Source organism: Dama dama, chromosome 6, assembly GCF_033118175.1.
Source record: "Dama dama isolate Ldn47 chromosome 6, ASM3311817v1, whole genome shotgun sequence".
NCBI lineage: Eukaryota > Metazoa > Chordata > Mammalia > Artiodactyla > Cervidae > Dama > Dama dama.
In genome coordinates, this window is record NC_083686.1 from 35,494,415 (window position 1) to 35,566,503 (window position 72,089).

The window sequence follows — 72,089 nt, forward strand, 5'->3', positions numbered from 1 at the left end:
CATAAGATGTTATGTTTAGCCAACCCAATATATTTTAAATAATTAAATTAAAATAGCAGGTTCACTCTTACAGGAAGTGAAAATTATGACGGAGGAGAAAAAAAGAGTACAAAAACATTTCACTATCAAAATTGCAAGAAGCTGATAAACTGAATGGAAGTGATATATTTAAAAGTCATGGGAAATATTTTGACAGAGTTCTTCTTTTAATGTACATTTAAAGCTGATAAATAAAATATACAGATATAATGCACAGTCACATTCTTGAGTTTTTTTACGTATTTACCTGTATCTTTTAGGTCAAGAATGATTTCTGAGTTAATGTATAGCTGCATTTTTCTTCACTATTAGCCAAATGAGAAAAAAAAAATCCATGGAGTTCTTTGTAGGATGGTAGCCAGAAAACTTGTTGTATTGAATGGAGAAGGGAAAGGAATTGTTTAGGGTGAACCAAGGGTGTATAAGTAGGAGTAATGGCATGAAATGAAGTAAAAAAGAAAAGCTAGGCTGATCTTCAGATCGATGTCCTAAGTTTATTAGGCTATAGACTCTCTCTCCCAAGGGAAATGGTGAAAGCCCCATTATTTCAGACTCTTAAAATTAACCAAGCAGAATACTCCAAGACATAAAGTAAAAAATAATCCTGTATTGTCAGAATCAGATGGAAGAGATGATCTAACAGGCCTTTTCCATCATTAATTTCCATGGTCATGACCTAGAGATTGTGGCTGCAATTAGCAATGTTTAAAGGAAAGTGCAATTTCAATACCACAACTAGCTTCCCTGTAGCTAAAAAGCCTGGACTTAATTCAAAGTAAAAACAAGGGAAGAAGAACTGGGGCCAAACCAAACTACAATAAATATACTTAGAAGTGACAAAAGAAGGAAATTCTTATGTTGTCAGTGCTACTACACATGGCTATTTAGTTTTTTTCTTTCTATAATAAAGGAAACGGTGGTGGCAGTCCCAGTATTATTCTTTTTCATTCATGCATCACCTTGATCTGTTGATTCATTTTCAAGTTCAGGGGTAATGAGTGTTTGGAGAATATAAGGCTTGACTCTCTAGTTAGCCACTTGAAATTTGTCCAGATCTTCATTCTCTCCATTTGTATGTTATTTTATCAAGCAGTTTCTAAAAGATTCAAAATGCACAAATGAATTCTTAGTGATGTCTGTAAAATTAAACTGCACAGCAATGGGATCCATGATTTCTAACACGCCTGACAACCCTATTCACTATCCATGTGATAATTTTTCTAAGTATTTTTTTTTTCAGTTATTTGTGAATTAATTTTATTCTCTTTTTTATCCTGCCAAAATATGGGAGAAATGAAAAGACAAAGCTCCATATTATTGACTCTAATTCTTAAAGATAATTTTTAAAAGAAGAATAATATTTGAGTATCATACTTTCTAAAAGTAAATATTTCAGAAAGGCAAAATGAACACTGAATTGCAAAGGAGTTTCCCAAGGAAAAGAGAACCATTTTCATATCAGTAACTATGATCACAGAAGTCCATCAAATGTTGTGGAAAGGCAGAAAAAGAACGTAGCTGATTGTACTTTTAGTAAAAAGGAAAAAACAGGCCACATTTCCCCCTACTTCTTCAAATAAAATGATTCTTATGCTTTTGAACTCCACAGTTATTACTAAGCCACGGTCTCTGCCCTCAAAAAGTACATAGTCTAATGGACAGGAGAGGATAAAAAATGTACTGAATACAGCACCAACTGTAATCAAATAGTTTAATAAATACAAATATGTGACAAGGATTAATTTGCCTGACTGGTTGAGGGACAGAACCAGTTTGCTAATCTGTAACTCTGCGCGCGCGTGTGTGTGTGTGTGTGTGTGTGTGTGTGTGTGTGTATTGTGAACATACCAAAAAAAAAAATTCCTGTAAGTTGGGGCAGAATGAACAATTACATGGAAAAAATGAAGTATATAATGTGTTCAGGGAATAACAATTGTATGCTGACAAAGAGAGGAATTTAGAAGTGAGTGGTAAGGAAAAAAAGTAGAAACAACAGAACATGGATTCTGAATACTATGGATTTCATTCATTGGCAATAGAGAACCATTAAAACATTTTGCTTGTTCATTTGTTTGTTTAGCTGGAGACTCCCAAGGTCATATACACATACTGCAAATATTACTTTGATGGACAAAATCGTTAAGAGGAGGTTGCTGGAATCATGGTGATCAGTTAAAAGGCTAATGGAGAAATGCAAACATGAGAGTGAGTCTTTTTCTTTTTCCAAAATTCTTTTGAATTGAATTTGGCCCCCACAGTCTTGCCAACAAAACTAAATATATTGCCAGACCTTAGATAACTATGAGTATTTCTGTTATAATTCAGAGGAGATCAAATCTAACTAAGCAGAAAGAAATTAAAAAAGTTTACCCGTGTCACTTATAGGAAGACCAATAGCACAATAATTTTGGCAGAATTACATATAACCACAGCAAATTAAATTATGAAGGGCTATCAAATGGAAGCAGAACTCACTCTGTAATCTAAAGTACTGAGTACAAAAATTGGCCCAAGGAATTTCAGCAGCCTTTGTGAACTTAACAGGACAAGAATGGGATTCAGTGCATTTGTTCAACTAGTATCAGCCTAGAAAACTGAGAGGCAAAGCTTGAAGACTGCAGGGGGTACTTTTACTGAAAGCAACATCATTCATTATCAAAAAGGAGCACCTCAAAAAATACTTCTGAAAGAAGAAAAATGTATTTTTCTATGTTCACTTTTAGATGCTTCTTTTTTCAGTCATATTTTCTCTGATGGCAGGAACATGAACTTAGCAACATGAACATTCCCCTCATAGAGATCATGTGGCTATGGGCACCTTTAACAGAACACTCTTTTAATCATTTTTGAAACCACCTCTATCATTGAGTACTACCTAGGTATGATTATTTTTTTCAGTTCTACACATGGATGATTTATTTTAAATGTTTCAGTTCACCTTTATCACAAACACTGGAACTTTCCCAAAGTCTATTACTACAGAGTCAGCCTTACTACAGGGAATGTTTAAACATCATGAATGATGGTATTTTCACCCATTAAATATTTCTACAATAATTTCTACTGTGATTACCATCAAGCTTAATGCTACAAATTATTTATGTAACCTCTCTCTGTGTATCTAAAAAAGAATGTACATATTTTTCAAAAGCTTTCTAGAATTTAGTGGCACCTCATTAACCACAGATGACTTTAAATCCCAAGGCATCAGAGAGCATTAAAGAGAATAAATACAAAAACCCCTACAAACTTCTCAATACCCACATATAAACTTCCCTTTACTTGAAGAAGAAAGTGAAAGTGTTAGTTACTCAGTCATGTCCCATTCTGACTCTTTGCAACCGCATTCATCTTCCTCTCCTTTGTTAGAAGAGACATTCTGTGTGCATATGGAAGGTGCTAAATTTTACAAGGTGCCCAGAGCTAAAAATAAGAAAGAAAGCCATCTTCAAGGACAAACACTTCCAAACATGGAATAAAACTGTCCTACTCTCTGTGTCTCAACTAATGATGCTCCCCAGTCATCTCTCCTGACTTGTAAATCTTCATGACATGAGAGACAACTGGATTTGGGACAAGATTATGAAATACTGCACTGGATAAATATATTTCTTTAACAATTATATATATACATATATCTAATGTTTCTATTTGAAATGGACTTGCTGAACTTGAAAAAGGTATTATGACTATTTTTGTCTTTTAATTCTAGCTCTTAGAGAGACATAAAATCTCCCAAGAGATGCAAGTCATAATTATCTCTGTTTTTATTAAGTTACATTCACATGTCTAGAGAACCTGATCATTAAAAGATTCTGCTGATGCCAGCATTAATTCGCAAACCAGGAATTGGTCTTTTGACAATTTTATGATGAGGAAAATGACCTCTGGTATTAAGTAACTATTCAAAAGAGGCAAACTTGTCTATCTGAATTCATGAAACTTTACAATAGACATTTTCAAAAACTATCTTTTATTTTGGACAAGTATTTTGTGTATTTGCTTTATGTTATGAGCTTTGCAAGTGTTTTCTTTACTTCTCCTATGAAGTGGGTATGCTTATTCTGTTTCTACAGATAAGAAAACTGGTTGATTCTGATTAGTCCTGGTAATGAAGAGTAAGTCCAAGAAAACCCTTAGTAGTTCGCCATGACTGGGTTTGTCAACATCACCATAAAGCAAAGCTGCTATGGTATAGCAGTGGGTCATAGATATCATCCAGGCATCCCAGATGACACAGTAGGTAAAGAATCTGTCTTCCAATGCAGGAGACTCAAAAGATGAGGTTCAATCCCTGGGTCAGGAAGATTCCCTGTAGTAGGAAATGACAACCTACGCTAGTATTCTTGCCCGGAAAATTACATGGACAGAGGAGCCTGGTGGAGCTACAGTCCAAGGGGTCCCAGAGAGTCAGATACAACTGAGCACTCACTGACTGGCTTAGACATCATCTTGGTGACTGAGCAGGAAGGGAGAGACCCAGCTGTCACTTCCACAGAGTGTTCCTCAATTCTGGAAAATCAGGCGTGGCACAAGAGGCAGAGGTGAAATGCAGGAGAAGCAGTAGTTCAGCAGCCTCAAATTCATGACATTTTCTAGTAGTATCTATTGTCAAAAAGTACTTAACATATAATCAAATAATGACACTGTGAGAGCTATTTTTATACAGAAGTCTTCCATAAAGAGGGTAATTCAGGAAGCAGCTTGGTGGTCTAGAAGGTGGAGAAATTAATTAGTTCGATATTATTGAAGAGAATTATGTACAACATCAACTAATACAGTGTTTCAATTCAAGGCATTAAATATATATGTAGCAGATCATAACCATCATAGGTGTTAACCATAGCAATTTAATAACACCACCACCCACATAGGGAGAATGGGAAAAAGGTGAACTCAAAGATTGGCCCTGGAAAGCAACCCAATAATGCCATCCTTGGGCTTCCCTGGTCTGCAATGCATGAGATGCAGATTCAATCCCTGGGTTGGGAAGATACCCCTGCAGAAGGTAATGGCAACCCATTCCAGTATTAATGCCTGGGAAAACCCATGGACAGAGGAGCCTGGAGAGCTGCAGTTCACGGGGTCACAAGAGTCAGACACAAATTAGTGCCTAAACAACACAACAACAATGTCATCCTTATTGCAAATAGAGGTGACTGTCAGGCTGCTAAATGAGAAGACACTGTAATGATCAATTATGAAATACTGCTGCTGCTGCTGCTGAGTCGCTTACAGTCGTGTCCGAATCTGTGCGACCCCATAGATGGCAGCCCACCAGGCTCCCACATCCCTGGGTTTCTCCAGGCAAGAACGCTGGAGTGGGTTGCCATTTCCTTTTCCAATGCATGAAAGTGAAAAGTGAAAGTGAAGTCACTCAGTTGTGTCCGACTCTTAGCTACCCCATGGATGGCCGCACACCAAGCTCCTCCATCCATGGGATTTTCCAGGCCAGAGTACTGGAGTGGGGTGCCATTGCCTTCTCCATGAAATACTAAGGCCTTACAAATAGCTGTGAAAAGAAGAAAAGCAAAAAGCAAAGGAGAAAAGGAAAGATATACCCATTTGAATGCAGAGTTCCAAAAAATAGCAAGGAGAAATAAGAAAGCCTTCCTCACCGATCAATGCAAAGAAATAGAGGAAGACAATAGAATGGGAAAGACTAGAGGTCTCTTCAAGAAAATTAGAGATACCAAGGGAACATTTCATGCAAAGATGGGCATAATAAAGAACAAAAATGGTATGGACCCAACAGAAGCAGAGGATATTAAGAAGAGGTGGCAAGAATACACAGAACAACTGTACAAGAAAGATCTTCACGACCCAGATAATCACAAGGGTGTGTTACCTAGAGCCAGACATTCTGGAATGCGAAGACAAGTGGCCTTTAGGAAGCATCACTATGAACAAAGCTAGTGGAGGTGATGGAATTCCAGTTGAGCTATTTCAAATCCTGATAGATGATGCTGTGAAGGTGCTGCACTCAATATGTCAACAATTTGGAAAACTCAGCAGTGGCCACAGGACTGGAAAATGTGTTTTCATTCCAGTCCCAAAGAAAGGCAATGCCAAAGAATGCTCAAACTACCACACAATTGCACTCATCTCACATGCTAGTAAAGTAATGCTCAAAATTCTCCAAGCCAGGCTTCAGTAATACATGAACTGTGAACTTCTGGATGTTCCAGCTCAGAGTTTCACATGATGTACTCTGCATATAATTTAAATAAGCAGGGTGGCAATATACAGCCTTGATGTACTCCTTTTCATATTTGGAAATGCTGGGCTGGAGGAAGCACAAGCTGGAATCAAGATTGCTTGGAGAAATATCAATAACCTCAGATATGCAGATTACACCATCCTTATGACAGAAACTGAAGAGAAACTAAAAAAGCCTCTTGATGAAAGTGAAAGAGGAGAGTGAAAAAGTTGGCTTAAAGCTCAACATTCAGAAAACTAAGATCATGGCAATCTGGTCCCATCACTTCATGGCACATAGATGGGGAAACAGTGGAAACAGTGTCAGAATTTATTTTTTTGGGCTCCAAAATCACTGCAGATGGTGATTGCGGCCATGAAATTAAAAGATGCTTATTCCTTGGAAGGAAAGTTATGAGCAACCTAGACAGCACATTCAAAAACAGAGGCATTGCTTTGTCAGCAAATGTCAAGGCTATGGTTTTTCCAGTGGTCGTGTATGGATGTGAGAGTTGGACTATAAAGAAAGCTGAGAGCAGAAGAATTGATGCTTTTGAACTGTCATGTTGGAGAAGACTTTTGAAAGTCCCTTGGACTGCAAGGAGATCCAACCAGTCCATATTAAAGGAGATCAGTCCTGGGTGTTCATTGGAAGAACCGATGTTGAAGCTGAATCTCCAATAATTTGGCCACCTGATATGAAGAACTGACTCATTGGAAAAGAGCCTGATGCTGGGTAAGATTGAGGGTGGGAGGAGAAGGGGATGACAGAGGATGAGATGGTTGGATGGCATCACTGACTCAATGGACATGAGTTTGGGTAAACTCAGGGAGTTGGTGATGGACAGGGAATGCTGGCGTGCTGCGTTTCACGGGGTTGCAAAGGGTTGGGCACGACTAAGCGACTGAACTGACTGAACCCTCCTTGGACAGTGATGGAGAGTGCTGAAAACCATGGTTAGGCATGGAGAGTAGACCAATTCAGCTCTAGGGCTGCAGATAACTACCCTTCAGAGGACCTAAGAGAATGAGTAAGATGGAGAAAGTGATATCTGGGAAAAAACAGCCTCACCTCAATTTTGGTACTGCTACATCTTCAGGTATCTGCTCAGACATCCAGAAAACTACAAGTTACAAATGACACAGAGAAGAAATGTAACACATTAATAATCTGAAAAAATTCTTAGCCCAGAAAACCCTAAACTTACCCCCAAAAACCTTAAACTCGCTACTCACTGTGACCGAGGAACAAGGACTGTCAATATCTCCTAGGAACTTGTTGGAGATGCAGAAGACTTAGACCCCACCTCAGACCTACTAAATCAGAATATAATTTTAACAGGATTCCTAGGTGAATATGTATACATGTCTGGCTTAAGAAGCACAACCTTATTTCACAAGAGGGCAAAATGTTACCATCAGATTCAACAGATGGGCAAAATATTTCTGCTCTGAGGCTGTGCATGGAATTAGGGATCAAATGCTGCCTTAGCAACTTTAACTTCATCCTGTTTTATCATTCAACTAGAAGCAACTGATGTAAAATTACAACAATAAGATTTGAACTAAAGGAGATGGAAAGAACTCAGATGTTAGAAAAACTTTTAGAAGTATAAATTTATAAAGGTTACAAGTTTTGAAACCTTTCTGTTGATACAGTCATCCTAAAATAAAAAGCAAAATAATGATAATATATGACAAAAATAAGAAAACTAATATCATTTGCCATCTAAAGATAAAAGTACATGTGAATGAGTAATCCTTTTGTTACTCTTGGGAACCAAATTTTCCATGTAGGAGACAAACTCTACAGATTTAAGATACTAAGCTAAAAGAAAAATAGAACCCCAAATCCCCATGAAACACTAAATTTGAATTTGAAATATTGCTTTGAACTCTTGGTGTATGTCTTTAAAATGCAATATTCTTTAGATATAACACCGAAATGTAATGTATGATTCTAATTTGGATCGTAGGCTGGAAAATAACTGTTATATAAGATTGCTAACTAGTTCAAATTAGAATAACTGCACTAGCAAAGGTCAAATATGGGGTATATTTTAAAGAATACTGTTTTATCATTATTATAAATGTGATATTTCTAGAATCATTATCTGTGATAACATTCATATTCCTAAAGACATATGGTGAGTCTAGAAAATGTACAAAATATTTTGCCATACATGAAAGTAAAGATGCTGTCAGAGATAACTGGACTTGCATCATAAGCTCCCTTGAAAAAGTTCTCACAGGCTAAAGGTGGAAAAATGTGAGTATTGACAAGAATAACCACTATAGGGTATTGAAACATAATATATCTAACTGAGTTTATTAAGATACATATATATTTAATTTCCATTCTTGCTTTTGGAGATATCTAGAATTAACTTGCTGTTTAAAAACCGGTGAATTAAAAAAAAAAAAAAAAACTGGTGAATTAAAGGATAGACAGACATTTATCTTGACAAAGATAACAGATAACCAACAAATTATTGAGCACATGTTTCTATGTAAATACTACAGCTAATAAAAATAAATCATAGAAAATTACCATTTTCAAACTCCTAATGAAATCCTGAATTTAGCAATGATAATCAATGGCCATGGGGATCATGAAAGCAAAGACAACTAGCTAATTTGTACCTACTGATGGAAATCACAATCCACCTATGACGTATTCTTGCCAAAAATATCTAACCTGAATTGGATTCCAGTTCCAAGAAAGAAAGAAAGGAAGCAGGGGTAGGGAAGGAGGGATGGTGGAAGGGGGGAAAATAAATAAAGCAAAAGAAGGAAGGAAAGAAAAAGAAAAGAAAAGGGAAGGAAAGCAAAAGAGAGAGAAAGGTAGGGATGGAGATGATGAACAAAAGAATGAAAATGAAAACTTTTTTTAAGTACTTGCTATGGGAAATCCCATGGATGGAGGAGCCTGGTAGGCTGCGGTCCATGGGTTCGCTAAGAGTCGGACACCACTGAGCAACTTCACTTTCACTTTTCACACTCACGCATTGGAGAAGGAAATGGCAACCCACTCCAGTGTTCTTGCCTGGAGAATCCCAGGGACGGGGAAGCCTGGTGGGCTGCCGTCTATGGGGTCGCCCATGCCGTCTATGGGGTCGCCCATGCCTGGTGGACATGACTGAAGTGACTTAGCAGCAGCATGGGCTCATAGATAACTAGAACTGCCTGCATTACCTACATAGCAAAAGTTTTATTACTATATTTACATAATAATATCCCTTTTGATAATATTTTTCTAATGTCTGCTTACCAGGTAGTGCTAGAGGTAAAGAACCCACCTGTCAATGCAGGACTCATAAGAGGTTCCATCCCTGGGTCTGGAGGATCCCCTGAAGTAAGAAATGGCACAGTACCTCCAGTATTATTGCCTGGAAAATTCCATGGGCAGAGGAGCCTGGAGGGCTACAGTCTATAAGGTTGCAAAAGAGTCGGACATGACTGAAACAACTTAGCACAATGTCTAGATTTTTAAGGCACCTTCAGATTTTCACGTATTCTCAAGTCAAGATGAACAAGCTGCAATTTTTGAAAACTTTATTTTATATTTGCAGTATAATTAAAAAAATATTTTCAGGTGTTAAACAGTAAGCACTTGTAAACAAAGGACTTAAATACCAACAATAGCAATAGCAACAACAAAATCAATACTGGGAATATAAGAAGATAATGTTTGAGAATTTAGTCATGGAACTGAAAGAGGAAACATGAGCTAGGCCTTCAGAAATAACAGATGTCATAAAGAAGTGATGAGGGAATTTTAGAATTAATCCTCAAAACAGATCAAGCTTGGATGTTCAATAGAGAAAAAATATAAACTATTTGATTGAAATTTTATAGAGAAATGTTTCAAATTTTAATTCCCTACTTTCATCAATTTTCACAAATGTAGCAAGTACCCAGTTTAAGAAACAGAAAATAAGCAGGACCCCAGAGGCCCTTTTCCTGGGACTGACAAAAGTTAAGAACCAAAAAGGAAAAGATGATGTTACCTTTTGCCCAGAAGAAAGAATAAAAAGTATAGAAGAGAGAAGAAAAGGAGAAGATAGAAGGAAGAGAAGCGGGGGTGGGTGGAAGAAAGAGCTGAGAGAAAACACCACCTTCCTATCCACCCTGAAAGTGAAATGAAAGCCGATCAGTCTTGTCCAACTCTTTGTGACCCCATGGACTATAGAGTCCATGGAATTCTCCAGGCCAGAATACTGGAGTGGGTAGCCATTCGGTTTTCCAGAGGATCTTCCCAACCCAGGGATTGAACCCAGGTTTCCAGCATTGCAGGCAGATTCTTAACCCGCTGAGCCACCAGGGAACCCACCCTGAGGTCTTGAAAAACTTCATTTCTCAGGGAGTGGAGGAGGATTTGCACTGGCTGTTTCCACCTCTGCCCAAGGTTCTCTGCAGATACAGTCCGAGCAGTGTCTGCGGCTGGAGGAACACAGAGCAGATCCGTTCAGACTTGCCTCGTGTCCCAGATGGAGCGGGAAAGGATGCCAGTGGATCCGAGGGCTAGAGGGCTACAGGGCTAGAACGGAACTGGAGCAAACATCAAGCACTAGTGCCTGGGGACAGCATCTCGAGTCTTACCACAACTGGGAGCTCTGGACACATATTCAACAGCTTCAAGAGCAGGAGGCCGAGGTGGACCGGTAGATGAAAGAGCAGCTGGGGTGCAACAGATTGGGTAAACAGGGCCTAGACGCAGGCATCAGGAAGCTGCCAGAGGACTGCCTGGCAGAAGTCTGTGAGACCATCAGTGTTTTATTTTTATTTTTTTTATCATCAGTGTTTTAAAAGGGAGGATCTCAGAGCTGCCGTGAAGTGTGATGAACCAGGACATACAGATGAAGCTCCTGGAGTCTGAGAAGTGGAAGCTGAAGGACCAGCTGGACTTGTAGCAAACATATATATATATATATATATATATATATATATATATATATATATAAACTGAAGTACTCAGTCATGTCTGACTCTTTGCAACCCCATGGACTGTAGCCTAAGAGACTCCTCTGTCCATGGGATTTCCCAGGCAAGAGTACTGGAGTGGGTTGCCATTTCCTTCTCCAGGGAATCTTCCCCACCCAGGGATCAAACCTGGGTCTCCCTCATTGCAGGTAGACGCTTTAAGGTCTGAGCCACCAGGGAAGCCCTATATATATGTATATGACAGTAAGCCATTCAGAAAATTTAGGAATTCCAGACCAGCCAAGACGTGAGGAAAGACCAGAAGCAGAGGATTAAGGATTTGGAGCAGAGGTTCCCGCAGGAGCAGGATGGAGCGATGATGAGGAACAGGAAGTGTGAGCCACACGGCTGCCTGAGATGTCGGGGAGCTGGATGAACCAAAGGAAGAGAAGCCTCCTTTCAAGAGATACGGGAGACCATCCAACAGCCTGCCCGCATGAGAACCGGAGGGGCTGCAGTGAAGGCTGGGACATCAGAAGATGCCGGGAAATCTGAGGAACCTGGAGCTAGAAGTCGAGGCCGCTGGCCAAGCTGCAAAGCTGGGCGAGACTGGACCAGACCCTGGACTTGAACATTAGGACCCAGGACGCAGTTCCACACTTCCACGTCTTTCGTGCTGCAGCAGAGAGAGCTCGCCCATGACAGGAACAGCTCCATCACCAGCAGCGCCCCAGGCTGGAGATGGTCAGGCAGCTGCTGGAAGTGGTGGAGAGAAAGAAGCAGGAGACCCAGGAGACGGGGCCCAGAGAACCGACCAGGTCCTGCGGCTGAAGAGGGTGAGGAAGACGAGGTCCAGGGAGGTGACTTGGAGAGCCAGAGAGCAGAGCAGGTGAGAAGCAGCATCCCGCGTTCTTGAGCCAGACTCTGGGCAGTCTCCCTCTGGGGTGCATTGCTGTTCCTCGGGTTCTCAGCCTTTACCTCTGAGCGGCTCCCTTCCACCTTCCTGCCTGCACTTGGACTGAAGCTTGCATGTAGAAGGGCTGTTGCCTGAAGCTGCTGAGGGAACAGCTCATTGCCAAGCCAGCCGCCATCGTGTGGATGTTTCGGAACATCAGAAGTATTAACACTTGCTGCGAGACAGTGGATACAGGTCTGTCTATTTTTGATGCTGTGACTTAAAATTAGGAACTTGGGAAATGAAGTTAATTGCCTTTCTTTCTCGACATTGTTAAGAGAATCACGGCTCTCAGTGGCTTAGAGCAGGAAGGTGAGCAGTGATGGGGGCAGGTGCCCAGGTTGAGACGGGCCTCTGCCTTAGCATTGGACGTGGCTTGGAGAGCCCCCTCTTCCTTCTTCAGGTCTTTGGAGTCACCCGTGCTTGCTGTGGGGGTGGGGTTAGGTGACTCACACAGCTCCCGATTTTCTTTGTCCCTCAGTTGCCCTTTAAGGTAGGTTTCTTCTCCTCCACCTGTTTAGAAGGCTCTCATACCCTTCCAGAACACACCACTGCAGGCTTTTCCTCCTCACCTGTCCTGTCACTTTCTTCTACCATAGGCGCAAGGTTTGGGCTTCAGGGTCCAGGCTGAGCTGTCCTAGGCTCATTCAAGCTATTTCTCCAGACTTGGTTGATTGTGCACCCCACTGTAAAAAATTTTGCAGTATGCCTGACAATATGTGTATATTCATTTTAAAAGCATATGTGAGACCCATGGTCCATAATGAAATATTAAATACATTTATTTTGAAAAATTTTTGCAAACAAAATTAAACAAATTGTTAAAATCAGTTTTCATTTTTTAAATTGAAGTATAATTGACATACAGCATTATATTAGGTTCAGCAGTAAATAAATATAATGATTCTTTATTTCTATTTTTTTTGAAATGATACCACATTTCAAGTCTAGTTAACATTAGTCACCACACATAGTTACAGTTATTATTATTTTTTTCTTGTGATGAGAACTTTTAAGATTTCTTCTCTTAGCAATTTTCCAATATACAATATAGTAGTATTAACTATAGTCCTCATGGTGTTCTTTACATTCCCAATGGCTTAGACATTTTGAAACTAGAAAGTCATCAATTAGAAACCTTCACCCATTATGCCTAGCCACCAGCCCCGAACCCCCTTGTCCCTGGCAACAAAGAGTCAGTTTTCCGTATCCATGACTTTGCTTTTTTTGATTGTTTTTTAGATTCCAGTTATGAGAGACTATACAGTATTTATCTTTGTATGACTTACTTCACTTGGCATAATGCCCTCGAGATCCATCCATGTTGTCACAAATGACAAGATTTTCTTCTTCTTTTCTTGCTGAATAATATTATGTATATGATATTTAATTTTACATATATATTATATATGTCACATATTCTTTATCCACAACATTGGTTGTTTCTATGTCTTGGCACTTGTAAGTAATGCTGCAGTGAACATGTGGCTGTATATATCTTGAGTTAGTATTTTTGTTTTCTTTGGATAAATACCCAGAAGTAGAATTGCTAGATCATATGGTAGTTCTGTTTTTAACTTTGAGGAACCTCCTTACTGTTTTCCATAGTGGTTGCATTTATTTACATTCCTACCAACAGTGTACAAAGGTTCCTCTTTTTTCACATCCTTGCCAAAATTCTTATGTATCTTTCTAATAAAAGCCATTCTGCAAAGCATGGGGTTAAATCTCATTGTGGTTTTGATTTGCATATACCTAATTAGTGATGCTGAACATCTTTTCATATATATGCTGGTCAACTGTGTGTCTTGTTTTAGAAAAATGTCTATTCAGAATCTCTTCCCATTGTTTAATCAGATTTATTTGTCTGTGTGTGTGTGTTTTGCCCTTGAGCTATGATGCATTCCTTATATTTTAGATTTTAGTCCCTTACAGATCTATGATTTGCAAATATTTCTTCCCATTCTGCAGGATGCCTTTTCATTTTGTTGATGGGCTTCTGTTTGTGCAGTATATTTTTAATTTGATATAGTCCCCCTTTTTTACTATTGCTTTTGATGTCAAATCCAAAGGGAAAAAAAAAATACATCCAAGTAAGTCAAGGAGCTTACTGCCACCTATGCTTTCTGTGAGGAGTTTTATAGTTGCAGGTCTTACATTCAACTTTTTAATCCATTTTGAGTTAATTCTTATGTGGGGTTAAAGACAGTGGTCCTGTTTCACTGTCATCTGTAAATAGTGACAGTTTCAATTCTTGCTTTCAAAATTTGTGTGCCTATTTTTCTTTTTCTTGTCTAATTGCTCTAGCTAGGACTCCCAATCCTGTTAATATGTTGGATAGAGTGATAAGAGTGACATCCTTGTCTTGTTCCTGATCTTGCAGGAAAAGCTTTCAGCTTTTCACCGTTGAGGATGACATTTGCAGTGGGCTTATCATATATAATATTACTGCTACTGCTAAGTCACTTCAGTCGTGTCCGACTCTGTGCAACCCCATCCCTGGGATTCTCCAGGCAAGAACACTGGAGTGGGTTGCCATTTCCTTCTCCAATGCATGAAAGTGAAAAGTGAAAGTGAAGTCGCTCAGTCATGTCTGACTCTTCGCGACCCCATGGACTGCAGCCTACCAGGCTCCTCCGTCCATGCGATTTTCCAGGCAAGAGTACTGGAGTGGGGTGCCATTGCCTTCTCTGAAACTTTATTATAGTACGGTACATTTCTTCTGTACCCATTGTGTTGTGAGTTTTTATCACAAATGGTTGTTGAATTTTGTCAAATACTTTTTCTGCATTTGAGATGATGATATTAATTTTCATTCTACATTTTTCTTAATGTAGCATATTGCATTGATCAGCTTGCAGATGTTGAATCATACTTGCATCCTTGGAATAAATTCCAGTTCATCACAATATATGATTCTTTTAACGCATTGTTGAATTCAGTTTGCTAATAATTTGCTGAGGATTTTTGTATTTATGTTTATCAGCAACGTTGGCCTCTAATTTTCTTGTGGGAACCTTGTCTAATTTTGTTATTAGGATAATACTGGCTTTATGAAATGAGTTTGGAAGTATTCTCTCCTATTCTAGTTGCTGGAAGAGTTTGAGAGGATTGATATTAGGTTGGTGCAAATGTAATTGTGGTTTTGGACTGTGAACTTGAAATCATTATAACTAGGCTCAAACACATCTTTATTAATCAAAATAGGAACCATTACAATCAACACACTTTTGCCAATAAGACATAAGTTTGTTTATTCCTGTAGAGTAAAAAATCAATGCTTCAAGATTTGATGAACTCTTGGAAAGCATTTTCTGCCTTCTGTTGGTTCTGGAAGCATTTGCCCTTCAAAAAGAGTTGTTAAGATGCTTGAAGTAGCGGTAGTCAGTTCGTGAGAGGTCAGGTGAATATGGCAGATGAGTTAAAACTTCTTAACCCAATTCCTTCAACTTTTGAAGCTTTGGTTGGGTGACTTGTGGTCAGTCATTGTTATGGAGAAGAATTGGGCTCTTTTTTGTTGAACAATGCTGGCTGCAGGCATCGCAGTTTTCACTGCATCTCATCAATTTGCTGGGTATACTTCTCAGATGTAATGGAGTTTCGTCAGGATTCAGAAAGCTATAGTGGATCAGGTGGGCAGCAGACCACCAAACAGTGACCATCACCTTTTTCTGATATGTTTGACTTTGGAAATTGCTTTGGAGCTTATTCTCTGTCCAGACTCTGAGCTGATCATTGCCAGTTGTATAAAATCCACTTTTCATCGTACATCACAATCCGATTGAGAAATGGTTCATTCTTATTGCATAGAATAAGAGAAGAGCACTTCAAAACATTGTTTTATTTTTTAAATTTTCAGTCAGCTCAAGAGGCATCCGCTTATTGAGATTTTTCGCCTTTCCAATTTGCTTCAAATGCTGAACAACCAGAGAATGTTTGATGTTCCATTCTTTGGAAACTTCTCATATAATTGTAAGCTTTGATGATTGCTCTCAGTTGGTCATGGTCAACTTCTGATGGCCAGCCACTGTGCTCCTCATCTTCAAGGCTCTTGTCTCCTTTGATAAACTTCTTGACCCACCAGTGCACTGTATGTTCATTAACAGTTCCTGGGCCAAACTCGTTTCTGATGTTTCAAGTTGTCTCTGATGCTTTACGACCCATTTTGAACTCAAATAAGAAAATTTCTCAATTTGCTTTTGTCTAACATCGTTTTCACAGTCTAAAATAAATATAAGATACGCAGCAAGTAATGTAATTAGCAAAAATACATAAAGCGAGAAATGTACATTAAAATGATGTGTAACTTAACCACATTTATTTAAGAATGTATTCCAATATCTGACAATGCAAAACTGAAGTTACTGTTGCACAAACCTAATATTAATTCTTATTTGAATGTTTAGTGGGATTCACTAGCAAAGTCATTTGACCCTGGTCTTTTGTTGGTTGAGAAGTTTTTTGATTACTGATTCAATTTCCTTACTAGTAATCAGTCTGTTCAGTTTTTGTTTTTTTTCTTTATGATTATGTCTTGATAAGTTATATGTTTCTAGGAATATATTCATTACTTCTAGGTCATCATTGTGACAGAGATTTAAAACCACTAGAAGGAAGCACATACTTAAGGGGAAAAAAAATCACATTAAATTGCATTCTGACTCAGGCTCTCCTTATTCTCCTTATTGTCAAGGAGAATGAAGCACATAATAGAGGTTTTTTTTTTTTTTTCAGAGTTAGCTGCAAAAGTTAGCTCCTCCTTCTTCATTAAGGAGTGACAACAAAAAACAATAAATTTGGTACCACTTACATAAGATATATCAGGAGGTGTAAAATCTAAAGTGTAATATCATATTCCTGGCCATTCTTAAATATGGTTGTGCTTCTATGTGGGTCTCAACGAACAAACAATGCCATAATTTACCTGATGCTTCTACTGATTCATCTTCCAGTATGAAATGCTAAAATTCCGAAATAAGTATCATAGTGCTTCAGCATGTCAGACTCGGCAATCAACACCATTTTGATGTTTCTACAATTTATCTTATATGCCTAGTAAAAACATCAGTATACTTGTGAGTCCTAAATGCTGAGTTTATTACTATGTGACAGTCAGTTATATTTCTAAAACAGCTTTTCCCCTAGTATTCCTAAAGTTCCATTGATCTTAACACCCAAGCACATTCCTCAATACAAGCATACATTTGTTGATACTTCACAAATCCTAAATTGTACAAGTGCCTTTATAATCCAGGATGGCAACTCTGATTTAATAAGTAATAAACCACACAGAATTTTATTTTCAGGGAAAGCATGTAAAGTAGGAGGGTGAATAAACTGGCAAGATGTTCTCATTTACTCAAGTGATAACCTTGATATAAACTAGAAATGTACCCCAACAAATTGATCTAAACTGAGGAAATGGTGTTGTATCACTGTGGTTTTGAATTCCTTCCCATGACATGATTTAACAAAGTCTATGTATACCTGAAAATCTGTTTAATACAATGAGAAGGGAGTTTAAACTTCTCTATCTATTTGAAAGATATTTCCTCAGAAGTCTATACATTGTAAATCTTTCTTTTCTAAAATGCACTTATAATTTTCAGTAAGATGAAACCATTCAAAACACTTACTACAATGGTGAATTTTAACTCCCTCATTTTTTGCTACTTTTTATGAGCCTGAAAATTAACACTATCTTTCAACTCTTTATAAAACTGAAAATATCTTTCAAAAATCTGTACAAATGACTTAAGCTTGTATAATAGTCCATTATGCCTAGAGATTACATAATAAAGTTCATTGATAATAAACTACATCATAATTAATGATACCAGAGTGCTCTCAAGAAAATAAAACTAGATTTTATCAGTTTTATTTCTCTTTGCTAACAAATTGATAGACAAATATTTATAATTTTTAGATAAATATTGGCTGTTTTCTTCTTTCATGTATATGTTTTTAAAATGCCACATTAGGAACAGCATGCATAATCATCAGTTTACAGCCTATAATAACTTCTAATTCTGGCTATATAAGGGCATAGCTGCATTTCTTTTTTTCTACTATATTTTACAAAGTTAAAATTGGCCTTCATTATAGATCCTTTAAGAAGCACATTTCTATTCCACTGGAGTCCAGATTAGAAGCAAGTTCAAATGGATTCTGCCCTTTTCCCTTCTCTGGGGAACTAACCTTCCATTTTATGTCCCATTACACAAAAGGATGCCCAAGTCCTCTCAACCTCTATTCTATCAAGTCTGATAATTCATTAAATATTAATGCACTAAGACAAAATCTCTAGACACAATGGCTTCCCCTGTGGTGCTAGTGGTAGAGAACATGCCTGCCGATGCAGGAGACATAAGAGACATGGGTTCAATCCCTGGGTCAGGAAGTTCCCCTGGAGTAGGAAATGGCAACCTACTCCAGTATGCTTGCCTGGAAAATCCCATGGACAGAGGAGTCTGGTGGACTACAGTTCATAGGGTGGCAAAGAGTCCGACACGACTGAGGCAACACAGCACACACACACAGAAATGGCAAAGCATTCATTCATTCTTCCAAGCTGAACAATCAGTGGGCAGTTGGCTGGGTGCTGGCTTGAAGATAGTAACAAAATGTACATATTGTCCCTGAGTTTCTTTCTATACAGATTCATGGTGTTTTGAGTGTCCAGCCATACCTCATCTCCCACCCATCTCATTATCAAAGTAAAAGGGTTCAGATTTCTCTCTCCAGTTCCACAGAACCTGAATTTCCAAGGCACTAATGTCCTTCGTTACTTCCTCAAATATTTATCAAATTTCTGCTTCTGAGAAATTCTTCTTAAAACATATGCATTTGAATCTTTTTGACTAATGCATTATGCACAGCCCCATGTCTGTTTTTATAATAGATAAATTTAGCTATGCAGGACAAAAAAAGAAGTGGTACATGAAATACATTTTTTTTAAGTGAGACCAATAAGAAGAGAAAAGTACACAGATTAATATTCTGGGTATTATCTTAACCAAGTTTATAATATTTTAAAATTTATTATTTATAAAAACTATGTATACTTACTGGTTGATAGCTAACCAAGATGATTGGAAGTTGTATATGACATGTTCAGAAAAATTCTACTCCATAGAAAGCAATCTGCATTAGTTCCAAGACTAAGAAGAAGCTTGGAAAAACACTCTAAATAGCTGAAATATATAGATAAATAAAAATATTATCTAAGATACTCAGACAAAAAGTCTATAGGAGTTGAAATTTAAAAATAAAATTAGTCTGCAAATGATATTCACTTAAATTGCAAAACAAGATATGGGTTAGGATATGAGACAATATTACAAACATTTGTTCTATTATATTAGAACAAAATGAACATTAAAATAATATAAATCAGATTAGTGTCTTAAGATGTCTATTTTTTCCTATTTTCCACAATTTACTTTTTTTTTTTTTTTTCAGTGAGAACTGTACTGGATGGAATGAATAAAATTTCATTCCACGTATTTTACCTTGGCCAAGTGCAAATGACTTAGAATGGTGTTTATCTTAATCTAAATAGCATTAGGGAGGGGAGAGAAATGAACAGAAGTACAATTCTGATTTCTGAGTCTGCAAATGGAAATGCTTATCAAAGAATATAGTGTAACCGTGTGATCTGCTGAATAGAAATAAGGGAACAATGTGCATGATTTGTTAACTAAGTTTACCCTATGAAATGTAATAATATAATTGTCTGCTACATCAAACAAATAGAAGTATGCTGATTTATTTACTTAGTTGCATCTGAGAAATGTCCGAATTATCTTTTGGTTTTTTCTTTTTATATTTCATTCTGATGACATTAGTTTATATTCTGAAAGAAGAAAAAGAGGAACATAAGCTATTTTTTACAAATGATTTTAAAATGCTATTTTGGATTAAAAAATTATGATAAATATAGTTAACAATAATGTATCAATATTGATGCTTTAATTATAAGAACTGTACCATACTACCATAAGATGTTAATGATAGGGGTAATGCATGTGGATAATTATTTCTATAAATCTAAGCCTATAAGCCTACAAGCAATAAATGCTGCAGAGGGTGTGGAGAAAAGGGAACCCTCTTACACTGTTGGTGGGAATGCAAACTAGTACAGCCGCTGTGGAGAACAGTGTGGAGATTCCTTAAAAAACTGGAATTAGAACTGCTATATGACCCAGCAACCCCACTTCTGCGCATACACACCGAGGAAACCAGATCTGAAAGAGACACGTGCACCCCAATGTTCATCACAGCACTGTTTATAATAACCAGGACATGGAAGCAACCTAGATGCCCATCAGCAGACAAATGGATAAGGAAGCTGTGGTACATATACACCATGGAATATTACTCAGCCATTAAAAAGAATTCATTTGAATCAGTTCTAATGAGATGGATGAAACTGGAGCCCATTATACAGAGTGAAGTAAGCCAGCAAGATAAAGACCAATACAGTATACTAACACATATATATGGAATTTAGAAAGATGGTAATGATAACCCTATATGCAAAACAGAAAGAGACACAGATGTACAGAACAGACTTTTGGACTCTGTGGGAGAGGTGAGGGTGTTATGTTTCGAGAGAACAGCATCAAAAGATGTATATTATCTAGGGTGAACCAGATCACCAGCCCAGGCTGGATGCATGAGACAAGCGCTCGGGCCTGGTGCACTGGGAAGACCCAGAGGGATCGGGTAGAGAGGGAGGTGGGAGGGGGGATCAGGATGGGGAATACATGTAAATCCATGGCTGATTCATGTCAATGTATGACAAAAACCACTACAATATTGTAAAGTAATTAGCCTCCAACTAATAAAAATAAATGGAAAAAAAGAAATTAAATAGTTTATTTTTAAAAAGTGATATCATAGTCAAATGACAAATTATAAATATGCATAAATTATACATATTTATTAATTTCATACATTAAAGCCAATAAATATATATCAGTTTGAATTACACTCATGAAAATATTTTTCAGTGATTATCCTTATGGACATCATTCAGATATTTATCAAATTAGAAATCTATATATATGTATATTTGTATTTTCTCAAATATTCTAGCATAAATTTGATGTCAATGTATGCAAACAAACAAAAAAAATCAAGTGATTTTGTGTATGGGAGATTACTAAGCTATAGTTTTGTTCCCACCTTGCCTACCTCCAATTTCTTATTTGGGGGGGGGTAAAAAACATACAAACCAATTGAGTATGATGCCACAAATTTTAATTGACTTCTAGTACATGCTAAAAGACTTCCCTGGTAGCTCAAAGGTAAAGAATTTGCCTGTCATGCAAGAGTTTGATTCCAAACACAGGTTTGATTCCTGGCCCAGAAAAAGGAAATGACAATCCACTCCAATATTCTTGTCAGGAAAACCCCATGAACAAAGAAGCCTGGTGGGCTGCAGCCCACAGGAGGGAAGAGAGTTGGACACCCCTTAGTGACAGAAAAACAGTAACTACAAGCAAAACATTTATCCACACGCCAGTGAAAATTATATAGTCTTCCCTCAAAGAGCTTACAGTTTAAAAATGGCAGGAAACATTTACAATTGATTATATAGTTGATTCTAATATGATGGGGATAAATAAAGTGTAATTATGATAAATAAAGGTAAATCATTACAAGGCAATGGTTGCTATAAATCAACAGAAGTAAGGAGAATATGGATGCTGGGATGGGGTAGAAGTTGTCATTTTAAATGAAAATGTCAGGATAGACCTTACTGAGAATGTGACATTTGATCAACAACTTGTTGGGAATAAATGAGTAGCAATGAGTATATCGGGGATAAAAGTATTCCTGTCAGAAAGAATACTAAGTGCATATCCCCTGTGTAAATTGAAGTCCTAACAGAGAATACATAGTTCATGAAAAATGGGTAACTGGAGAGAGTTTAATAATGGGACAATGTTCAAGTGTATTGACAAGTGTAGAGAAGCTACAAGGAAAAGTATAAGATCTTAGGTCTAATGACTTGGAATGAGAGGATGAGAGACCAGTTAAGGTGATACAAAGAGAGCAATGTAGATAGGGCCCAGCTGCATGGAACTCCAGAAGCCTTTGTTTGAGGGTTTCATCTCACTTGCAATGACCTCACTATGAAGGAGCTAGAGTAAAAACCTGTGAACCTTTACCTTCTTTCCTCCTGATCCTCTTCTGGTTATCCCCACTGGCTGAACAGACAAAAAAAAAAAAAAAAAAAGATGGAGAAATATGAAGAAAAAATCTAGATAGGCAAACCAAGTTCTCCAGCCCGGATCATACAATCAGAAACATGCCTGGTCTTTTCTAGCAGGCAGAAGAAGATAGAGTAAATTGAGAGAGAGTAACAGTGGTAGGAAAAGTGTATAAAATACAGTTGTTGGGAAGCACAGCCTATCAAGGAAAGAGTGAGTTTTAATTTCAATTGAATTTTCAATTTGAATTTACATAGATACATGTAGCTATTGATTAAAGAAATTTCCAACCATTCTTACTAGTTTTATACTTTATATATAAAAAAAAATGCTTATTTCTCATTTGAAGAATTTCCAGAATTTAGTAGCTCTTTGAAGGGAAAGAAAGCCAGAAATTCTCTAAAAGGGAAGATAAATAACATTAAAAATCAATATTGTACTGTGTTTAAGACTCTGGGCCCCTGTCACAAGCCAGCTTATAGTGAAATATGTCGTTTCTACTTATATTGTGTGATTTACAGTTTTGACCTAAAACAGTTACTTTTTTCTCCAATAAAATTAGGTTTATTTGGGATCAGCAGATAATTGCAATTTAGGGTCTGCATCCATGACGTGTGCCATGCAGATTCAGCAAAAATGGTGAGAAGAACTCTTTTAGAGAGAGAAAAGGAAGTTGGGAAGGCGCTAGTAAACAGAAAGTGGGTGTCAGTCGCTCAGTCACGTCTGACTCTTTGCAACCCTATGGACTGTAGCCTGCTAGGCTACTCTGTCCTTGGAATTTTCCAGGAGTGGGTTGCCATTTCCTTCTTTAGGGGATCTTCCCAACCCAGGGATAAAACCCGGGTCTCCTGCATTGCAGGCAGATTATTTACCATCAGAGCCACAGGGGAAGCCCTATAAACAGAGTCCATGGCTTTCATTGTCTGAGTCCTTGTCAAGAAAGGAGTCTTTCTTCTTCCTGTTGGGCTCTACTGAAGTCACAGAACATGAGAGATCCCATTCTGGTCCCTTGACTGTATTTAATTGAGGTTCCTGTTTTTTTTTTTTTTTCCTTTATTTAATGTCACCTTTGTAAGCCACAATTTTATCATCTAAAAAGTAATAATAATAATAGAACAGTTTTATAATGTTGCTGTAAAGATTGAATGAGTTAATATAAATATAAAGCAGTTATTATTATCTGTAGCATATTCCTAGATGTCTAAAGACATTATTAGTTTATTAACTAAAATATATATATTTTAAGCTTCTTCCATAGCTCCATGTAGTACCTTACAGAAATTTAAAAATAACTCAAGGAAAGGAGATCTCCACTCATACTGTACCTAGTAGTGTGTGATGAGATTGAGTATAGAGTGGACAGCCACTATTATCTACTAGAAGTGGAAGGAAAACATGAAAGTGTTAGTTGCTCAGCCCTGTCAGACTCTTTGTGAACACTTGGACTGTGGCTTGCCAGGCTCTTCTGTCCGTGGGAGTCTCCAGGCAGGAATATTGGAGTAGGTTGCCATGCCCTCCTCAAGGGGGTTTTCCAACCCAGGGATCGAACCCCGGTCTCCTGAATTGCAGGCAGATTCTTTACCCTCTGAGCCACCAAGAAAGTCCCAGTTATCTACCAGAAATTTTTCTAAATATTTCACAACGCAGTCAAAGTGCAAGAACAACTGGAATAAAAGAAAAAAACACTGTGAGTAAACGGTAGTTTCATCCAATGTACATGATAAACAATTCAGATTTAAGCAAGTTCACATTAGCTTGTGCCCTTCGGAATTTCTGAGTTTTGTCCCAAATCCCAACGTATAATTTGGGATTTCCTCTATTTAAGTATGAAATTACAAAGTGTGTAAAATGAAGTGTTGTAAACTCCATATACATGGGGATATTCATTTAATTGGGGATATTGTCTCTGTTTTATTGTTTTGTCAATTGAGAACCTAAGCGCCTTTGAAGTATTCCCTTCTGACAACTAGTTTTGACATAAAGCTGCCAGGCATCATCTGTTGCAGTAAGAAATGACAGCCCTAAGATTAAATTATCATTTCCTTATGAAGATTGTGAAGGTGCATTTACCTATAATTAGTATTCATGCTTTGACGGACCAGGCATTTGCAGCACTCTCAAATAAAAAGACTAATTAACTATAAATTAATATTTACAAGGCAATCTAGTGCCTGAATTTGACTATACATATAGAAAGATGATTCCAAAAAGAAAAACAATGAACTAGGGTTAGCTGTCTTTCTGAGGTAAAAAAAAAGTTTAAATAAGATCTAATCTGTTATTTCTTTCTTGGTTTGAAGTATTTTATTTTGGGGTTTTAAATGTTTATTTAGGGAATACTCTTTTGACCAGCACATATTTTTCTATGTAGACAGATGGTTGCATTGGCTGACTATTTATGTCTTAATTAAAAACCATTGTCTTGAATGGCATTCTGAATATATTCCATTTGTAAAGAGAAGCTGTTTTTGAATTTTATCCAGCCCTAAAATAGATAAATAGACGGATAAGTAGATAAAAACAAACTACTGTCATTTAGGTACCTCCAAAACTGCTTGGAACGTTAAAACATGATATAGTAGAATCTAAGGAGAAGGAAATGGCAACCCATTCCAGTGTTCTTGCCTGGAGAATCCCAGGGAGTGGGCTGGTGTCTATGGGGTCACACAGAGTCGGACATGACTGAAGCGACTTAGCAGCAGCAGCAGCAAGGAAATGCATAACTCCATTAACACTGGACTACAGAACAACATTACATAGCCTCCCTTTCCTTTGTTATTTTAGATGGATATGCAGTATCAGTATTATAAAATCTAATGACATCTTTTCAGTCTCAACTTGTCCTACTGTAATCACCCTATTTACTTTATCAATTGATTCCCCACTACAAGCCCTGCTAGAACCTTCTTGCTCCATATATTATTTTTTCCCAAACACTGTTGAGATCTAATATAATATTTAATTTGTTATATATATTTGTATATATACAGTATATTATATATATGTGTGTGTATGTATATATAACAATATACATGTAGCACAAGCCATACAAGTCAACACAGGTAAGCTAACTTGGACATTGAGGAAAAATCCATCATAGAAATCTGTGCACTCTCTGGAATTCTTCTAGACTATGAATTATTTTTAGTATTTTACCAACTTTTTCCTCCCTGTGCCCCCAAACCATTGATCTCTTCACTTGAGCCCCACCTTCTGGGCTTAATTGTACAGTATTTATAAACCACCCCAATAAACTGGTAATTGAATGTAACAACAGTAATACAGAACAGCAATAATAATCACTAAGACTACATTGCAGAACCTTCAAATACATCACCTTTTCCTTGGAACTCTCTTCATTTCCATTATGACCACCAACAAGAAGTTTTCTTCTTTAAAGCCTATTTTACATAATGATAATGCCTACAAGGTGATGGTAGAAATACAATGCAGATGATTTCCTCTAGGCATTGAAATCTTGAAAACAGAGGAGACACCAATTTTTGCTCTCCATTTTATTTATTTCATATTACATGCTGCTTGTGTATGGTGTGTAGAGTGAATGCATCCTGGGAAATTTATTTGACTATGTACATTACTTAGGTGACTGGTTCAAATATAATAGTTACTTCTGCAGTATAGTTACAGTAGGCAGGGACTAGATATGAACAGAGAAAGGGGGACATGGGCCAGGTGGCAGAAAATCACAGATCTTATAGACAACTGGGATCCTTGGGCAGACAGAGGAAAGCAAGAATCTTCAGAGTGACAGGAAACCACACATTTTGGGGTGATAAGAGTCCTGGAGTCAGACAAAAGAAAGATGGGGAAAGACAGGAATCTCCTGCATCTGCATATAACCTGTTGCTCATTATGCTTCTATTACAATAAAATTAGCCTTGCAGATGAGAAGCATCTATCATGCACTGCCACCATGACATTTCTGATAAAAGCTATTAAGGACAAAATTCCCTCTGCACTCAGGAAGGTGGAGCAGGGATGAAAATCAGGAAATAGGACCCCCCAAACTCCTTCTTCCCCAATGAATATTCAATCCTTTCATTTGTATGCCCCTCATAACAGGCTTGCCAAAGAAAGCCAGGGCAGCTGCTAACCTGTCTGTTGCTCTCTGCTTAAATAAATCCTCACTTCACTTTCTTGATCTCCCTGTCTAGTCTCTGAATAATTTCTGTGACAAGATAAGAAGGTTGTCACCCTGAAACAGTATTACCACTGTAAAATCACTTTTTGCTCTTTCAGGACTGCAATAGACAGTCCAGTTCCTAGATACCAAATCTTCAAAATCCAACAGACCTACTTCAGTTGATGTATGTAGTACATATATTAATGTGTAAATTTTAATTGCCAGCTTTGTCGAGAGACTTGTGCAAGTCCTGGAATGGACTGAAATAAGCGGTCAAGAAAAAGGGAAACGAAACAAGTAGAAATAAACACTCCCAGATTTTTCTTTCTGAACCTAGCTATTGGAAACAGGTATTTAATTCCAACTAAACATGAACATGATGAGTTCAAGTAACTGCCTCCAACAGCATATTCAATCCTCTTACAGACACACCTTGGGGGGAATCCAACCCATCTTTAATTAATTTAATTAGACACAATTTTGTCAATTAACCTGATAATAGAACTACCTATGGGCCGCCTGCATATGTGTTCAGAGCCCTGATGCCTGGCTCCTGCCTTTTGAAAAACCAGTTGCTAATTATTTGCCAAATGTAGGCAGTGCTTTTGTTAAGAGTAGAGTATTTGTTGAAGCTCTAACATGTTTTCAATAGACTTTCAGCAATCTAGCATTTCCTTTCAAGCTTTATCTGTTACCTTTATCTGTTGCCTTTATCTCTGCATGCCTTCATTTTCACATTCTCATGAGAAGTGTTAGACTTGGTATATATCACGTTGGTAGCATTTTCTATGGTTAATTAGAAGAACTAATAAATATCAATCCTACCATGTTAGAAATTGTTTCCCTGCCAACATAAACACAGACACACACACACCGACTTCCTGATGCAATAGGCACATCATTTGATATCCCCATGAGTAAAAACTTTTCTGTACATTTACTATTCTGTTTCACATAGCTGATGAACTATTTGAAACTTACTTATTTAGCCAATGACAAAAGCAACAACACCCGGTATTTTGTACAAATTACTGACCAAGCAGGATGAAGAGGATCAATAGAAAAAATTGAATATTTTTGGTAAGAAAGGCACAAATTTGGCCATCATACTTTTGCAATTAGTAACTACCAAAATTTCCATTTAATGGTTTTCAGTAAGAGATGGCAAAGATCAACAAGAATGAGCTAAAGACAGAAAACAAAATATAGAGGTTTCAAAATAAAACATTTTTCTTTAAAAACAGTATATTTGTTGAATTTCTATGAATGTTAGAACACTATGAGAAGAGGAAAGTGACACCCATCTAACTCAAGCTATAAGTGTAGAAAATTAAGGTATATAAATATATATATATATGTATATATATATATATAAACAGATATATATATATGTCTAACTTTAATATTTTTAATATATGTATATACTTACAATCATCTTCAAATAGTACTCAAAAAAGTCCTTGGGATAGAAGGAGTAGATATATCCAGCTCACAATATGCTAATAATATGTTTAATTGAAAAATGGGGAGTTGAGGATGGAAAAGAAAGAATGATATTTCAGAATTCCTAGAAACACAATCAAAATTCCAAGATACTTTCCTAAAATATTAAGCAACTTACCAATTGATTAACCTCATCTTGATTTTATATTTTTATTAGATATGTTTATATGAACTATATCATATGGATTTCATATAAATAAAAATATATCTCTCTTTACATATACACATGCATATGTAATCCTTTCAAGTGCTAGAACATAACTCCTTTTCACACTGGTGACTGAATCATGAAAAAACACCCATCTGATTCAAATGGAAATAGGGCTAGAGAGTGTTTTAAAAGTGTCATTTTAAATAAAAGATAAAGCTATTGAAGCATGATGAACAGGGGATATGATAGAAACACAGGAGGCAAAGAGGAAAAGGGAGAAGGCAAGGAAAAGACCGACTTCAACAGCTGTTACACCAGATGCTTTAAACAAATGTGATTGAGATTGGCAGAACTGGAGAACAGCTTTTCAATAAAATTATGCAAAATGAGTAAATTGGACCAAAAGCTTTTATGTTGGCAAAAATTAATTCCATCAATTACTTTTAAAGCTAAAAGCCTAGTATACAGGAGATCCCAAAACTGGATAACACATGAGAACTAACGAAAAGAATGTGGAAATTTTCCATCATAAAATCAAAGAATTCAGTGACTATAAGCCAAAAATGCAAAACCCCAATTATTTTGCAACCAAGAAAATTATAACTAGCAAACTATTAAAGAAATTCCATTAAAGTTAGTGTATTTTACAAAGACAAAAGCTTCCTATTTTTATTGTAATTATTTCATTTGAAATAAAAATGTTTAAATCAAGTAATTGCTTTTGACTAAAAAACACTAACCTTATTTCTTAGTTTTGCTTAACAAATGGCTAGAGCCAGAAAAAAAACTAGTACTTTCTGTTTTCCCAGTTACTTGTTTTTAGAACTGTGAAATATAAAGACCTATGTGAGTCTTTTCAATTTCTTCCCTTAACTTAGTCCTAAAATCTATAAGGTTTAGAATAAAAATTCTCAAGCTTTATACTGTGGAGCTATTAAAAGTATATTGCCTTTAATCCCATCTATTTATTCTACAGGTTGGGGTAGGATCCAGGTCCCAGGAACCTGAATTTTTAAAGATCTCTCAGGAAATTGTATGCATGTTTTCTACAAACATTTTTGCTGTTGTTAAACAATGGTTTGGACCACACTGCATCTGTCTGAAGGTCCAGTTTTCCTTAAAATCTAGGCCTTTGAAAAAGGCACTTACACTTCCATGCTGTTACTTAAAAATAAAAGAATATTACTTTAGTATCAAGTTAATTACTATATTATTCTTCCCAAAATACAGTTGTACTACAGGACACCTACTGGAGTACCGTGATGTACTAAGAAGCTTTTCATCTCTACTGTGGGCAAGAATCCCGTAGATGTTGCTTTCAGATTCATGGAATATTAAATGAGTAGCTAATGTCTCTACCATTAAGAAGCTTCCATAAGCTCTTATCCTTCTTCATCGGAGGGCAGACAGACTGAAAACCACAATCACAGAAAACTAATTAAACTAATCTGATTATACAGACCACAGCCTTGTCTAACTCAATGAAACTATGAGCCTTGCCATGTAGGGCCATGCAAGATGCACGGGGCATGGTGGAGAGGTCCGACAGAATGTGGTCCACTGGAGAGGGGATGGCATACCACTTCAATATTCTTGCCTTGAAAATCCCATGAATAGTATGAAAAGGCAAAATGAAAGGATAATGAAACATGAACTCCCCAGGTCGGTAGGTGCCCAACATACTACTGGAGATCAGTGGAGAAATAACTCCAGAAAGAATGAAAAGACGGAGCCAAAACAAAAACAACACCCAGCTGTGGATGTGGTTGGTGATGGAAGCAAGGTCCGATGCTATAAAGAGCAATATTGTATGGGGACCTGGAATGTTAGGTCCATGAATCAAGGCAAATTGGGAGTGGTCAAACAGGTGATGGCAAGAGTGAACATCGACATTTTAGGAATCAGCAAACTAAAATGGACTGGAGGGGGTGAATTTAACTGAGATGGCCATTATGTCTACTACTGTGGGCAAAAATACCTTAGAAGAAATGCAGTAGCCATCATGGTCAACAAAAGAGTCTGAAATGCAGTACTTGGATGCAATCTCAAAAACAACAGAATGATCTCTGTTCATTTCCAAGGCAAAGCATTCAATATCACGGTAATCCAAGTCTATGCCTTGACCAGTGATGCTGAAGAAGCTGAGTTGAATGATTCTATGAAGACCTACAAGACCTTCTAGATCTAACAGACAAGAAAGATGTCCTTTTTCATTATAGGGGACTGAAATGCAAAAGGTGGAAGTCAAGAAACACCTGGAATAATAGGCAAATTTGGCCTTGGAGTACAAAATGAAGCAGGTCAAAGGTTTCCAGAGTTTTGCCAAGAGACCAGAGTGGTCATAGTAAACAACCCCTTCCAATAATACAAGAGAAGACTCTACACATGGACATCACCAGGTGGTAAATATGGAAATCAGATTGATGATATTCTTTACAGCCAAAGATGGAGAAGCTCTTTACAGTCAGCAAAAATAAGACCAGGAGCTGACTATGGTTCAGATGATGAACTCTTTATTGCCAAAATCAGATTTCAATGGAAGAAAGTAGGGAAAACTACTAGATCATTCAGGTATGACCTAAATCAAATCCCTTATGATTATACCATGGAAGTGAGAAACAGATTAAAGGGATTAGATCTGATAGAGTGCCTGATGAATTATGGATGGAGGTTCATGACATTGTACAGGAGGCAGGGATCAAGACCATCCCCAAGAAAAAGAAATGCAAAAAAGCAAAATGGCTGTCTGAGGAGGACTTACAAATAGCTGTGAAAAGAAGAGAAAAGCAAAAGAGAAAAGGAAAGATATACCCACTTGAATGCAGAGTTCCATAGAATAGCAAGGAGAGATAAGAAAGCCTTCCTCAGTGATCCGTGCAAAGAAATAGATGAAAACAATAGAATGGGAAAGACTAGAGATCTCTTCAAGAAGATTGGCGATACCAAGGGAACATTTCATGCAAAGATGGGCACAGTAAAGGACAAAAATGGTATGGACCTAATAGAAGAAGATATTAAGAAGGGGTAGCAAGAATACACAGAACAACTGTACAAAAAAGATCTTCACGACCCAGATAATCATGAAGGTTTGATCACTCACCTAGAGCCAGACATCCTGGAATGTGAAGTCAAGTGGGCCTAGGAAGCATCGCTATGAACAAAGCTAGTGGATGTGATGGAATTCCAGTTGAGCTATTTCAAATCCTAAAAGGTCATGCTGTGAAAGTGCTGCACTCAATATGTCAGTAAATGTGGAAAACTCAGCAGTAGCCACAGGACTGGAAAAGGACAGTTTTCATTCCAATCCCTAAGAAGGGCGATGCCAAAGAATGCTGAAACCACCACACAATTGCACTTATCTTACAGGCTAGTAAAGTAATGCTCAAAATTCTCCAAGCCAGGCTTCAGCAATACGTGAACTGTGAACTTCCAGATGTTCAAACTGGTTTTAGAAAAGGCAGAGGATCCAGAGATCAAATTGCCAACATCTGCTGCATCATCGAAAAAGCAAGAGAGTTCCAGAAAAGCATGTACTTCTGCTTTATTGATTATGCCAAAGCCTTTGACTGTGCGGATCACAATAAACTGTGGAAAATTCTGAAAGAGATGGGAATACCAGACCACCTGATCTGTCTCTTGAGAAATCTGTATGCAGGTCAGGAAGCAACAGTTAGAACTGGACATGGAACAACAGACTGGTTCTAATTAAGAAAAGGAGTACGTCAAGGCTGTGTACTGTCACCCTGCATATTTAACTTATATGCAGAGTACATCATGAGAAATTCTGGGCTGGATGAAGCACAAGCTGAAATCAAGGTTTCTGGAAGAAATATTAATAACCTCAGATATTCAGATGACAGCAACCTTATGGCAGAAAGTGAAGAAGAACTAAAAAGCCTCGATGAAAGTGAAAGAGGAGAGTGAAAAAGTTTGCTTAAAGCTCAACTTAAGATCATGGCATCTGATCCCATCACTACATGGCAAATAGATGGGGACACAGTGAAAACAGTTGCAGACTGTATTTGGCGGGGGGGGGGGGGGGGGGGGCTCCAAAAATCACTGCAGATGGTAACTACAGCCATGAAATCAAAGATGCTTACTCCTCGGAAGGAAAGTTAAGACCAACCTAGACAGCATATTCAAAAGCAGAGATACTGCTTTGTCAACAAAGTCCGTCTAGTCAAGGCTATGGTTTTTCCACTGGTCATGTATGAATGTGAGAGTTGGACTATAAAACAGGATGAGCACCGAAGAATTGATGCTTTTGAACTATGGTATTGGAGAAGACTCTTGAGAGTCCCTTGGACTGCAAGGAGATCCATCCAGTCCATCCTAAAGGAAATCAGTCCTGAGTGTTCATTGGAAGGAGTGATGTTGAAGCTGAAGCTCTAATACTTTGGCCACCTGATGTGAAGAACTGACTCATTTGAAAAGACCCTGATGCTGGGAAAGATTGAAGGTGGGAGGAGAAGGGAATGACAGAGAATGAGATGGTTGGATGGCATCACTGACTTAATGCACATGAGTTTGAATAAACCCTGGGAATTGGTGATGGACAAGCAGGCCTAGCATGCTGCAGACCATGGGGTCGCAAAGAATTAGACAGGACTGAGCGACTGAACTGAACTGAACCACTAAATGAATGTGATCAGATTTTCTGTACTGAAAATTATTTTTAATTTAAAAACATATTTTGGATATATAGCTATGCCATTGTAATTATAGTTTACTCTCTTTAATACTCCATGCCCCTGAATTTTATGGTTATAATATTCTCTCATTTTTCCCTTTTTGTTATTACCTATGTTATCTCTTATTGTTTTTCTCTCTAAACATACAGTATTGCCAACCCTGTCACTTCCACATATCTTTTTAAACTCATAAATATATTTCTAGGTTGATTTCTAAAAGTTGACATTGTAGCAAACTCTTTTGATAGACATGGCCAAATTATTCTATCAGAAATAATCTTATAATGTGTAAGCATCTCCCTGCACCATATCTTCTGAGCTGAGTGTCATGAACATTTGTATCTTGGCTTTTGCAAACTTCAAGGGGAAAAACAGTGTTTTTTTCTTTTATGGTTTATATTTGTATTTCTCTAGTTATGAAACTTGTAAGCTGGAGGACTATGGTTATAGTTACCTTAAAAGTTTAAATTATGGTTTACTTATTTTATGTTTTTATATCTGTTCATATACACTTTTTAAATTTTTGTGGTTTTTTTTACTTCTGAGTTTTCAGTGATCTTTATATGAGGGCATTTGCCTTTTAGTATATTTTGTAAAGTAAAGAGTTATCAGAAGGTTAAGCACTAAGGTTCTATGAGCATGAAATTCTTAGTTTCTGCAAAAAAATGGAGGAGAAAGGGGGCAAATTTGGGGAGGGAAATTTATAAAAAGGAAAATGAAGAGTCAAATGGCCATGTCACAGGTTTGCCTTGAACTAATGTTGTATTCAGAAGGGAAAAGTTTCCCCAAATTCTCTTTAATAAGAAGCAAGACCTGTACTCTGATTTCCATTTTCTTTCCAATTAAAGGCCAGTGAGCACACCTAATGTCTATGGGAGCTAAGCCTGGTTCTATGTGCTCCTAAATATCCAGTTAGAGTTGTGTGGGAAACTTCAATCCCAGATAGCTCAGACTGTTGCTGGGGAGGAAAGCTTTATTTTTTTCTGCTTTTTTGCTAGTAATTTTTGTTTTGTTAATCATGACATTATTACTATAATTCTCTGCCAACATTATTAGTTCACATTTAGTATCATTGCATTTGAAATGTGTTACTTTATTGCTAATTAGCATTGATAATAGTAATAATAACTCTTACATGTAAATGTTAATGTTCTAGGTACTTTATGTTTCAATTTCTTTCACTTTCACAGTAAATCTTTGTGGTGGTGCAAGAGTTGGTATTTCATGTACAATCTCCTATTATATGCTTGTGATGAAGTAGTCTGATCCATTCTTGGGCTAAGAATTTTGAACTGTTCTTAGACTTACCCAGTTAAATACCAGCCTTGATTAACTTGCAGCTAGTGTTTAAATACTGTAGATCTCACTGTGAAGTAGTCTGGAGATATTTGAAATGGACTCTATGAGATATCCCTCTAGCCAAATCTGATTTAAGGTGTCTTTTTGTAAGAAAGGTAGTCTAATATACAAGTACATCACAGGGAATTCATATGTTAGTGGAGACTAACATGCATAATAGAGGAAGTGTATTCCACTGTGTTTTTCTGGTTAAATTTTCGCTAGTCAATCATAATTATATGCAGGAGCATTTCTAAGTCACTGAAACTTCTCTACATTTATAGACATGAACCTTTAATCCTTAGATGGTTTTGAGTTTGTCTTAGACTCCCCCAAGTATTACACCTAAAAAGCAAATGACCAGACAACAAGTTGGCAGCTATTGAATACTGATCCTCAGGGGAGAAAGACAGTGGGTAAGGACTCTGATTTCATGGAATTCTCATGGGCTAGTAAAAGACTGTGTTTGCTCACGAGGAGTCTTGTGTTTTCTTGAACATACTAGTCTTGTTGTGTGGTCCTTTCTCTGTCTCCTTCCTAAAGCCAATGGGATGTCAACAGGATGGAAAATTGCTGATCACAGGTGCAAACAAATCTTTAGTCCAATGCTTGGGAACATATCTTTTCAGTTTTAATATCAAGATCTCCTTCCTCTTTTTCCGGCTTCATGATTGTCTTTTCCCCACAGATATGTGAATGTCTGGCTATTCAAACTGGGATATCGGACTGAGAAATCTTTAGTACCCAAGTGAAGGCATTTGATGACTACAAAGACAGAGGATGTTATTGTGGTTTGAAATATTTTGCTGTTAGAAGCATGATGCAAAAGAGTTTTTAGTGAAGTTACAGCCAATGGCACATAGGAAGGTGTAAAGAATCAATGAAAAATTCACATGTAGGGTGACAATCAAACACAAGGGGTAAAGTGCAAAAGGTCCTCTTATATTTATAGTAAAATGAAATTTAGTACATTTTTAGTATGGTACTTAGCAAGAGCACAGGTAAAGTATTTTTTATTTGAGGACCATTTATATTGTAGCTGAGATTCTTCCCAGAATTGTATTTATTTGTTACTTTATTATTATTTTCATAGCTATCACAAAATTATTTGTTTTTCTAACTTTGTCTTCATGAGACTGATACCATATTAAATGGGAGATTTTTGTTAGTTTCCTAAAAACTCTTTACTAATGATTTCCTAAATATATTCAACTGTGAAAAGAGACAAAATCTTGTATCATTTTCATCCACTGCAGGTTAATATAAAACATGAAATGTTTTATACGGATTTAAAAAGGTATGTTAATTTTAGGATGTAAAACTGTTTCTAACTTTTAGGTTGTTGTTTTCGTTGTTTAGTTGCTAAGTCCTGCCTGACTCTTTGCCGCTCCGTGGACTGTAGCCTACCAGACTCCTCTGTCCATGGGAATTCCCAGGCAAGGATATTGGAGTGAGTTGGCATTTTTTCTCCAGCGGTCTTCCCAACTCGGATCATCTCTTGCATTGGCATATGGATTCTTTACCACTGAGCTACCTGAGAAGCCCCTGATTCATATACATCTAAACACAATTTGATCATATAATTTATATTGTCCAAATATTCTGTAGTTTATGAATTTTCATCTATTATCTGTTACTAACTTCTACTGCTATAACACGAGCTCAAAGTTGTTTTGATATAATACACATTGACTGACTTGAATATATTGACATAATTTTATGTATAAGGACTTATATAAAGTTTTATTTTAATTTACATTTTATATTAAATTACTTTTCTGTGTATCAGCTGCCTGTGGTGGCTCCGTGGTAAAGAATCTGCCTGCCAATGTAAGAGATGCAAGAGATGTGGGTTTGATCCCTGAGTTTGGAAGATCTCAACATCCCAAGGAAGGAAATGGCAACCCACTCCAATATTCTTGCCTGAAAAATTCCTTGGACAGAGGAGCCTGGCAGGCTACAGTCCATGGAGTTGCAAAGAGTTGTACGCAACTGAGCACATACTGTATTTTAACATGTATGTACTAAACAGATAAGATGCTAGCATCACAGAGCTTATTTTAAGTGGCTCGGGGTGTTAGGTCATCAACTAATTTTTATTTTGAAATCTATATGCTTGAAATTAGTAACGGCTTCATTTGTATTTGTACTTGTATATATTGCTTATCTATATGAAATCCAGATCTAGATGTGCTATTGGGAGCCTCATGTCATTAGATTTTATTTATTATATTAAATGAAAGTATTTTCTTGGGACTTCCCTGATGGTCCAGTGGCTAAGATTCCAAGCTCCCAATGAAGGGGGCCAGGGTTCAATCCCTAGTCAAGGAACTAGATCCCATGTGCCACAACTAAGACCCAGTGCAGCCAAATCATAAATAAATAAAATTAACAAAAAGAAAGCATTTTCTTTTTATTAAGAGTAGGCCAAAAGTCATTTATATTTGTATATATTTATAGTAATTTATATTTGTCCTTAACGGTAGTTTTATGTTTTCATTTGCTTACTTAATTTTTTTTCCATATCTTAATGTTTTATTGATATTTTGCTTTTTTTCCTGAATACACAGTAAATTAAATTCTTAAAAGATTGTAGTTATTCCTTTGTTTTATGGTCAGTGCCTTAAGAAAATTTTGCTGTGGCATTCTAATCTGTATCTTAACAATTGTATTATCTGGTTCAAAATGGGGGCAGTCTCATATGTATTGTGCTTATATGATTCTGTTCTCAAGGTAGAAAATATGAACTCTGACAAATCAATTTATTTTTAGGAAAATATAGAAGCAGATGATAAAGGTTCATGTCTTTATTCCTTCTTAATACCTTAAATGTCTGTTTAAGAAGTGACTTTTCCCCTGCTTAGAATTTCTTTCTTAATTCTCAACCAGGGAAAATTTTTACTAACCTAAGAATGTTTGTCAATATCTGGAGACATTTTTGCTTGTTGGGATGATAAAAGATTGGATAGTGGATAGAGACCAGGGATGCTGGTAAATATTCTATGTTGCACAGAACAACAATTTCATTGCATTGAATTATTTGGTCAAAATGTCAGTCATGCTGAAATTGAGAATCCTTTCTTAACCTAAAATTTAATCTCCAACATTAGAAATATTCTGTTTTTAAAACTTATGATCCTCATAGGCAGTTGCCTGCTATACATATATGTTTTCCTAGATCAAGAGGTAAACTGGAAAAAAAAGATGAGAATTACCACAATTCTTCCCTGCTATTATGGGCTCAGTTGTATACCCCCCAAATTCATATGTTCAAGTTCTAACTCCCAGTACCTCAGAATGTGACTGTATTTGGAGAAAAGGCCTCTAAGTAGGTAAAGTCAAATGAGGTCATATGGGCAGGCCTTTATCTAATATGATGGATGTACTTATAAGAAGTGATTAGGACAGAGACCCACACAGAGGTAAAACCAAGTAAGAAGAAACCAACCCTACTGACACATTGATCTTGGATTTCTTGACTCCGTAAGTGTAAGGAAATAAATTTCTGTTGTTTCAGCAACCCAGTCTGTTATAACAGCCTTGGAAAATTCATATACCCTCCCTGTAACCAGAACCCCTTGCCACGTGACTTTGAGTTTCATCCTATGACTTGCTTTGGCTAATTGCATGTTAATAAGCAGAGATAATAAGCAAAAGACTTGAAAAGGACTGATGCATGAGGCTCGTGTTTGTTTGCTGCTCTTGACAACCCTTTGACCATCTCGATGTGAGCAACTGTGGGCTAGTTTGCTGGTGAGAGACATGGGTCAGCAACACACTCCTACCACCCACCCATCCATTTCCACAGTCAATAGTCATCCCACATCCAGAAATGGAGCCACTTTGATGAACAGAGTTCAGCAGAGTACAGTTCAAATTATTAAGCCACAGAATCTTGAGTTAAATCTTGATTTGGGTGGCTTGCTATGACACCCAAAGCTAATTGCCAGGGAATCAATAAAAATGTATAATTAAAGGTCAGCTTTCTTAGATTTTAGGGCTTTTTCCTGCAACAAAAGTTAGATCCCTTTTTCAATACTCTAACCAGGAAAAGTCTACCAGTTACAATTGGCATTAGTGGGACTGGACCTTTTTCTTAGTTCTTTATTATAAATCAGATAATTTTCTTGTGACTATAGGATTCAACACATATAGGCCAGTGACCAAAAGCCATTAGACTGTGGATATTATCAAGAGGATAATAGTATGCCATCAGTACTTATATAAGTGCTAAGCTAAACTCCATAGAGTGATTATAACAAAAGATTTGGGAGTACTTTTATATGTCATTTATTATATTGCACTGTTTGACACAGGGTAGTATATTACACCTATAAATCAGTTGTAGCAAATTATTTAATGATGCATTAACTGTAGAATTTCACATATATTCCTGTTCTTTAGCCAATGTTGAGTGCTTTTTCAATAGCTTAATCCATCCCTGAAGTACAGGGCATACATAGTCATCTATCATTGCAGGGCACATAGTTTGAATGCAGTTCTCTTACAGTCTTATTTTTTATAAAAGTAGCCTATAGTAGTAGGTCAGGTACTAAATGAGAACTGCCTCTAAATATACACTTACATGTGTATGTAAAAGGTGTGTCCTTAGTCCTTTTTAGAGCTCATATCTTAGTTTTTATTGACTTTTTTTTCTTCTTCCTCTGCTCTTTTTCCAGTGTACCTTACAAATAGAAATCTGGCAAAATAAAACTCAGAGATAAGCTTTAAAAAGATGACTTGAGAAAATTACATTAAACATCAACATAAGAGATATTTAGATAGGGATAATTAAAATAACTTAGGAAAAGCCAATATTTATTTGTCTCTTAGAAAATTTTGCATGATTAATTTTGCATGATTAATCTGTTGTTTGTGTTAATTTAATAAACCAAATAGATTCCACACACATCTCAGGTAGATAGTAAGTAGGAAATGAATTATTGGAGTTTCATTAAACAAGGACAACTGAACATGCTTATTTATCCCTATTCCCTCCTGAAATTTAACTAAAATAATGGTAATTAAATATGAAAGTTACTAATCCACAAGGAAACTTCAAAATTAAATCTGGGAGTAGAGTTTTAATTTTGAAAGATGTAATATATGGATAGTTTTCCTTCAGAGGTTCACCCCAAAACCTTGGAGTTATCTTTACTCTTTCCCTTAAAGCCCATTGCAATCCATCAGTGAAGCTTTCTAGATTAAATTTAAATTATATCTTACTTCTTTCCATACCCATCATGATCCAAAGCACTATTATATTTCACCTAGATTATTACAATAGCTTTCTAGCTGCCTTCCTTCTTCATCCTCTTATTCCTTCCCATAACTCAACAGAGAATCAAAAATGAAAGTCAGATTATTAATGCCATCTTCTTACAACTCTTCAATATGAAGAAGTTCCACTGGGCAATGAAGTACCCGTGCTGAGGCCCCTGATGATCTAGCCTTCTGCTCTCTCAATATCTACCTCTTTTCCTCTCAGTTACTCAATGCTAGTGCCTGGAACATACCAAGTAAGGCCCTATTGCAGACCTTTGAAGGTACTTTTCTCTCTCTGAAACATTCCTCTGTCAGAAGTGTTCACTCTTCATCTGATCTTTTTCAGCTTTCTCCTAATCATCTGCACATCTATTTTCTTTCTATGTTAACCCAACATAAAATAACAACCCCTTACCCGCTCCAATTCCTTAAATCTTAGTCTGCAGTATTTTTCTCCACACCATTTATCAACATCTGATCTCTATGTCTGAATTTTTATTGTTTTCTATCTTTTCATATTAGAATTTAACATGTATGAACACAAGGACTTTTTTTTCTTTGTTTGTTTCTATAGGTACACTGCCTTATTCCCAGCATATAGAAGAATGCTTGATATTTCAAAGTCAGGGTGAATATAAGTTTGTTGAATGAAAAAAAAAAAAAAATTACCATGGAATATTCCATACCTGAGAAGTTCTCTACCACAAAGATCTTTCATTCTGGGAATCTTTACTTTGACTTATTTCCTATTTCTATCCTTTCTATTTTCCAAATTACTCCCTTCAGACCTAAAATTTCTGCCTGCTGTTTAATCTCAACATTCCCAGTACATCAGTGGATGAACCCTAGTATTCTATCATTTTCCTCACCTCTTTGATATAGTTACCAAGAAAAGACCCCATAGTTGTCTTTCTTAATGATACTGTCATCAATAAATTAGTACTACACTTACACACTAACTTCTGTCAGGGCCCTGTCGATAATTGTCAGACATGAGAAATCACTATTTGTTTTCTCTCCTTTTATTGTCAAACTGCTAGTTTAGCAATAGTACAAAATTTCACAAAACTTTACCCTTTGGATGTACTATGCACATTCCTTTCCATATGTCCATATTCAAAATGATATTAGCTCTTTCACACAGCTTGAATAATAACATTTGGTAAAGACAACACATATTAGTTTTTAAAACACTGAAAAACTGACTATAAAAAAATAACAAACTGTGTTTCTCTTTGGGTTGCTTACTTTAAAAATAAGTTCTGTTTAACAAGCTTTGCTGTCTACTTGGTGTCTGATCAAAGGCCTTTTTTAAAGGAATGTCTATATAGTATAGTGTGGTTCAATTAATGCATTAATTTCCAAAAACATTCTTGTTTTACTAAAGACATTAATTTATGGAGAAGTACCTGATATTGGTACATGAGTTTCACGTAAGTAAAACAGTTATACCTAAGTAAAACAGTTATACCTAAGTTCCTGATATTGAGACAAGTTTAAAAAACAAACAAGAAGGTAAATAATACAGATAAATAAAAGTAAAGCAACAAGTATATTCAAAAGCTTCAGTGCAGTACTTGCTTGCTTGTGTGCACACTCAGTCGTGCCTGACTCTGAGCCCCTGTGAACTATAGCCTGCCAGACTCCTATGTCCATAGGATTTTCCAGTCAAGTATACTGCAGTAGGTTGTCGTTTCCTCCTCCAGGGCATTGAAATAGGGACTGAACCTGCAGCCCCTGCACCTCCTGCATTATAGGCTGATTCTTTACCACTGAGCCACCCGGGAAGCTGAGAGGGGAACAAAACAACAGCAACAGTAACAACTGTGCTCTATGGATTAGAACCAATCAAAACTTCACTGTTGCTTGATATAATACAACATTGGTTCTCTTTTGATCTCATCTATTTAGCTCAGTTGGTTAAGAATCTGTTTACAATGCAGGAGACCCCAATTGGATCCCTGAGTCGGGAAGATCTGCTGGAGAAGGAATAGGCCACCCACTCCAGTATTTTTGGGTTTCCCTTGTGGCTCAGCTGGTAAAGAGTCTGACTGCAATACAGGAAACCTGGTTTTGATCCCTGGGTTTGGAAGATCCCCTGGAGAAGGGAAAGGCTGCCCACTCCAGTATTCTGGAATGGAGAATCCATGGACTATACAGTCCATGGGGATGCAAACAGTCAGACAGGACCAAGTAATTTTCACTTTCACTTGCATTTCTGCATGTTAAATGATCTTATCACAATCTAATTCAAGAGCCCCTTGATGAAAGTGAAAGAGGAGAGTGAAAAAGTTGGCTTAAGACTCAACATTCAGAAAACCAAGGTCATGGCATCCAGTCCCATCACTTCATGGCAAATAGATGGGGAAACAGTGGAAACAGTGGCTGACTATTTTTTTGAGCTCCAAAAGCACTGCAGATTGTGATTTCAGCCATGAAATTAAAAGACACTTACTCCTTGGAAGGAAAGTTATGACCAACCTGGATAGCATATTAAAAAGCAGAGACATTACTTTGCCAACAAAGGTCCATCTAGTCAAGGGTACGGTTTTTCCAGTAGTCATGTATGGATGTGAGAGTTGGACTATAAAACAGGATGAGCACGGAAGAATTGATGATTTTGAACTATGGTATTGGAGAAGACTCTTGAGAGTCCCTTGGACTGCAAGGAGATCCTTCAAGTCCATCCTAAAGGAAATCAGTCTTGAGTGTTCATTGGAAGGAGTGATGTTGAAGCTGAAACTCCAATACTTTGGCCACCTGATGCAAAGAGCTGACTCATTGGAAAAGACCCTGATGCTAGGAAAGATTGAAGGCAGGAGGAGAAGGTGACGACAGAGGATGAGATGGCTGGATGGCATCACTGGCTCAATGGGCATGAGTTTGGGTAAACTCTGGGAGTTGGTAATAGACAGGGAGGCTGCGGTTCATGGGGTCGCAAAGAGTCAGACACGACTGAGTGACTGAACTGAACTGAACTGATAGGTCTAATCCTGTCATTGACATGATGGCAAGTCTTGTCACACTGTAGAAAAAGAAAGCATCTCAAACATGAGGAATCTTTAAAACAAGTGAACATTGATGTTTATTATATTCATATGGTTTCCAGTCAATAAATTCTAGTCTATTCTGGCCATTTTTTTTTACTAGTTTTAGAAATGGACTTCATCATGTTCACTAATTTTCAAGCGGTCCATCTGGAACTGCCAGATTCTCTGGGGCCAAGGTCCTGTCTACTTTCTTCTAGTGTGTCATGAACTTTACTTTGATGCCTCTCCCTTCTTTTTATAGCATTATTTTCTTAATCTAGCTTATGCTTTTAGAATTTTGTTTTAAACTGTTATTCTTCTCTTTACATTTTCTCTCTGATATATTTCATAAGTCCCTTAAATGCACAGAGATGATAGTGGAAGGTAATGAACAAATGTATGTATTACAAACTTTTTCTAAAGTTCTATGAGTAGATTACATAGGGTACTAAAGATAATGACCTAAATATACACTAGCATGTCACACATAATGCTGCCACTGCTGCTAAGTCACTTCAGTCGTGTCCAACTCTGTGCAACCCCACAGACGGCAGCCCACCAGGCTCCTCCATCCCTGGGATTCTCCAGGCAAGAATACTGGAGTGGGTTGCCATTTACTTCTCCAATTCATGAAAGTGAAAAGTGAAAACGAAGTCACTCAGTCGTGTCCGACTCCTAGCGACCCCATGGACTGCAGCCTACCAGGCTCCTCCATCCATGGGATTTTCCAGGCAGGAGTAGTGGAGTGGGTTGCCATTGCCTTCTCCGGTCACACATAATAATCATGTCCAAATTCACTATTTTCCCATAGATGATTTCTTTATCAAAATTCTACTCACATTAACTGGCAAGTTCCATTTTGTAATTACCTTGAATTAATATTTAAAAGTAATACTCTAAAGTTTTTCACCTCATATATCCTTATAATTGCCAATACCCATATATTCTTTCTGTTAAATTACTAGCACTGTGATATAAATTATTACCTTTTTGTTCGGTTGTTTAGTTTCTTAAATAGCCTTAGGACCTCAATCATCACTGATCACCATAAAAATAAGCACTCCCAAATAATTACCTAATCATTCTCACTATTTATAGTATTAAATTTTGTCTTTTCATAAGCTCTCAAAAATAAAATCTTAATAGGTCTTTTCAGCAAATATTATGAGTATTTTCCTATACTCACTCACATACCATCCAATTTACCACCAGTTCTTGAGTATCTCTACGCTTTCTTATATTTGCTTGTTCCATTTGTTTTTTTTTTGTTTTGTTTTGTTTGTTTGTTTCTTTTTTTTTTTTTTTTCTTTATTAGTTGGAGGCTAATTACTTCACAACATTTCAGTGGGTTTTGTCATACATTGACATGAATCAGCCATGGAGTTACATGTATTCCCCATCCCGATCCCCTCTCCCACCTCCCTCTCCACCCAATTCCCTTTCCATTTGTTTTTACAGAAAGGCTTTCCCAGTACTTCATGTTTAATCACAATCTCTCTATCCTATACATTCTTCAAAACCTTGCTCTTATATCATTTCTTCTTTAAAACTATTCTTAGTTTATTCACTATTGCTATAATCATTTCCCACTGCTTCAGTTCAGTTCAGTTCAGTTCAGTCGCTCAGTCGTGTCTGACTCTTTGCGACCCCAAGAATCACAGCACTCCAGGCCTCCCTGTCCATCACCAACTTCCGGAGTTTACTCAAACTCATGTCCATCAAGTTGGTGATGCCATCCAGCCATCTCATCCTCTGTCGTCCCCTTCTCCTCTTGCCCCCAATCCCTCCCAGCATCAGGGTCTTTTCCAATGAGTCAACTCTTTGCATGAGGTGGCCAAAGTACTGGAGTTTCAGTTTCGGCATCAGTCCTTCCAAAGAACTCTCAGGACTGATCTCCTTTAGGATGGACTGATTGGATTTCTTTGCAGTCCAAGGGACTCTCAAGAGTCTTCTCCAACACCACAGTTCAAAAGCATCAATTTTTCTGCACTCAGCTTTCTTCTTAGTAGCTAATTATTTAGCTTATTGTAACAATCCATGTGTATGCAGGAGAGGATGGTGACATAGATTAGGGTGGTAGCATTAGACCATGGAGACAAGGGAAAGACAGTAACTTTTCACATATAATTTTCACAAAGGACATTACAAATGGCTCAAGGGTAAGAACAAAGGTTCATACATTTTTACTGTGTCTGATGCCTTCATACTGAGAAAATAACATCAGGTTTGGATTTAGGTAAACCAGAATTTGTAGTTCTCTTTCATCCTTTATCAGTTCAGTTCAGTCGCTCAGTTGTGACTCTTTGCAGCCCCATGGACTGCAGCATGCCAGGCCTCCATGGCCATCACCAACTCCTGGAGCTTGCCCAACTCATGTCTATTGAGTCGGTGATGCATTCAAACCATCTTGTCCTCTGTTGTCCCCTTCTGTTGCAACCTTCAATCTTTCCCAGAATCAGGGTCTTTTCAAATGAGTCAGTTATTCGCATCAGGAGGCCAAAGTATTGGAGTTTCAGCTTCAGCACCAGTCCTTCCAATGAACATTCAGGACTGATTTCCTTTAGAATGGACTGGTTGGATTCCTTGCAGTCCCAGGGACTCTCAAGAGTCTTCTCCAACACCACAGTTCAAAAGCATCAATTCTTCAGCACTCAGCTTGCTTTATCATCCAACTCTCACATCCATACTTGACTACTGGAAAAACCACAGTTTTGACTAGATGGACTTTTTTTTGACAAAGTGATGTCTCTGCTTTTGAATAGGCTGTCCAAGTTGGTCATAGCTTTTCTTCCAAGGAGCAAGCATCTTTAAACTTCATAATTTCATAAATAAAGTCTGCCACTGTTTCCCCATCTATTTGCCATGAAGTTATGGGACTTGATGCCATGATCTTAGTTTTCTGAATGTTGAGCTTTAAGCCAAATTGTTCACTCTCCTCTTTCACTTTTATCAATAGGCTCTCTAGCGCTTCTTCACTTTCTGTCGTAAGGGTGGTGTCATCTGCATATCTGAGGTTATTGATATTTCTCCCGGCAGTCTTGATTCCAGCTTGTGTTTCCTCCAGCCCAGGGTTTCTCATGATGTACTCTGCATATAATTTAAATAAGCAGGGTGGCAATGTACAGCTTTGACCTACTCCTTTCCCTATTTGGAACCAGTCTGTTGTCCCATGTCCAGTTTTAACTGTTGCTTCCTGACCTGCATACAGATTTCTCAGGAGGCAGGTCACGCGGTCTGGTCTTCCCATCTCTTTAAGAATTTTCCACAGTTTGCTGTGATCCACACAGTCAAAGGCTTTGGCATAGTCAATGAAGAATTTTATTAAGTATTTATTAAGTATTCAATTTCCTAAGCCTAGTGTCCCCTCTTTTATATTGGAAACTATCACATATTCACATATTACTTATGGAACTTCAGTAAAAGCTAAATAAGATTGTGCATGCAAATCCCCAAGAGAAAGACTGATATACATGCCCTTAGTAAAGATGCTCCTTTAATGGACTGCATAGTTCTTTGAGTTATTCTTTTATACCTATATTTACTCAAAAATTGTAAATATTGGTACCAGATAATTTGGGGGGAATTCTGATTTCCTTTTAAAAATACAAATAAGTGAACATTTTAAGTTATCTGTAAATAATTCAGATATTCTCAAATGGTTACAGCCATTCAAATACATAAATTGGAATAAAAGCTAAAGCATATGATTTCTGCTTCAATATTTAATTTATGTATGCTTTAAATATGATACTGTTTAATTGGAGATCACTGCTCTTCCCACAGTTTATTGAGTTTTATCTTCTAATTTTCATTTTAAGATGCCTTTTTGGGTCAAAAGAGAACAGATATCACTTCAGGGCATACATAAAAAATGTATTAAATGAGATTCATAACATGGCTTTACTAGCAATTTGCTAGCAACTTTTTAAAAATATCATTTCTACTAGCACCTCCTTCATGTAGCTTATAGATGTATACATGCTTTATATATCTGATAATTAAATATCCTTTTTAAATTTTATAAATCAGAAAACTGCACCCCAATGTAATTAATTGGTGTGCTCAATATTATATAGTTACTTTGATGTCAAAACTTACTAAAAGTATTTTCTTTCTAAGTTAGTACATCTTTTGGCTATACCAACAACTTTTTAAAAGTTATTTCTTTTCTCACATATAACCTCTCTACTAACATTACTCTTCTGATAATCCAAAAAGATTCAGTGAAAACAAAAAGTGAGAGAAAATGAGCAAGAAAGGGAGGGAGTTGGGAAGAGAAAGCTGGCAAGGGTTAGGGGAAATTATTTCCTAGAGTTCTGGAAGAGAGGGTGACCCTTCAGACACTTTGATTTTGAACTTCTAGCTTCCAGAACAATGAGGCAACACATTCCTGTTGTTTTAAGACACCCATTTTGTGGTACTTTGTTATAGCAGCCCTAAGAAATGAACATAGTCACTATCATCATCATCTTCTAAATAGTTTTGTTCCTGAGGATGACTGCCAAGGGTCCCTATTGTAGAGCAATGTTTTTTGAACTGCTTTCAAAAGCTCCCATAGGGAATACTCCTCATGTGTCAGATTTGAGGAATCTCAGTTGTTCCAAAATAGTTTGATCTTTTTCACCAGAATATAAAGAAAAGATAATTTGTTCAAGGGCATATAGATGAGGAGCTTTCAAAATTGCTATTACAGCTGAAGTGAGCTGTGGATCTTCACTGGGTCTGAGATTTACAGTGAAACATCTGGCTTTGGAAAAGAGCAAAGGAATGCCTCACCTAATTATTGGGATCAAGAAATACTGTCTCAGTGATCAAGTAGACATATTAAGATTAAAAAAAGACTTGTTTATTAAGTCATGACTATATTTTTTTTTTTCATATGGGCACAGTCATTGATCATGTGTAATGATTAACTTTATTATAAGAGGTAGACATATATGTTGAGCAATAGAAGAAACTTTAACCAGCACATGTGAATGAGTAATACAAAACCAAAGTGCTGAAAAATATCTCCTTTAGTTATCCACATGGAAACACTCAAGTTTTGATTTAACCTCCTTTGATTGTAGTGTGGCCCATAAAAATATGGGGCAAGCTTTTAAATGGCACCTATTTAAAATGACATACCAATGAAACACGGCAAAATGAATCTCAGGGGAAGACAACTTAATAAGACTATAAATTTCTCAATATAAATTTAAATGAAATGCCTTACGAGATTGTGAAGGATTGCTGGTTAGCCCCTGGCTATCAGGGAAATGGTGGAATGGTCCCATAAGACCAAGAGCTTCTGAGAAAGAAAGGTTTTCTGTAAAAGGGGGATGCTATGTTGGGAAATTAATCTCAGCTGGAAAACCTAAAACGGTCGAATTTAATGGGTTTTTGATAACCCTTATGTATATATGTGGTATTACCTAGCTTTGAGGAACATTCTCTTTGTGTAATGGGCTTTGATATAATTTACAACCGCCACTCATTTTTTGAGTTGTAAGTGGTATATTTTCCTAACCACCCCAGAAATGACGTGCTGTGTGTCAAATCAGGAAATGTTTCATTTCATAGTAAAAGAAAATGCTTTCATCAAAAACTGTTTCTTTCCAGAGAAATACTTGCAACACACATTTCTGACATACATTTTGGGAAAAATTTCTTTTTTATTATCACAAAAAGTCACTGCAGGCTGTGCTGAGGACTGATTAATGCTTGCCTGGGTGATACTGAAGGTACTCATGTTTCACTGTGCTCTCTAGACAGGCATTAATCGCTTCCAACACACCATGTTGTCATTTCTGCTCCCAGGTTGGAAGCACTTTAAAAAAAAAAAATGCTTCAAACATAGGGTGGAAAACATGGTAAGAAAAAAAAATACAAGTGGGATGTTGAAAGGACTATCATCCTCATTACCCAGTTTCTGTTACCTAATTATTTAAAATACTGCTGAATTAGGAGACTGCTAAGCCAACAGAAAAGGAAGAAACTATTTTTCAATCTTTTGTCTGAAAGTCAAGAAAATTGAAGTCAAGATTAATATAACTTTGCTATAACTTTGTGAGAAAAGTAAGACTTATTGTTACTGCTTTCCTTGATTAATAATTTGTAGGGAGGGTTTTATAAGTCTTTGGTCTTCATTTATTTGATGTGAACAAATTACCTGGTGATGAGCTTGGACTTTGGTTAGAGCATATCAGCCTTTGGCCATACTCCCCATTTAGGGCTAGCTGAAAATTCAGAAACACTGAGGCATAATTTTTAGGAATTTCTCCTATGCATTCCCTTCAGTCAGCTGTTAAACTTCCTTCTTTGCACACTGTCAAAATGACTAAGTATAATATCTGTAAAGAGAACATGAAAAATAATAACAAATACTGATAGAATGCTTTGTATGTTTCAGACATTAAAATAAACATCTTACAGATATCTACTTACTAAACTCCTCAGAATAATCCTGAAGTGTATTCTAATTTGTCTTTGTTCTGTGGAGTTTCTATAAATTAAGGTGTATACAGATTAGATAACTTTTGTAGAAAACACTAGATAACAAGTAAGAGTCAGAATTTAAACCAGTTATATCTGATTACTTTCACTACACTCTTAGCCACGATTTTAAGATACTTTACTGATAGCACCTTGAGTGTTTTATGTTCTTTAGAGAAAGAACAAAGAGCCATAACTATGGGCTTTATAAATATATAAATAATAAAATTAAATGACTGATTAAAGGTGCTGGGATGACAGGAAAGCTTTTCATATGCATAATACTATTTTAGTCAGTAGGGCCATAAGTTATTCTTAAGAAAAAAAAATATCATTCTTAATAGAAAACAAGAAGCATTGTCATATAAAAGGTGATTTCAACTAGATTGCCTACAATTGCATCCCATAATCAAATCTATACTTCAAATATTATTCCTTAAATATCCTACAAAAAATGTAGTAAAGATTGCATGTTATTACAAAATAAATAGATAAGTAAACAAAAGCTTGAGCATAAAATGTAACAGGATGAAACTGCTGATTGTTGCTTTCCTAAGCCAGTATTACAAAGGATATTTTTCTTAAGTGGTAGAACATCATATGGTTGGTCATGTCCAGGCTTATAATAAAGAACATTTGTAAAGTATAATGAGAGAGAAAGAGAAGAAAACAAAGAGCAAGAGAGATTAATGCTTACCTTTTTCCAAAAGACTACTCAAAATATTGTAATAAAGTAAGCACTACTCATAACTTATTCTAGCTATAGCATGTTAAGTATATTTCAATTATTCTCAATTTACCTTGAAGTTGATTTGTTATGAATAAATTTTTAGTTTATAATGATTATATTGTAACAAATATATTATATGTAATAATTTTATATATTTAATAATTTTATAGATGCAATAATTTATAGATGTGATAATTTATATATGTAATAATTTATATATATATATATAAAATGATGGTAGGTACTCTTCTTTGAAACCAACAAGAGGTTATGGGCAGTGGTTATTGTTCTCTCCACTTTCAGAAAATAAGACCTGCCTGCAGAAAATTTAGATGCAATAATAACAGCAAATAAAGGATGCCCTGTTTTTCCTTATTACCATACAGCAATTCTAAATAATTCTAATGACAAAATATTTCTTGATATACTTTTTAGATTGATATTCCACTGATATTGCTCACTAAAGATTTATGAACAACAAATGGTTAATGCTAGCTTATTTAGGGCATTGTCTAATTGAGAAAATGTCACATTTCACATGTTATTTTAAGTTTATTCATTCTTATATTTTCAAAAGTTGTTTACTATATGGCTGTAAATACAGATCCTAGTAATTCACAGATGAACATGGTATAACTTCTTTCCCAAAGGAGCCCAGCAGCAGGAATGCTGGGTAGAGACCTTTAAATATGACAAGTGAAATAAAGTTAATATTATTCATGTTGTATCTTAAACTTCCTTGTGTTCATATCATAAAAACATCACCAAATACTAATATGTATTTTTGATCTGCATCTTCGAACTTCAATAAAAAGTTTGTTGGAAAGCTAAGTTTAATTGAGTATATATGGAACCAACTTGTTAATTCATTAACTGAAAAATTTTTACTCATAAGTTTTCAATTATATATTTTTAATTAAAAACTATTTCTTTAAGGCAGTTTCAGGTCCATAGCAAAACTGAGCAGAAATTACCAAGTTCCCACATATTCCCTGCTTGTAAACGTGCACAACCTCCTCCACTCTGGGCACCCTGCATTACAGTGATACGTTCTTGCAATTGATGAACCTGTGCTAACACATATTTATCACTCAAAGTTCATATTTTACTTTAGGGTTCACTTTGGTATAGGGTACTCTGTGGGTTGGGGAAAATGTATAATGACATGTATCCATTATTATAATATCATACAGAATTTTCACTGCCCTAAAAACCTTATGTGCTCTACCTGTTTGCTCCTCCCTCCCCCTTTAGCCCTGGTTATAGATTTATTTATTTATATACAGTTTTTGTTTAAGGCCCATTTGCATTCAGAAAAATAAAGAAAATGTTGGAAGAATGAGTAGCATTTGACAGTGGTTCCTGGGGGTCCTGGGTCCACCCTCAGAGATTAATATATAGTAGGTGTTGATATAGCCCAGGAATGTCTTTCTAACAATCTCCCACGTGCTGCTGGTTTTGCTGGTCTTGGAACCCTGCTCCTATTTGCTATTCACCCACTGAACAGTAGCAGCTTCAGCTTCCCCAGAGAGACTGTTAGTAATGTAGAAGCCCAGCCCTACTGAATCCAAATTTAACAAAACCCCCAGATAATGTGATAGTGTGAGAGTTGAACCATGAAGAAGGCTGAGCACCAAAGAATTGATGCTTTCGAACCATGGTGTTGAAGAAGATTATTGAGAGTCCCTTGCACTGCAAGGAGATCAAATCAGTCAATCATAAAGGAAATCAAACCTGAACATTCATTGGAAGGACTGATGCTGAATCTCCAAATCTTTAGCCACATGATGCAAAGAACTGACTCATTAGAAAAGATTCTGATGCTGAGAAAGATTGAAGGCAGGAGGAGAAGGGGATGCCAGAGGATGAGATGGTTGAATGGCATCACCGACTCGATGGACTTGAGTTTGAGTAAGCTCTGGGAGTTGGTGAAGGACAGGGAAACCTGGCTTACCCCAGTCCATTGGGTCACAAAGAGGTGGACACGACTGAGCCACCAAACTGAACTGAACTGATGCTGAAGCTCCAGTACTTTGGTCAGCTGATGTGAAGAGCCAACTCATTGGAGAAGACCCTGATGCTGGGAATGATAGATGGCAGGAGGATAAGGGGGCAACAGAGGAAGAGATGGTTAGATGACGTTTTAGACTCAATGGGTATGGATTTGAGCAAACTCTGGGATATAATGAAGGACAGGGAAACCTGGCATGCTGCAGTCCATGGGGTCGCAACGAGTCAGACGTGACTGAGCGACTGAATGCCACCACCACCCAGATGATGTATATGTAGATTACAGTTTGAGAGCATAGCAATACAGAAATTTTCTTTTTTTTTTTTTTTTTTTTACATTTATTATTATTATTATTATTTTTTCCAGTGGGTTTTGTCATACATTGATATGAATCAGCCATGGATTTACATGTATTCCCAATCCCGATCCCCCCTCCCACCTCCCTCTCCACCCGATTCCTCTGGGTCTTCCCAGTGCACCAGGCCGGAGCACTTGTCTCGTGCATCCCACCTGGGCTGGTGATCTGTTTCACCATAGATAGTATACATGCTGTTCTTTTGAAATATCCCACCCTCACATTCTCCCACAAAGTTCAAAAGTCTGTTCTGTATTTCTGTGTCTCTTTTTCTGTTCTGCATATAGGGTTATCGTTATCACCTTTCTAAATTCCATATATATGTGTCAGTATGCTGTAATGTTCTTTATCTTTCTGGCTTACTTCACTCTGTATAAGGGGCTCCAGCTTCATCCATCTCATTAGGACTGGTTCAAATGAATTCTTTTTAATGGCTGAGTAATATTCCATGGTGTATATGTACCACAGCTTCCTTATCCATTCATCTGCTGATGGGCATCTAGGTTGCTTCCATGTCCTGGCTATTGGAAATAAAAGCAAAACTAAACAAATGGGACCTAATGAAACTTAAAAGCTTTTGCACTACAAAGGAAACTATAAGTAAGGTGAAAAGACAGCCCTCAGATTGGGAGAAAATAATAGCAAATGAAGAAACAGACAAAGGATTAATCTCAAAAATATACAAGCAACTCCTGCAGCTCAATTCCAGAAAAATAAATGACCCAATCAAAAAATGGGCCAAAGAACTAAACAGACATTTCTCCAAAGAAGACATACAGATGGCTAACAAACACATGAAAAGATGCTCAACATCACTCTTTATTAGAGAAATGCAAATCAAAACCACAATGAGGTACCATTACATGCCAGTCAGGATGGCTGCTATCCAAAAGTCTACAAGCAATAAATGCTGGAGAGGGTGTGGAGAAAAGGGAACCCTCTTACACTGTTGGTGGGAATGCAAACTAGTACAGCCGCTATGGAAAACAGTGTGGAGATTTCTTAAAAAACTGGACATAGAACTGCCATATGACCCAGCAATCCCACTTCTGGGCATACACACTGAGGAAACCAGATCTGAAAGAGACACGTGCACCCCAATGTTCATCGCAGCAATACAGAAATTTTCTTTGAAAAGGTGGTAAATATGTAATATAACAGAATTAACTCTAGAGACCTACTGTATTCTTGCATACAAGCTTTGTTACTTCAATCATGTCCAACTATTGACTATGGACTATAGCCTGCTGGGCTCTTCTCTCCATGGAATTTTCCAGGCAAGAATGCTGGGGGGGATTGTCATGTCCTCCTTCAGGGAAATCTTCCTGACCCAGGGATCAAACCCAAGTCTCTTATTTCTCCAGAATTGTCACGTAAGTTCTTTACTACTAATGCGACCTGGGAAGCCAAACATACTCTTAATATACTCTAAAATTAAGTGTACAGTAACATGAAAGAGGAGGTAAAAAAAATGGAATCATTTACTCAATATGACACTGTGAAATACAAACATACAGATAAAAAGATAATGGGAATTATTAAAGGCACTGAATACAGATAGGATTATTATACAGCAGCTGAATTGTATTGATTATTGAATTATATGAACTATTGAGATCATGTTTTGCTTATATGATATCTTTATTTCTAATTTGAAGATTATAATCTCAGTTTGAATGCTACTAAGAATCAATATTAAGTACACTAGCAATAACAAAAAAAAAAAATAGTCTCTTAGAGAAATAACCCGATAGGATCCAAATTCTGCTGAAGGATGAGCCCTTTGTTTACTAAATCTGTCGGGAAAATCCAGGGTAACCTCTAACACTGTCATTCAATGTAAAGCAAACCTTTTTCTGTTTCCTTCTTTTCCCATGATTCTTACTCTTCTAATGGGGTCATTTCTAACTTGACAGTTCAGGTGCCTCATCTCTGCTGAGCATATTTTCTAATGTGTCACCAAAGTGGTAATTTGTCTCTCCTTGTCCGTTATCACAGGGTATGAAGCATTTAATAATTGACACTTTACACGGTCTGTATTAAATCATTTTGTCAGCAGTCTTTCATTTATTGGGCTACACACAATCATAGCTCTTGGTTCCCATAGTTTGAAAAGAAGCAAATCTATATTGCCATGAGAAACATCACCTTATTCAATGGTGGAAGTGTCAAATAGTCATCATATTTGTTCTCTAGTGAGTTTCTTTTTTTTTTTTCTAGTGAGTTTCAAATAACTTGAGAAAGAGGACAACAGCTGAAAAACTTCAGACGCATTTCTACAAATCATAATCAGTATGGAAAATGGAAGTACTGTGATTAGAGTGGAAATGGCTCTTTAGGAAAAATAGAAAAGTCAAAGCATTCTCTTTTTTGTGGTCTTGAATAAGGCTTTGTTTCTGAACTTATCTCTCATCTATAAAAATGAAGAGATTGTACCAGATGAGCATTAACTCACATTACCTAATTCTATGTGAATGACTCATGTTACCTCTTAGAGAATAAAAACCTTGTGAAAACAGTTTTATAAATTATATATCAGCATTTAAAGCTAAATGTGAATATTGAATGCCTCTTACTTTCTTTACCCTGAAAGAATGAGCACAGTGATGGGATTTGAAACATTGTGTGCCCTAATAGCATACAGATGTCTGAGTTGGTGGAATTTTCAATGTCTTTTTTTTTTTTTTTTTTATTAGTTGGAGGCTAATTACTTCACAACATTTCAGTGGGTTTTGTCATACATTGATATGAATCAGCCATAGATTTACACGTACTCCCCATCCCGGTCCCCCCTCCCACCTCCCTCTCCACCTGACTCCTCCGGGTCTTCCCAATGCACCAGGCCCGAGCACTTGTCTCATGCATCCCACCTGGGCTGGCGATCTGTTTCACCATAGATAGTATACATGCTGTTCTTTTGAAACATCCCACCCTCACCTTCTCCCACAGAGTTCAAAAGTCTGTTCTGTATTTCTGTGTCTCTTTTTCTGTTTTGCATATAGGGTTATCGTTACCATCTTTCTAAATTCCATATATATGTGTTAGTATGCTGTAATGTTCTTTATATTTCTGGCTTACTTCACTCTGTATAAGGGGATCCAGTTTCATCCATCTCATTAGAACTGATTCAAATGAATTCTTTTTAATGGCTGAGTAATATTCCATGGTGTATATGTACCACAGCTTCCTTGTCCATTCATCTGCTGATGGGCATCTAGGTTGTTTCCATGTCCTGGCTATTATAAACAGTGCTGCGATGAACATTGGGGTGCACGTGTCTCTTTCGGATCTGGTTTCCTCAGTGTGTATGCCCAGAAGTGGGATTGCTGGGTCATATGGCCTTTTAATCCCAACACAGTGGTAAACCACCACCTCTCCCCCAACACACACACACACACACACACACACACACACACACACACACATGAATCTCTGCTGTAATTCCTTGATGGACATATTAGCACAAAGAACAGTTAGCTAAAATCTGGAAACAAGATCAATGAGTCATGTGGAGGAAAACAAAAAGAAATGAAGGATACTTCAGGATACAAAAAAGAAATTAGATAGAGGTTCACGCCTCCAACCCGGACAATTGTGTTCATATGCTGACGTGAGGAATTAAAATCTGTCTTTATAAATACTGTTAAAAAAAATTCCAAAGTATGTCAGTGTCAAATGAAATTTGTTTTAATCCACAGTGTTTATATTACATTGAGTGTGCCATAGATCATGGTCCCTGAAATGTGTGATTACTCATTAAAAACTGATATATTCCAGTTGTTGCATAAGACAATCACCATTAAATAATTTATTTAAGTAAAATTAGAGATTAAAAAGTAAGCATTGCTAAAAATTTAGCACACTCCTTTTGTAAGCATATTTGTAGTAAACCATTAGTTATGTTTATATATGATCTGTAAAAGTGTTTTTCTTATGAATAAGAGACAACTATACATTATAGTTAGATGTTAAAGATACAAAAACTGCATTTCTGCTCAGTCAATAGTATATTCCCGCACAATCTCCACTAAATCACCTTAGAAACAATAACACCTGTGTTTACCTCTGATATTTTCTTAAGGTGTTTACCTCTTAATATTTTCTAAAAAGGAAAATTTACTTTTTCTCTTTATTGTTTCCAATGATTTTGTGTTTTAAGAAGAAAATTAAAATCATATTTGTGACCTTAAGTTATTGTGAAAAATGTCACCTAGAATAGGCCTAAGACACAATTATCTCATTTAACCTAATATGAGTTCACTAGTTTAATACAATTCTGGCCTAAAGCAGAGAAACTAAAACACTTTATGCAAAACAATAGATTATTATTACTATTAATGTAAAAATAATTTTGTATTACTTTCCAACTGAGAATTTCCTGTTCAACTTGAACCCTGTCACTGTAGAGGAAGTTGATATATAATACTGTGAATATTTCCTGAAGTCTTATTTGTGATGACATACAATTTTTAATTCATTGGTTGAAGGCAACATAAAGTTAGATGTTAGTGGTCTATGGGGAGTTTTTCCATTGCTGAATAGTATTATGTTAAATATTTCATATCCTGATCACTGAAAAAAATTTAAAAGCTATACAAGTTATATATATATATATATATATATATATATATATATACATATATATAAGTCTAGTAATATGTAAGGCTTGGTTGATATTTTACAATGGATCAGAGATCATTGAAACTGGTTAGCCATGATTCAACAGGGAGTTACACTAATTTTTAAAACTGCAAAACTCCTTTTGCACTTATTTTCTAGTAAGATAAATGAGACAATGAAGAAAAATAGACATTCCTTTTGAAATTAAACTAATGTTTATTTTTCATTATATAATAATGAATATTCATTGTAGAAAGGTAAAAAATAAGATAAAGTATGAAAAATAAAGTTAAACTAAGCCACAATTGTAAGACCCACAAATAATGTGTAAGTCTTTCACTTTTTTGGTAATTGTTTTAATTTTAGGTGTTTTTAATCAAGCAAGTAATACATAGGTAAATGTTCCATAAAAGACATTCAAATATTACTACAAAAGGCATTTAAATCCTCACACAAAGAAAAAAAAAAAAACACTTTCTGAAAACCAGCTCTATTTCTTAAAAGTTTACTTTTCCTTTCAAATATATTCCTGTATTTTAATACATGGACTATATAAAAGAATATATGACTCATTAAAGAGATATTGTTGATTGTGATATAGGCAAAGTCAAAAAAATTGACCTTTGTGATTTCATTCCTTATGTCTTCTTTAATAAATCCTTTCTCAGTCCAACATGAAAAGTTATTCTTCATTTTCTTTCCCAGTTCACAATTTTTCATGGTTAACTCTTTAACACATCTGGAGTTATATTTTTATATAAGTTAAATTAGGTTTTCAATTTCTATTTTCATCAATGTACTATGTACAAAATTATTTTAAAAATCCATAATTTCCACCTATATTTCTTTTAAATAACTAATATTGCATATGTATAAATCTCTTTCTTTTCCACTGATTTCATTTATTCCACTTTTGTGAGTAGCACACTATTTTAATTATCAAGAATTTTCAATGTTTTCTTAATATCTGTTCAGGAACATTTCTTTAAATGTAATATCATTTCATAAACTTTCCTAGATATTTTTGAATCTTTATTTTTCTGTATACATTTTAGAATCAGTTTGCTCAATTTCAAAAATAAAATCTAGCTTGGGTTTTTATCTGAATTGCAGAAGTCATATAGATTAATTTGAAAAATATAGACCTGTTTATAACATGCAGTTATTTCTTCTCTAAATATGGAATCCTTATTTATTTGGAACTCCCTTTATATATAAGCTTGCTTAAAATCTATCTGTGATAGGCTAAATAGTGACCTTCATTATGTTCACAGTCTAACTTCGGAAATAAGTGAGTGTTATTTTTGTGAATGAGAAAATTATCCTGGATTGTCTGGGTTGACCCTAAAAGTATCTGCAAGTGTTCTTAAGAGAGAAATGGAGAGGAATATTTAACACAGAAGAAAAGGTGGCAGCGACCCTGTAGGCAGAAATTTGGAATGATGCTCTACAAGTCAAGGAATGCCAACAGCCACATGAGCCGGAATACTCAAGGAAGGTATCCTCCACTAAAACCTGCGGAGGGAGCACGGTATTGCTGATGCCTTGATTCACACTCAGGGAAACTGACTTTGGACTTCTGACCTCTCCAAAATGTAAGAGAATAAATGTGTGCTCTTCTAAGTCATCATTTTCTAGAAATTTGCTAAAATAGCCAATGTTATGTGGATTTTGGGCAGGTTCATGCCTAAGTTCATTATAATTTTGGTTTTTTTTTGCAGTTGCAGATAATATAGATTTCCTACTATATTTTTAACTACCTTTTTACAGTGATAAAAACATTCTTGATTCATATATCTTAATCTAATGTCCATCAAAAATATTAATGTTTTCATTGATCTCTAAGGCTTTCTATGCAAATGATAATTTTATAGGATTTTCTTACCTATTTCTTATGTATCTCTTTTCTTTTTCATTTGTTTGCATCAATCAGGATTTTCATGTTTAATAGTAGCAGTGATTCTGATCTTCCTTGTGTTCTCAATGTTAAAGGAAATGCCTGCATCTCTGTTAAATATGCTATTTGGCTTGGATTTATTTTTATATGGAGTTTTTGAAGTTAAGGAACTGCCTTCTGTGACAGTTTATAGAGATTACCTTCATTAGACTGGAACTGTGTTCCCCAGAATGCATATTTTCTCTATAGCTCCAAGTTAAGGTTCCCTGAAGGAGGAATTTGCTCAGAAGTTAGAAGTTGTTAAGTGAAGCAATATCTGTTACTCTATGAAAGTCAGTGCTGTTAGATGTAGACAAAGACACAGAAGTGCTCAGTTTATCTGCTTCCCATTCCTCTCTCCTTCCTGACTGCTGACTGCATAAGCCATGGGCATTCTGAGGTTTACTACCTGATTCTCAGTGGTAGATCCAATGTCAGCTTCCCATAGATCAGCTATGAACCTTCGATTCCCTTATTTGGGTGCACTTGGCTGAGATTCTGGATTCACTGTGTTAGCTCAATTGGCTAGAAAATCGATTGTCCTTCATCAATGACTTGACCTGTGTTAACTGAAAATTTGGGGGCTGGGGGCTGGCTGCTCTAAAAGGCCACAACCAGGACAACTCAGTTCTGCTCATGTGTTCTTTAATCTATAGTATGCTAGATTGGGGCTTCTCAGGTAGTGCTAGTGGTGAAGAATCAGCTTGTCAATGCAGGAGACAGGAGACATGGGTTCAATCTCCATGTCTGGAAGATCCCCTCGGGGGAGGGCACGGCAATGCACTCCAGATTTTTGCCTGGAAAATCCCATGAACAGAGAAGCCTGGCGGGCTACAGTCTATAGGGTCTCAAAGAGCCAGACAAGACTGGAGCAATTTAGCATAGGACATGCTAGATTGAGCTTTATATTATGGTAATGCGATTCATGGGGTCGCAAAGAGTCAGACACAACTGAGCGACTGAACTGAACTGAACTGAATGAGGGGGCTCAAGAGAAAAGTAGCCCAGGCATGTTCTTATTATCTTCCTCGGCAGATGATCTAGAGGAAGTAGAAAAGTGCAAGTACCCTTCCAAGCCATTTTATGCATCAAGTCTTCTAACATTTTATTCACTGAGGATAGTAACAGATAGCCATAACCAAAGGGGAAGGGAATCACATGTTTTCAGGGAAAAAAAGCATATATAAAGGGAGATCATTAACTGAGTTCATTAATGATATCAATTTACCACAAAGAGGTGATGAAATGTACCAGATGCCTTAAAGGTCAAAGTTAAAAGGTGATACAATGGACAACAATATTTGTAACATGCAAAATCAACAAAGGATTGATATTGCAAATGTATAATAAATAAGTGTTGAATAAATATACAGAATACCCAATAGAAAAATAGCAAGTAAAAAATTAATAAATTAACACAGAATAAAGCAAAATATCAAATAAGCAAATGGAAGAGATGTTAAGCTTCATTGTTAGTAAATATTAAAAAAACCCTAAAATAATGAGATACCATTCTGTAAATATATTAGCAAAAGCAAAATGTTAAGTCTGATAATAATTATCTGTAGGGATGTGCAGCAGTGGGAAGCTCTAAACACTATTGGTGGAAATATGTTAGTACAGACATTCTGGAGATAATGTAAAAGATATATAGGGAGATACTTTTGTACATACACAACTGAACCCAGAAATTCCACTGTTCCACTTCTATATAAATATGCCAGGGAACTTCTATGTAAATACACCAGGGAAGATCTCTTACAGGAATATAGAGATTTGCATATGAATATTTATTATTGAATTTTTATTATTGCAAATATTTGTAAAGAAAATGAATTCCCATAAATGAAGAATGACAAATAATATATGACATATTTAGAATTTAGGAGGAATGATATATATTCATATATAAAACACACACATATGTATATATAAAACAACGAAAAATGAACACATCTTAAATCAAATCTTTCAGTATGTGAATGAGAGGAAAATGAATAAATAGTGTTGTGTGTGTGTGTGTGTGTGTGTGTAAATAAACTACATAAAAGAGGATGCCTTTGGGGGGGAAATGAATGAAACATGGACTTAGCATTCATTTTAAAATGTAATTAGATATGTACTTACATATGTACACACACACAGAAATATCCATGGCCAAGAAAGGCTGAAGTAAATGTGCCAAAATTCCAGGTTATGCTCCATCTTAAATTATATAGCCAATTTCAAAGGACAGTGCTTATGGGAGCCAACCTCCAAGATGGTCACAATGAGCCTTACCCCTTGGTATTCATTCACATGCATGGTCTCCTTTATATTGAATAGGTCTGACCTGTGTTACCAGTTGGATAGTGTGGTATTCAAAGATAATCTGTGACATCTGAGGGTAAGTGATTTGTTAGACATTCTATGTCCAGTTATAGAAAACAGTGTTAGTTATTGCTGTATAACACATTATCTCAACATTTAGTAGCTTAAAACAACAATAAACATTTATTATCTTACAATTTCTGTGGACCATAAATTTGGTAGTAGCACAATGGAATAGTTCTGGTTTGGGGTTTGCCATGAAGTTGCAGTCAAGATGTCAGATAAAACTGCAGTCACCTGAAGATGACCGGGACAGGAGAATCAGCTTTCATGATGGCTCATTCAATGTGTCGTCAGTGCCAATGCAGGAGACATTGGAGAAACGGGTTTGATCCCTGTGTCAGGAAGATCCCCTGGAGAAGGAAATGGCAGTCTACTCCAGTATTCTTGCCTGGAGAATCCCATGGACAGAGGAGCCTGTTGGGCTACTGTGTATGGAGTCTCAAAGGGTCAGACACTACTGAGCGACTGAGCATGCACACAGCACAGTGCTGGCTGTTAGCACAAAGTCTCAGTTTCTTATCACGTGAACCTTTCTACAGGGCTGCTCATATGTCTGTGGGACATGACTCTGGTCTCTTGAAGAATGAGAAATCTAAGAGAAAACAAGTCACAGATCTCAGTCTTTTATGACTTAAACTCAGAAGTGTAGTACCATACACCAGTGTCCTATAGGTTACTAAGGTCACCACTATTGCTCAGTCCTGTCTGACTTTTTGCGACCCCATGGACTGTAGCTCACCAGGGTCCTCTGTCCATGGAATTCTCCAGGAAGAATATTGGTGTGGGTAGCCATTCCCTTCTCCAGGAGATATTCCTGACCCAAGGGTCAAACCCAAGTCTTCACATTACAGATAGATACTTTACGATTTGAACCACCAGGGAAGCCCTGTTTAATTGGTATAAGGAACTACAGAATAGCATCACTAACAGGACCTAAGGCTGATTGGCAACAACATATCTTTGGGTCTGTTTCTGGATTCTTTATTCCATTGAACCCTTAGACTACTTTCACTAATGCATTACTATATTAATGAACATGAACTAAAAATATGCATTCCTATGTGGTAGGGCAAAGAAAGGCAATCCCAAAGAATGCTCAAACTACCACACGATTGCACTCATTTCACACGCTAGTAAAGTAATGCTCAAAATTCTCCAAGCCAGGCTTCAGCAATACATGAACCATGAACTTCCAGATGTTCAAGCTGGTTTTAGAAAAGGCAGAGGAACCAGAGATCAAATTGCCAACATCTGCTGGATCATCAAAAAAACAAGAGAGTTCCAGAAAAACATCTATTTCTGCTTTATCGACTATGCCAAAGCCTTTGACTGTGTAGATCACAATAAACTGTGGAAAATTCTGAAAGAGATGGGCATACCAGACCACCTGACCTGCCTCTTGAAAAACCTATATGCAGGTCAGGAAGCAACAGTTAGAAATGGACATGGACCAACAGACTGGTTCCAAATAGGAAAAGGCATACGTCAAGGCTGTATATTGTCACCCTGCTTATTGAACTTATATGCAGAGTACATCATGAGAAACGCTGGGCTGGAAGAAGCAGAAGCTGGAATCAAGATTACTGGGAGAAATATCAATAACCTCAGATATGCAGATGACAGCACCCTTATGGCAGAGAGTAAAGAGGAACTAAAAAGCCTCCTGATGAAAGTGAAAGAGGAGAGTGAAAAAATTGGCTTAAAGCTCAATATTCAGAAAACTAAGATCATGACATCTGGCCCCATCACTTCATGGGAAATAAATGGGGAAATAGTGGAAACAGTGTCAGACTTTATTTTTGGGGGCTCCAAAATCATTCCAGATGGTGATTGCAGCCATGAAATGAAAAGATGATTACTCCTTGGAAGGAAAGTTATGACCAACCTAGGTAGCATATTAAAAAATAGAGACATGCCTTTGCCAACAAACATCTATCTAGTCAAGGCTATGGTTTTTCCAGTGGTCATGTATGGATGTGAGAGTTGGACTGTGAAGAAAGCTGAGTGCTGAAGAATTGATGCTTTTGAACTGTGGTGTTGGAGAAGACTCTTGAGAGTCCCTTGGACTGCAAGGAGATCCAACCAGTCCATCCTAAAGGAGATCAGTCCTGGGTGTTCATTGGAAGGACTGACACTGAAGCTGAAACTGCAACACTTTGGCCACCTCATGTGAAGAATTGACTCATTGGAAAAGACCGTGATGCTGGGAGGGATTGGGGGCAAGAGGAGAAGGGGACGACAGAGGATGAGATGGCTGAATGGCATCACCGATTCAATGGACATGAGTTTGGGTGAACTCCAGGAGTTGGTGATGGACAGGGGCACCTGGTGGGCTGCAATTCATGGGGTTGCAAATAGTCAGACACGACTAAGCGACTGAACTGAACTGAACTGATGTGGTAGGGCAAATATTCTCACGTTTCTTTTCTGTTATTGTTGATTAGTCATTAAGTCATGTCCAACTCTTTGTGACCTAATGGACTGCAGCTCCCCTGCAGTCCCCTATCCTTCCCTACCTCAAGTCCATATCCATTGAGTCAGTGATGCCATCCAACCATCTCATCCTCTGCTGCCCATCTCCTCCTGCCTTCAATCTTTCCCCACATTAAGGTCTTTTCCAATGAGTCAGTTCTTCCCATCAGGCAGCCAAAGTGATGGAACCTCAGCATTAGTCCTTCCAATGAATATTCAGGGCTGGTTTCCTTTAGGATTGACTGGCTTGATCTCATTGCAGTCCAAGGGATTCTCAACAGCCTTCTCCAGCACCACAATTTGAAAGCAATTCTTCAGTGCTCAACTTTCTTTATGGTCTAACTCTCACCTCCATACATGACTACTGGATAAAAAACACAGCTGTGACCATGTGGACCTTTGTTAGCAAAGTGATGTCTCTGCTTTGCAATATGCCGTCTAGGTTTGTCATAGCTTTCCTTCCAAGGAGCAAGTGTCTTTTAATTTCATGGTTGCAGTCACCATCCACAGTGATTTTGGAGCCCAGGAAAATAAAATCTGTTACAGCTTCCACTTTTTCCCCTTCTATTTGCCATAGAAGTGTTGGGACTGTGTGCCATGATCTTAGTTTTTTGAATGTCAAATTTTTAAGCCAGCTTTTTCACTCTCCTCTTTCACCCTCATCAGGAGGCTCTTTAGTTCCTCTTCACTTTCTGCCATTAGGGTGGTATCATCTGCATATCTGAGGTTGTTGATATTTCTCCTGGCAATCTTCATTCCAGCTTGTGATTTATCCCTTCTGGCATTTCACATGATGTACTCTGCATATAAGTTAAATAAGCAGGGTGACAATACACAGTCTTGTCATACCCTTTTCCCAATTTTTCTTTGTTAATGTACATTTATTTTTCTTTATGGGTTTCCTTATGGTAACCTGAAATAACTTTCCATAAAAACTCATATTGGGATTTTGATTAGGATGTCACTGAATCAATAAATTTGTGAAAAAGAGACTTCTTTCCAGTATTGACCCTTTCCATCCATGAACATGTATGTTTCTTTCATTTCAGTTCCTGTCTCGTTTTCCTTTTTCCCATTATCTATTTATATATAACACTATATTAGTTTTAGGTGTAAAACATAATGATTCTATATATGCATATATTACAATATCAGCCTGAAATAAGTCTAAATTAGCATTCATTACCACAAATAGTCACAAAATATTTTCTAGAAAACTTTTAAGATTTACTCTCTTAGCAACTTTCAAATATGCAATACATCATTATTTATTGTATTCATCATGTTGTGCATTATATCCTCAGGGCTTGTTGTATAGCTCTTTGTACTTATCTCCATTATTTTAATATTTTTGGCTAAAATTCATTTCTTCTTTGCCATAATCTCACATATTACTTGTTATGGTTATTTTTATATACCTTATCAGTTTGTTGCAATTTTGAGTAGGACAGCTTTATGAAAATTTTAATAAATTTTTATTGTTGCAAAAGAAAAGTTCTTTTATCAATATTCTGATATGTATCCATATTTTGGAACTCTCATTTTTTTTTTCTAATAGTAGCTTGATGCCATTTCTCTTATCTCCTTTTGCTCCATACATCTAAAAAGCCAACTTCTTATCCTTCATAAAGACTTTTAAAAGCAGTTGTAGTTTGTGAGTGGCCTGTGGAGACAGTACCATAAATAGTCTATATAAATAAACTGCCACAAAGAATTGTCAGAAATAAAGGACATAATCAGGGAGAGAGTACTTTACCATTAGCTTCTTTATCCCCTGTTTTTCTTTCTTTTTTGAGACCTTATTTTAAGTGGGGAATGGCCAAGTATTTGATTTAAGATGAGTGTTTCATGCATTGGGAAACTGTTTTTCATCTTTGCAACTTATTTCATCTTTGGAAAACCAGTGTATTTGTCAATAAACTTTCAAAATAAAATGTTTGCTATATATTTTTCCAAATTATGAATGTATATAATTTATAAGAAAAATAAATAATCAAAATTGTCTTATTATTTTGACTAAATCTTATTCAATACAAAGCTCTATGCCAACCCATTTGTGAAAAATTGATAACAAATTCAGAAATTGTAGTTTATTAACTAAAAATATATAAACAGCCCCTTAGAGGACTGTGCATTAAGAACTTAAATTTATATGCCTCCAGCTTTTGAATGTGGGCTGGAAAAAAAATCAGTTGAATTAGACCAACATGACATCATGACAAATTAATTATTTGATTCCAATCAATGATGGTCCAGCATCTTGAACTTTTTTTTTGTCCCCCTTTAAACCAGATGATTTTCACTAGTTAAGACAGCTTTTCTTTGGGTTAGTCAGATTTTGCCTCCTGTTTTATCTCGTGACATACAATTGGCATAGTTTAGATAGACATATGGTGCACAGCTGAGCAGTTCATTTTCAGAAGCTGGCATATCTCTTCTTTTTATTTCCTTTGACTCACTCCTAGAACTCTTAATGTGGATGTTCAGTTTCTTAAAAATAATGAAAGGAGGAAAGGTGTTTTCTCATAAATTTAATGTATAGCTAATAAGTGAAGAAAAAGAAGTGAAAATCACTCAGTCATGTCCGACTCTTTGTGACCCATGGACTGTAGCCCACCAGACTGCTCTGTCCATGGACTTCTACAGGCAAGAATACTGGAGCGAGTTGCCATTTCCTTCTCCAGGGAATCTTCCCAACCCAGGGATCGACCCAGGTCTCCTGCATTGCAGGCAGATTCTTTACTGACTGAGCCACCAGGGAAGTGAAATGAAGTCGCTCAGTCGTGTCCGACTCTTTGTGACTCCATGGACTGTAGCCTACCAGGCTCCTCCGTCCACGGGATTCTCCAGGCAAAAATACTGAGTGGGTTGCCATTTCCTTCTCCAGAGATCTTCCCCACCCAAGGATCGAACCCAGGTCTCCCGCATTGCAGGCAGATGCTTTAACCTGTGACCCACCAGGGAAGCCCATAGCTAATAAGTATACAAGAACATTTCCCCCCAAGTTTTCAGATTAGAAATACTGATTTTTCTCAATACAAGTAAACTTGAGAATTTTCTTAGACATAAGGATGCAAAGTAAAGAACCAAGAACTTGATAGAGAGGTTTTAAGAACAGAAAAATCAATATAGCTGAGAGAAGCAGCACTCCAAGTTGTGGATGAATGAATAGCTTGAGAAACCGATATCATCTTTCCTCATGCCAAGCCTGGCCTGTCTCCATAGTGCTAATGTATGTGAAACATTAAGTCATTTCTACTTAGTGGCTTTCTCTAGGACAGCATTAGTTCCAGCTTGCCAATTGGAATAGGCCACAGATCTGAGATTTTGAATGTTCTGAAATAAAATAAATGATTCCAGGAGAAAATTAATTATATTTCGGTTTGTAAACTGTAGGGGAAAAGTTGTATATTTTCAAAGTCCTGGTGCTCAAGGATCTTTAAGGCTTCTTTTAATATGTGTTATTCAAAGAATGGGGCTATCCTGGAGGCTCAGATGGTAAAAATTCTGCCTGCAATGTCGAAGAACCAGGTTCAATCCCTGGGTCAGGAAGATCCCCTGGAGAAGGGAATGCCAACCCGCTCCAGCATTCTTTTTTTTTTTTTTTTTTTTTATTATTATTATTTTTTTTTTCCAGTGGGTTTTGTCATACATTGATATGAATCAGCCATGGATTTACATGTATTCCCAATCCCGATCCCCCCTCCCACCTCCCTCTCCACCCGATTCCTCTGGGTCTTCCCAGTGCACCAGGCCGGAGCACTTGTCTCGTGCATCCCACCTGGGCTGGTGATCTGTTTCACCATAGATAGTATACATGCTGTTCTTTTGAAATATCCCACCCTCACATTCTCCCACAAAGTTCAAAAGTCTGTTCTGTATTTCTATGTCTCTTTTTCTGTTCTGCATATAGGGTTATCGTTATCACCTTTCTAAATTCCATATACATGTGTCAGTATGCTGTAATGTTCTTTATCTTTCTGGCTTACTTCACTCTGTATAAGGGGCTCCAGCTTCATCCATCTCATTAGGACTGGTTCAAACGAATTCTTTTTAATGGCTGAGTAATATTCCATGGTGTATATGTACCACAGCTTCCTTATCCATTCATCTGCTGATGGGCATCTAGGTTGCTTCCATGTCCTGGCTATTATAAACAGAGAATTCCATGAACAGAGGAGCCTGGTGGGTTACAGTCCATGAGGCTACAGTCTGCAAAGAGTCAGGCATGACTGAACGACTAACACTTTCACTTTCATTGAAAGTAATGATTTGTTTGCATTAGGAGGGTCTTGCTGGGTAGCTTGTAAAGTTTGACAGAAAACAAAAATATTTCTTGGTATTGCTTTGCTTATTTGGGTAATTAGACATTGTATTTTCATGCCTCAGTTTTGGGATGCTCCAGTTTAAGTGCAGAAATGAAGAACAGAGCTAAATATTGGCATTTGTATTTCAAATTCTTGAAGCTCAAAGAAGAAAACACACATTAAATTTTATGAGTATCTATAATTATCACAGTTGAGGCTTTTCAAATAATTTCTTCAAAGGATATAGAGAATATGCAATCAGTGACTTAATAGTGTTCCATTCAAAGACTAGTAAAAATTCCCTGGACTTGTGGAAGGACGGAGCAGAGGGAAAGCAATAACTGCTTCATCTGTGTCTTCTGCAATAGTACACCAGAGAGATTTCAGGATTTGAGAATAGGGAAAGACTTTTCTGGTGGATATATTGGTTCTCCTAATAGTTGGGAGAGCAGAAGAAATATCTACAAGGCTATAAGGGAGAGGTCACACTGACCACCACCATTCATGTATAGAATAAGAGTGGGAAGCCACAGTAGACATATCCATTGAGCAGACAGAAGGGGAATAATCATTGTTTATCTCTGTGCCTAAAGTGAAATTTAGTAATACTCAAGTAGAGCCAAACCTGGTAAAGAGGAGGGCACAAAACTGGATTTCAAAGTTGAATCTATGTTCAACCACAGAGAAGATAATCATAGTTCTCACATAGGTACTTCATGGGTGAAATATATGTCTTTTCCTATAAAGTTTTGGTATTTGGTTAGAGTTCTTTCTGTACTAATGTATTTATCTGTTCTCCTTACTATTTAGTATTTAGGTCATGGAGTTAATATCTAGGCAACCACATTTTTAGAATATTTCCAGATGCTGTTAACTAATTTTTTAAGTTACTTATTTCTTTTCTTATCCTACTGTAAAAATCCAGAAGGATAAGAAAGTGAGGGGCATTTATTGCAATCTCAAAGTGTTACAAAATCCTACATATATTTAATTATCTTTTCATTCATTAATTCATTTAGCAAAATTTGCAGATTGCTGTATTTTAGGTGATGGAGCAAGAGTAATGGATAAGGTAGACATTCTCTTTGCCATATCAAAACTTGTAATTTAAGGCACAAGTCCAGAAATCATGTATTAATAATTACATCAAACAATTATAGAGTATATTTAGTTATATAAAGACTTGAGAGAAGGGGATATGAGAATGAAACATGGAATGGAAAATTACCTCCTGCCAAAAGGTAAACACTGAACTGAGACTAAAGGATGAAAAAAATGACTGACTAGGGAAGATACAGTAGATCTCAAAACTTGTACAGTTCTAGGAACCCTACTTTTGAAAAAAAAGATATTAAATTATAATAAAATTAGGTTCAGGTCATCAGTGCAATTACAAGGTCTTGAAACATATGTCTCATTCATTTCAAGTGGTTTGGAGTATAGCAGGCATGAGTCATATCAAGGAGAGCTTTTTGATTAGGTGCACAAATGTAGCTCTCTTTTTTCTACTCTTTTTTTTTTTTTGGTAGGTTTATGCTAAAAAATCCCTGGAGATCCCTCAAAGGCCAGGTAAAATGAGAAAGCCCTAGAATGAAGTTCAAAAAATTAATTTTTCTCCTGATCCTGCCTCTAATTGTATTGACATAACCTTAGGCAAGTTATTTCACCTCTTTTTATTTTTTCTCATGCTGAAGAGTTAAGAAGAATTATTTCAGCCTTAAACATACAATAAATCAGTTTTCTCACAGTAGAAAACAGAAAAAAGCTGACATTTATTGCACAAAAAGAAAACTTCCTATAACAAAGAACAGTATACATCACAAATATAAAAGAGAAACTTGTCACACTCCATGATCTTCATTGTATATTTGTTGCCTTCAAAATTTTTAATCTTTATACTTCTCTGCATTTATATTTAAACAAATGGTAACAATAAAGCAGTATTAGTCTGTAGTGTACCATAGAAAAAGAGGTTCATAATTGGGTCTTTCATTTTACAGTTCAGAAAAGCCATTATTATTCAAGACTCCATTAAAAGGATGCACAGGTTCTGAGGTCTATACAGGTTTCCCATATATTAGGAATGGACCAGTTAGGAATCAAGTGACAAGAAAGTGTACAAACATTATCACAACACTGACATTTTTATTTTATTTTTTTCTGATTAAAAAGGATGCCCATGCCTGATTTTAAAATTCAAATGTACAAATGTGTAACAGAGAGAGTAAAAGTTTCCCTAATCTTTCCACACTGCTAAGTTTGTTATACATGTATGTGTATATATATGAAAGTTGAAAGTGTTAGTCACTCAGTCTTATCCGACTGAGACCCTAGGGACTGAAGCCCACCAGTCTCCTCTGTCCATGAAATTCTCCAGGCATTAATACTAGACTGGGTAGACATCCCATTCTCCAGAGGGTCCTCCCAACCCAGGGATGGAATCCATGTCTCCCATATTGTAGGCACATTCTCTACCATCTGAGCCACCAGGTAAGACCTTGTGTGTGTGTATATATATACATACACACACATGCATACACACACACACACACACACACACACACACACACACACTTTTCTGTGTATGTCCAAAATTGGATTGTAACTTCTATAAGTGGATTTTTTTCTACTTAAAATTACATCTTTTAACTTACACAGTTATATATCAATTATATCTGGGAGAATGATAAATATGGTAAAATTGTAACATTTGGAGAAGTTGGTGAAATGTGTATTGGAAATATTCATACTAATTTTTAGATTTATCTGTTGGTTTTGAAACTATTTCAAAATAAAGAAAAAATATATATGGGACTTCTTTCCTCAAATAAACATTTATATCAAAAATTCACTGGGAGATCACCAAAGAGTTTGGTTGCATAGCTGGCTACAAAATCCAGTAAAAATACAGAAGAATTTACACTTAGTCTGAGGTCATGGAAGTTAAACTAGTGAGAGATGATCGTGACTTGATCTTCAGAGAGCAAAGGAGGATGGACCCATGACATACGGAGAGAGTGGTTACAGGAGTTGCTGGCAGATCAGATGAAGGAAATATCAAATGCAGATCAAATGAGGAATCAAGAAAGACTTCTTGGAGTTGTGGCTTTTACTAAAATGGAAAGGTCAAGGGAGGAATAGTTTTGAGAGCTTACTTTGGAATCGGCCAAACATCCAAGTTGGCAGCTACATCAATAGTCAGGAGTGTGATGCTTGGAGAGGAAAAGGCTTGTGTTGTTATCCATGAGAGGAAGCAACTGTTATCCAGAAAGGCTAGCATATTTCAAAGGCTAATCAAAAGATGTACAGACATTTGAGAGGGATTCACATTTTCATTTACCAAGTGCATTTTAAAGATTAATCACATTGGTAAGGCTATAGCAGTTTGTGGAGACATAACTTTCTTGTTATTTGGGCAACGTCTTCATCAGTGTTATCAGTAAGAGGTGGTGCCATATGCACTCAGAGGACAAGATCCACATATATGGTATTAGCCCTGATCAATATGAACTATATGGACTCCTAAAGAGAAGGGAAGAAGCTGTTTCCTGCTGCGACATCATTAACTCATTACAGACCCTCAACAGTTATTTAGGAATCCTTTAAATGCAAGTTTCTTTATATTTACAACAAAGTCAGATACTAGTATTGAAAAATCTTTGCCCCATGGGGGAAGCATACAAGTAAACAGACAATATAATAAATGTTATAAAGAGCATAACATATTATTATTATTAAGCAGTTAGGAGAAGGATCCAAGCAGAGTGGGAGTTCAAGCAATGCTGGTATGAAGAGAATGGTATCCTGAGTCCAGAGAACAGGTGGTAATTAGGGAAGCAGAAAAAAATGTCTCTGCTTGGCCACCTACAGTGGCAGTATTCCCCTACTCTATCTCTGGAAATTGAGGCAAGAACTTCCATTATGCTGAGGCTAAAAAGTTTCTAAATACTATTATTTGTAATTGCATTTCCGCTTTATGAAGCTGTATTTTGTCTACTTCCCCTTGCATGACAAGACTTCCAGTTTTCTCTTTCAAAGGCTTCTTTAGCTATTTTTCAATAATATAGCTCCAGGTCATTCACCGTCCTAATCATCATCAGCTGAGAACACTAACTTTCTGTAGAACATTGTAGAAAGTTAGTGTTCTCAGCTGATGATGATTAGGACAGTGAATGTCCTGGAGCTATATTATTAAAAAATAGCTAAAGAAGCCTTTGAAATCATTGCAAACGACCTTTTAGTAACTTTAAAATGGTAGTTTTCACATAATGCATAATTTGGGCAATCAGACACATTTTTGTTTTATCAAATGTTTCTATAGTTAAGTAGTATGTAAAACACACTTAGAAGTTAGA